This window comes from Theropithecus gelada, chromosome 12, assembly GCF_003255815.1.
Source record: "Theropithecus gelada isolate Dixy chromosome 12, Tgel_1.0, whole genome shotgun sequence".
In the NCBI taxonomy this organism is placed as follows: Eukaryota; Metazoa; Chordata; class Mammalia; order Primates; family Cercopithecidae; genus Theropithecus; species Theropithecus gelada.
Window position 1 is genome coordinate 85,810,318 of NC_037680.1, and position 68,148 is coordinate 85,878,465.

General features: G+C 36.2%; 2 pseudogenes across 1 annotated transcript; both read left to right on the plus strand.

Annotated features, from left to right (window-relative positions):
• The first annotated feature begins 24,011 nt into the window (after positions 1 to 24,011).
• On the plus strand, positions 24,012 to 39,901 carry LOC112635881 (annotated as a pseudogene).
• Positions 37,293 to 38,832, plus strand: LOC112636336 (annotated as a pseudogene). The gene has a single exon (XR_003122170.1). The product of XR_003122170.1 is annotated as a plakophilin-4 pseudogene (transcript).
• Positions 39,902 to 68,148: the final 28,247 nt, after the last annotated feature.

The following is a 68,148-nucleotide window of genomic DNA, read 5'->3' on the forward strand; positions in this document are numbered from 1 at the left end:
AGGTTGACATTTAAAAGATTTAAATGTAAAAGTATGCTTTAAAATGATATTATTTCATATATTAATTGAACTATCAATAAGAAATGGCTCAAGAAAGAGTTACATTAAAATTTACCTAGGCTTTCTAAAATATCCATGCATGGTTGTTACCTCTTTTGACTTGAAATGGACATAACCACATGTAATGGACATAAGGCAGCAGCTATTCAACCTTCCTCTTTCTTAACAAAGCAATGATGGAGCTCAGGTATCTACCCATCTTTAATAAAGCTCACATGACTTAAAAGAAAGTAATTCTCATCTCTAGACCAATTCCATAATACTTTCATTCCCCCATGCCTCAAAGCCTAGGCTAATGCCAATCAGAGAATGGCATTTTCCTAAGGGTACCCGTTTTCTGGACTGCCACGTATTTATCTATGAATGTTCTTATTATTTACACCAGTTATATTCAGCTTTGTATTACTTGTGTTCAAATGCATCCTATCTAATTTTGTTTACAATTCTTTGACACACTGTTATAATCTATTTTACAGTTTATGAAACTGCAGTACTCAAAGGTTTATGATGATGCCTTTAATTCTAGAAGTGTATTTTATTAAAAGCAGAAAATATTTACCCTTATCACCCTATAGTTAAAATACATCACTGCAATGTATTTTTACTTTGTATGATATATGTAGTGTTTTACAGAATTTTTGCTTAGACTAATAGACTGAGTTATTTATTTACGAGTGAAGTATCCACTTGCTACTGTGGTGAACAAGCTAAAACCTTAGGTTACAGTTGTAATTCCCTGCTTTGTTTATATTCTATGGCTTGCTAGCTGTGTGATCTGGAGTAAGTTATTTAATATAACTGTGCCTTCTTTTCTCAGTTGTAAAATGGGGAACAATAAAGCACTTACCACATAAGCTTGCTGAGAATATTAATACAGGCAATCCCTGTAAGGGGCTTAGCACAGGGCCTGGCATATTGTAGGTTTTTCAGTAGTTATGAACTATTATTTTACCAAGTTTACACATGGAAATAAATACGACAATTTTTTTTCAGTTTACACAAACTTCCTTTCAAACGTCAACAAATAGTATTCTATTTCTCAATAACAAGTACCTGATGTCACAGACTAAGGGAGAGACACATGGACTAAGTATAAAAGAATGGGTTTTGCTTCAAAGCAGACTCTTTTTCAGTGTCCTAGGTTATCTCTCGGCCCTAATGTCAGTTTTGAAAATAGCTAGGAGGGTCTACCCCTTGTGCCCTCTGGGTTCTCCCCATTCTTTTATCTCTGGTGGATTTTTTGGCATCACATGAGTTGCTGTTTCTAGGAAAGTAAACGAGTAACAAGTAGACTACAGGACTAGTGATGCGTTTATCATCTTCAAAGGAGTACAATCAAGTCCTATTTCCAGCTCTTCCATTATGCTGTGATATATTATGGTAACATTATTTGGTATTATATACCGAATGGAATTACCCAATCAGGTTTATAAACCTGTTAACAGCCTCTTAATGAAAGGTTTGATCCTGCCTTTCTATATAAGAAGTGAATCTAACCCCAATCCAATATTTGTAGAATGCCACACTCAAAAATCTCAATAACCTCCTAAAGGAACACATACAATGGTACTGGCTTTCAAAGAGCCCATCTTAAAATGCAAAGCATTCACCTCAGGGAGTGGAAATTTGTGATTGTTTCTCTTATGCTTTAAATCCCATTAGCAATGTTCCTGCTGCCCTCCTGAAGAAGATTTTACTGGAGAAACTCTAAAGCCTGGGAAATGTCAAAGTCACATTCTCAAACCAAAGACACATCTAAGGCAAGAAAAGTAAGATAGAAATAAGCTGAACTTTTCAGGTCAGGAATGCAGATGGTAGAAGCAGTGTTAACATCCTGGAAGGAAGGTTCTGCTCACAAGGATACTCATTGCAGAATTGTTCACTGCAGTAAAAAGTTGGAAACTACCTACTGGGTCCTGAATAAAATAAAAATTAATTAAATGAAAATGGTGGCTTGGAAGTAATTCAAGTTAGTGTTAAGCACCACCCGTATGCTCCTTTTTTACACCTCACAGGGATAGCCCTATTTACAGACAGCTTTCTAAAAACTCTTTTTTCGATTTAGTAAGTTAATTGTATGTTTGTTCTGAACATTATCTTTAGAGAGAATTCCTATCTCTGTTTATTTCTCATCCAACAAAAAACTGACAAAAACATGTGTGCATATGGTCAAGGTTTTTAAAAACTATAAATTTAACATGGATTCATTTGGAAAACAAAGAAAAGCATAAAGACGACATCAAAATCTGTGATTTACTCCTCATCCAGATGTATAGCTAGTATCGGATTGTCCCGATATTCTTTAAATTTTCTTTTTCTCAAATTTCTCTTCTCTTTGGAATTTTGCTCTCCATGCCTATTCAGGTGTGGATCACTTGCCCTCTGATCTCTCTGTGCTACTGATCAATTCCACCATGTCTTTTTCTTGTGCCTGAGACTTTCACCTCTTTTTAATAATACTCAATAAGGCTGTGTTTCTTTTCTTCTTGCAAATAACTTTTTTGTTGTTGTTCTGGGGCACCAACTGAAGATTCAATAATTGTTTTCTGGATCAGAAATATTAATAATAAAATTCCTGAGATAATCATGAAGTTTCATGTGGTCTCTTGTGTGGAGCTGAACATCCATGGGACTAATGGACAGACTGAATCAAGCTACTAACGGGCTCCTTTTCCTTTAACAAACCATTTTTATTTTTGTAAATGTATGCAAACCTATGTCAGTGAGGTTCATTTACCTATGATTTCTAAAAAATAATAACATTGTGGAGTGGTAGTAATATTGAGTATTATGGGAACTTATTGAAACTTCTATGTCAGACATACAAATGTGCCACCTTTCATACAGTGAATGGAAGTGGATTGAAAGCTATGACACTCTGTTTAGCCATAAGGAGACAGAATGGCAAAGGAGAAAGAGTGTTGAACTAAAAATAAAGGAAACTAAGTTCTAATCTGGATTCTGACACAATTGTTTTACCTCACCTGCAAAATCAGAATGTTCATCCAAATGATTTCCAAAGTCCCTTCTAGTAAAGAAATTCCATATATTATCATGTTGCTTTTCTACTAAACACAGAAAAGATGAGTTTAGGTTTCAAGGAAGTGTTTCCTGACCTAAAGTATAACCAGATACCAAATATTTTGCTAAAGGAGGTGAAGAATTCTTCTTCACAAGATAGTTTTTAAAAAAGGAAAAATCCGCTCCCTAAAGTAGGGTACGAGCAATCTTCCAAAGCAGCATGAGACTGAGGCACTAAAGGAACTTGCAAGGTCTTCAACCAGAAGATTCTCAATTCACTTGCAACTTCCCACAGTAACAAATGAAAATCATGCTCTAGAACACTGGGTTTGCTGGGTAAAGACACTTAGTGTAGCAAGCTCCACAAACAATGGGAGCCTCTGCCTCTCCTCTGCCTGATGCTCTTCAGGAAGCAGTGTCTATATTTATTATTTACTAAAATCAGAGATGACAGTTCTCTGAATTTTCTGCATGGTCATTCAGTTGGATAACTGTAAAAAACATAGTAGGAGAAAATATTTATTAAAAACTTACAAGGTAGGCAATTTGCTAGATTATTTGTTTATCTAATTCTCATAACTACATAAAGCAACATGATACAGTGATACCTTAGTCTTCTCACCTGTAAAAGGGAGAAAAAAAATAGTGAAGTTTTGTGAGAATGAATGAAATAATACAAAGCACTGTACCTGATGAGTATCTTTGATGTGTGACTACTCTATATTAACATAATGTTGAGCACATAATAAGTATTTAAATATGCCCCCTGAATTGACCTGAGTTGAATGAAATTGAAATGCAGATAAATGATTTTTATTTTCTCCACTACCACTGGTGAGCTGGGCAGGAATATTACTTCATTAGAGTTTTGTAGCAAGTCCACTAAACACAGTGGAATATATCCCAGGTGAAGCAGAAAGAGCAATGGTGCTGAACAGAATTGGTGAGATAAATACACATTGACAGAAATAATGTATATTGAAAGGTTTATAGTCTATGTGGAAATACAGAAGAATGGGACCAGATGTTCACCAGCACCATGCAAAAAAGAAAGAGGATGTATTAGAATACTCTAAATGCTTTAATAGAAACCCCAAAACTTCGGTATCAAAACACTGTATACAACTTTTATAAACTCTATGAAAACAGTACTAAATAATGTATATCCTCTCATCTCCTACATGTTAGAAAACCATTGATCTCTAGTTGTCCCAGATTTAGCTCTTGGAAAAATAATTTCAAAGTCAATCTATATAGTCTTGAGAATACAGTTTTAACATCTCCAGTCTTCTCTCAGATCACCACTTTTGTTTGTTTTGTTTGTTTGGAAATACATAGTTAGGTCTCTTGGGCCTTTTTTATTTGAGTAAGAAGGAATTACGCATAAGAAAATATTTGACATTAATGTATTTTCTTTTCATTGGGCTAGTATATCCTTTTATACTATGTAAGGTTTTTTTTTACTTGCTTATCTTTTGGGGTAAAAGAGGTGAAGAATATTAATGAAAGAAACCTCATTTTACAATACCATGAGAAGAGAATATAGTTTCTGGAAGGCCAGCCTTCATTTTATGAATTGGTTCAGTAATATGCCTTTGTAATTACTCAACGAATGAAACACCCTGGAATAGTCAAAGTAATAGAATGCCTCAGGTTTGAACTTGTTCCTAATTTACTATTAATTTGTTAAGAATCATTCCAGATCTTTTGTTGTAGTCACATATGAACAATTCATCTTGTGGTATCACAGTCCTCCAGGAAACTGTGACTGTACCTACTGCTTCTGGGTGAAATAGCGTGGATTCAGAATTCTAGTTCTCTTAAACTTAGAATAATAATTTAGAAACTCACCTCAAATTACATCTGAGCAGACAGATGTAAAAGCAAGAAGGAGATGCTAAAAGAGGGCAGAATCTCCTCGTGAAGGGATTAACCTAGATGCATAAGTGAAGGAGGAAAGAAGGATGAGAATTTGATCTCATCTATATTTCCTTCTTATTTCAAATAATCTCTTTAAATTTCAATGCCCTAGTTTATATGAAGGTAAGCCATGAATATTCCTTTTACTCTAATCTGAGGAGTTTGTCTTCATCCTTTTGCTTAAAATAATTTATCTAATCCTGTATTTGAAAATCTACTACTTGGCTGAGTGCAGCAGCTCTGCTGTTCAACATTCTTCCCTCATCTGAATTGTTGGCAGTACTTTCCTCTGAAATAATACCTAGAATAATCTGTAATCTGAATAATACCTAGAATGCCAAATATCGTCTATAAAATGGAAATCAACTGAGAGTTGTTACTGACTCTCCATAAGATGAGTCATCAATAGGTTCTGTGCAGTTTCTTTCTCCGGGTTACTCAGTCAGAGTCTTTAGGTAAAGCTCGTAAATAAGCAGGAGTCTAACATGTATTCTCCAGAGGAAACAGGTCTGAAGGTTTATTCCAAAACTGTCTGCTAGTCAATGTTAAAACTGGGAGAGACGGCTAGGTACTATACTCGTGCTCTGAGATGCTTACATGGCAATAGCACAATTGCATCTTGCCTGTGATTGTGATCCACTCATGAGCATGTCTTCCATGGTCTCTCCCTGTTTCCATTAATAATCTAGACCTACTGTGACTCTCTTTGTCATCATTTTCTATTAATCTTTCAGATTTCTATTTAGTAACTTTGTAACATGGGGCTAACAATATTCCCAGAGCTCACACAGGTCATCTATCACTATCATTCCTGTTCCCATCAGTCAGAGCAAAGAGGCCTCAAACGCACACAGCATTGGGTATAGTATTCCAAAAGCATAAAATAACATTTAAAGGTTCTAACTGATCTAACTGAATCATGTAACATAACTGTGCAAAAAAATTAAGTAAGTCACTAGGATGACTGAAGGAAAAAAAAACAAAACAAAACCCTGCACCTATCAAACTGTAAAATTCACAATGTCTGGCATTCAAATAACATGGGGGAAAAGTGGGAAAAGGATTTAAACAGATGCTTCTTTAGAGAAGGCATATAGATGACTAACAGGTAATGAAAACATGTTAAACATCACTAATTATCAGAGAAATGCAAATCAAAACTACAATGAGATATCATCTCACATTTGTTAGGATGGTAGTTACCAAAAAAATACAAGATAAGTGTTGGTGAGAATGTGGAGAATTTGGAATTATACACTGTTGGTGGGATTGTAAAATGGTGCAGTAGATACGAAAAATAGTATGGAGATCCCTCACAAAATTAAAAATAGAACTATCAGATAATGTAGCAATCTCTCTTATGGGTATTTATCTCAAATAATTGAAATCAGGATCTTGAAAAGAAAATGCACTCCCAGGTTCACTGTAGCATTACTCACAATAACCAAGATATGGAAACAATTTGTGTCATTCCACAGATGAAGGGATGAAGAAAACGTGGTATATACATACAACAGACTATAATTCAGCCTCAAAAAAAAAGGAAGAAAATCCTGCCATTGGTGACAACATGCATGAAGCTGAAGAACATTATGTTAAGTGACATAAGCCAGTTTCAGAACAAATACTTCATGAAACCACTTTTATGAGGTATCTTTAATAGTCAAACTCACAGAAGCAGAGAATCCAACAGTAGTTGCCAGGGGCTTGGAGGTGAAAGAAGTGAGGAGTTGTTCAATCAATATAACAATTCGATTACACAAGATGAGTAAGTTTTTGGGATCCACTGTACAGCACGTGTCTGTAGTTAATAATATGGTATTGTGCATTGGGGAAAAAAAAGTAAAGATACTGTGTTAAGTGTCCTTGACAAGAAAATACAACAAAATAAAAAAGGAGGGGCATGAGGAAACTTTGGGAAGTATTGGATAGGTCTGTTACCTTGATGTAGTGATGGTATTATAGGTGTTTGTGTATGTCCAAACTCATCAAATTCTCATTAAATATGTACATTTCTTTGTATATATCAATAATACTTCAATAAAGCTGTTTTTAAAAAGAACAATAAGAAGAAGACAGTGTTTGAGAAGAATTTGAGAAACTAGATATTCACTAGAGTAAGACTGCGGAAAGAAATATTCAATTATTTTATTCAAAGCAGCTATCTTACATCCTTGCTTTCTAAGAAAAGGTGGTTTAATTATCTCAACACTTACTAAGATAGGCATTTGAAAGAAATTTCTCTAAGAAGCAGATATAGTGAAGGTAATTTACATCTGAGCAAACAGTTGCTTTATCCTTTAAATGGTAATGGGAACGCAACAGCAAGTCTGACATGCTTTTTTGTATCCTAATTTCCAGTTTTTGAAAATAGAATAAACATAAAGCCAGTCTATTTTTGCAATTGCTATCTGATATCTGTTTTTCCTTCTTTGGGGACAAATAGAAATTTATATGATAAAGATGACCTCTAAAATCTCTGGGATCTCTAAACTGAACATCTTCATTTTGTATAAAAGGATGCCAGTAGAATTTTGTGAATTAGTATCATAAAGTTAATTATATGTAAATGCATATCATACATTATATTTAAAACTCACAGACCAAATATTTTAAATATATTACAAATATTCTATTACAGTGCTTTTAGAAACCAATGTTTTTAATTTTATAATTTTAGTTCTGTTTTGCGAACCTTGGTACTTTTCTGTGATCAGTGTTAGGAAATTGCAACTGCCTTTTACTGAGACAAACTCAATTACAGAGTTCATATAACTTAGAGTGGGAAGATAATGGCTTTAAATATTTTGTCCTCAGAATGGCTTAAAAACATACTTCAGGAAGTAATCCAGTCATTAGGAAATTCATTACTTAAATTTTGTCTTGGGAATAGTTTCAACATTGATCAAATGGTTCAAAAAATAAAGCAGTTGGAAGAAGTAGGTTTTTCCAAATCCTTTTGGGAAAGCATGCTACGAGCCTTTAGGAGAAAGTACTTTTGAGACTCTGGTGATTCAAGTATTTCATTTTCTTCACCAACATACTTAGTAACGCATTCTTTATTTGACAGCAGTTCAATTCTTCATTTTACTTTGCATTATTTTCTATGACTATTTTTGGATCCCACCCCCCCTACCCCTAGAGCTTAGAGGAAAAGCTTAAGTGCTTCAGTAGAGCCTTTAGGGAGGAGAGGATAAATATAGATTTTATAATTATATTCCTAGTAAGATTTGTGCCTAATGTATCTTATACTATTTATCTTCTTTTGTTGATACAAAAAAAAGAAAAAAATTTTCTCCATGATTTGTTAATGTATGCGCTATATATTATATATAATTAATATATATTATATATTTACATATATATCTGTCTATATATATAGATAGACATGCTATTTATTTTCAGGCTTATGGAAAGTTTTACTTAAAAAGTATACTCTTTGATGCTGTACAGGCCTCTTTCAAGATCTTGAACTTCCATTTTTGGTTATTACCTAAAACTGATTTGTAGGAGCACATGTTGGAGCTGAGAAGTGAAACCTAGTCTTTGTGACGGCTCTTGCTTTTCAGCATGTTAGAGCAGCAGGCTTAAAGCAGAAAGGCACAGATGAAGGGATTGCCCAGGCTGGACTGTCTTCCTGAATTGCCATCAATTTGTGCCTTGCTTGGGTAAAAGCAATTCAACCTACTCTCCCTCTAGCTTCTAATGTTATTGAGATTCAAAATAATACCTGTTGCCAGGGACACATTTATCTTTTTGTTTAAAAGTCTGATTATTTTGTATGTCCTCCAGGGAGAGCCCCAAACCACTACAAATCTATAAAGGAGAGAATGAAACAAATACATAAAATACTTGAAAGTGGTCCTGAGCAGGACCAGTGTGTCTGTTCATGTAGATTGTACCAACAGCCCTAGGGAGCATCATTCATATCAAATGAATGGGGAATGATGCCCACTTCAGCTTCACAGTAGACAACCTATCCAACTATACACAGCGCCCCTGGTATTAGCTATCTCTTTCTTTTAGTTTGGTCACCTTTGATAAACCAAAGATTTTTTTAAATCCATTCCCCAGGGGTCCCTGCTCACATGAGGTCAGGTTTTCTGACTTTCCCTCATCTGCTGTTTGCTGAATCCGCAGGCTAGCTCCCACAGGCTCAGGATCTATGACCCAGAGGATTATAGGGGCCAGATGGTAGAGATCACTGAGGACTGCTCCTGTCTTCACCACCTCTGCGGGGCAAGTTACTTAGCATCTCTGACCATCAGTTTCCTAATATGTAAAAATGAGGGAAATAATACTCTTCCTCTCATAAGGTTGTGACGAAATTAAACCTTATTAATGAGGTTAAATGGATTACATGAGTTAACACTTTTAAATCACTTCCTATAGCCTTGCATATGCTGATTTCTAGGAAATTGCTCTGTAAGCTTGATTGTGAAACATCTGGTCCCCTCCTTGGTACTCTTTTCATAGTAGAAATCCCTTTAGGCAATTGCATTAAGTAGGTTGGCTAAGTGAAATGGCATCAGAGGGATATAGGGATAGAGATAAATTTGTTAAGATAACCATGTCTGACACATCTGAGGTCTAAAAATATGTGACTGGCTGAATAGCTTTATTAATATTTATGTGCCCAGAGCACAAATAAAGAAACAAAGTGCCATCTTAATAAACAGCCTTAAGGAACTCTTCAAAACATAGTTCTCATTAAGGGAGCTGCAGAACACTTAGGCAGTGTGCAGTGGTAAAAACAAGCACACAGTACACTAGTAAAGGCAGAAGGTACATGACCAGGAAAATAAAATTCAATAATGAAAAACTCATCATTGGCTGTGAAGATTTGTCCTCAAACTTAAATAAATCTTTATGACATTTAGTTTATGAATCAGCATTTGATAATCATAACAATAAGAAAGAAAAAAGGAAGTTTATGGGGACTAATTTCATAATGGACTTCAATATCTCCGCATTAAGATAGAGTTCATCAAACGAAATCTATTTCGGTATTCTATCACACCAAAAGGTTTTCTTTAAGTCCAAATACTGAATTTTACATGCTTATATGTAATCAAGGAAAATCAAATTTCTTCACAGCTTAAGAGTTTGCCGTAACTGTGCAAATGGCAACCTCTTCTTGAAATAAGTTTATGATGAATTAAATGGCCATGATTAAGATGGAACCACTAGAAACTATTTTCTACTTGAGTAAAAATATTAATCAGCTAGCAAATACGTTACTTCCGAAACTCCGAACATTAAACGGATAAAGTAGCTAAATTATTTAGGTCTAACATTTTGCTTACCTAACACATACGAGTGCTCCAAGATATTTGCAGATGCTCTAAGAGCATTTAGAACAGCTCTTCTAGCCACATGTAGCACTGAACACTAGAAATGGGCCTAGTCCAAATGAAAATGTGTTATAAATGTAAAATGCTCACTAGATTGCAAAGACTTTGTTTGAAAAAGAGTGCACATATCTTCTTCTTATCATAGAATTTAATGTTGAAATAAATTTTGGAATATATTAGGTAAAATTAAATATATTGTTAAAGTTAATTTTCCTTGTGCTTTTAATTTATTTTTTTTTTGAGGCGGAGTTTCACTCTTGTTGTCCAGGCTGGAGTGCAATGGCTCAATCTCTGCTCACTGCAATCTCCACCTCCTGGGTTCAAGAGATTCTCCTGCCTCAGCCTCCCAAGTAGCTGGGATTACAGGCGCCTGCCACCACGTCTGGCTAATTTTTTGTATTCTTAGTAGAGATGGGGTTTTGCTGTATTGGCCAGGCTGGTCTCGAACTCCTGACCTCAGGTGATCCACCCGCCTCAGCCTCCCAAAGTGCTGGGATTACAGGCGTGAGCCACTGCACCCAGCCACTTTTAACTTTTTTAATGTAGCTGCCAGGAAACTGAAAATTATATTCATGACTCTCTATTTCTATTGGGTAGTGCTGACCAAGATACCTAGATGAGAAAAGAATACCTGGAATTTATATTCAGATACAGCTCAGCCTTCAGCATTTTGGTTCAAGATGTTTTATCTTAAAAATTAAGTTACATAAACTCCTGAAAATTAAAAGATAGTAGATAACATGGTTAAGTTTTATACAGTTATCTACCCTCCTAGGCGATGTTCAATTAAATTATAATTTTCACCTGTCACTGATTGAGGCTATGGGGAAGGAGTGAGGTCAAGCCTTGTCTTATGTGGTTGTTCCATTCACTACAACAAATTAAAATTTCAACAATATACATGGGTCTTCAAGCACCAGTCACTTCTTAGCGAATTCTACCCACTCTCCCTCTCCCTATCCATTGATGACCCTTCAATTATGAAATGTTTATTCTGGAGACAAACACGTTTGCTTCCCGGACTAAATTCTAAACTTCTACAAATAAGGACAATGTCTCAAACACACTGGTTATCTTCTCAAGATGTAGCAGAGTGTGCCTGGCACAAAGCAATCCCAACGGTGTTGAATGAATGCACTCACAAAAGGAGGAATCATTCATGAATCAATGGTTCTGGAGGATTTAGGATAAGATAGTTTCATATAAAACATTAGATTCTGGAAAAAGAGTGCCTTGACCTAACTGAGGCAGGAAGGGGAAACCTAAATGCTTTTAGCGGCCAAGAAGGTAATGGGAATGTGAGGAGTTGCTGGTATATACTGGTAGGAAATGGTGGGGGGTTCTGTAACTAACTTGAGAGCACATGTTCTAACTAAAGGCATTGTGACTTAACAATTTTAAAACACATGAAAAATGTGATTTAGCTGAGCCTAAGGGCTTCTCTTTTGCTATCTCTGAGCAGATAAAATTTCCCCCAAAAATGAACACCTCAGGCAAACAAAAACAAAAGCAAATAAACAAAACAACAAACAAGTAGGTTTATGAGGTTTTCATAAAAGACAATCATTGCGAATAGTCCTTTACATCCATCACAGCCTGGTGGCTATGGAATGTCCCTTACTATGGATGATTTCTCACATGTCCAGCTCATTATTCATAGAGATGTTATATCAGCACATTCTTCAAGGTGAAAGCAAAACATCTTTTACTAAGCGCTATAGGCAGGCAGGCAGGAAGTGGCTACTTATCAAAGAGTAGCTGGGCCACTATTCTGCCTCAATTACTTAGCTGGCCTTGTTCGCCTACAATTTACATCCACACCTGAGGGGAGAAGATACTTCAGATATCTTTTCTGTAAGCACCTTCTGTTTTGTCTCCATCCCATTCTCCTCCTAATCCTTCCTATTTATTCACTTTACCTTTTCAACTATTGAAGAGAGTCAGAAAAGATAGAATCCAGTTTGATAGACCCTGAAACTTGAAGGAGGCATATATGGTCTGATAGGATAATTTAACAAGAGAAGCCCCAGATGCTTCCTGACCTATCAGTGGCCCTGATGCATCCATAGGTCTTTATTAGGTCCAAAGAATGGATTTAAATATGAGGGAATGAGACAAAATCCTGCATGTCAGTTACAGAGGAATTAAAAGGGAGAGATTTGTCCTTCAAGATGCAAGCCCTGATATTTCACAGCAACATTTGAAAATATCAAATGGTTGAGAGAGAGTAGCTTTTCACTAAATTTGAAAACAAAACCTGGAGAACTGGGAAAATGTGTGAACTGTGTATTAACAGGTCCAGCAGAAAATCTGAATACTGTATGTTGCTCTTAGTGAACAAAATGCTCATAGACCAAAGGCAAAGAAAAAGGCACCTCCAAAAGGGAACATTCTTTTTCTTGTTTCAATCAGGTGCTGGTTTTCAAAACTCAGTTGAAGTAGTTTCCTTAACAAGATGAGCCCTGTGGAAAGCTTCCAGGATGCTTGTTCTAAACATGCAATTATTTTTACCCTGACACATTGTAGCCATAGAGATATTTGTTGCCAGGCTTAGTGTCTGAGGGAATTCTCCACAGTCAAGAACACTTGCAGTGACCTGGATGAGAATGGAGACTATTCTAAGTGAAGTTACTCAGGAATGGAAAACCAAACACTGTATGTTCTCACTGATATGTGGGAGCTAAGCTATGAGGACACGGAGGCATAAAAATAATACAATGGACTTTGGGGACTTCAGGGGAAGGGTGGGGGGGTATTGAGGGATAAAAGACTACAAATAGGGTGCAGTGTATATTGCTCGGATGATGGGTGCACCAAAATCTCACAAATCACCACTAAATAACTTACTCCACTAAAGAACTTACTCATGTAACCAAACACCACCTGTACCCCAATAACCTATGGAAAAGAAAAAAAAAAGAAACCTAGAATTCTTAAATTTTGATAAGAGACTCTGAAATGATAAATTGTTTACAGTACTTGAGACGTAAAAATGTTACTGGATTATAGCTACAGATTAGTTTCATGAAAAACCCTTTAGCCTGGTCAGAAGAGCTGAATGTCTTATTAATGAAATGGAATGAGACCACTGACATACTTGATTTATAAGAAATATACATGCATAGCTCAACCCTACAAATAATGTGCATTTCACACAAGAGGACCCTGTGTGATACATATATATTATGTTCAATCACAAGTTTATGTCAGATATTAGCCAAACAAATTAGAGCAAAAAGTGAAGAATGCAGAAAGCAGAATTTGTCTGCAGGATTACAGTTTATTTACTACCTTGTAGTTTATATGTCTATTTTGTGAAGATGAAAGCAGTGGAGCATTTTCTAAACTGCTTCCTCAGAAACTCAGACTGCACACTGCCCTTGGAACACCCAGTAGAAGAGAAAAGGATGTCACATGTTCGTCAGTCTATATAAAAAGACATGCCTTCCCCATGTCCTTGTCTTTAATTGGGTTTATGTACTTTGTAGTTTTGCAAAATGATATTCTCAATCAGTAATAGCTTAGGTTCTATCTATATACCTACCTGATAGTCCAAGTTGTTGCATGGTATGGTAAAGTGAGAATGGTCTTTGTAGTCAGAAGCATCTGTCTTTGGCTTCTTGCTTCTTGGTGCACAGACATGCAAGTATGGGCATACAACCAAACCTCTCAATGTCTTGCTTTCTCTGTGGGTATAATTGGGAGGGTTAGGTATTGCATGTATTTGCCTGGTACAGAGACAGGTAAAGACTGGGCATTAAATAACTGTGGGTGTCTTTTATTTTTCTCACTAAAATTGTTTGCCCTATTTACCTGGTGATTCATGGTAGAACACTTTACTATGCATGGAGGAAACCAAGACCAAGGAAATTGCAGACAAGCTGGAATCCTATCTCACTATGCTTGGAAACTGTAATCTCTCTAAACTTCCTATTATCTTTAGAGGTTATTATCTTAACATCTATCTGTAGATGTTAACATCTAAGATGATAACATCTAAAGATGATAGGAAGATAAATAACAAGATAATAACAAGGAAGATAAATAACAAGATAATAAATAAGATATTTAGTGTTAACTAAATATCTTTAGATGTTAAGCTAATTTGAGGTTGAGTTTCTATTACATGTAGCCAAAAGCATTGAAACTGACATAGATAAAGTCTGATTCTATGTCCAGCTTCTGAGAGTGATCGCATGAGCTTAATCCAATTACATTTTTTCAAACCTCAGATACCAGGTGGTTCAGGTTTGGTCACATGATTGGGTCTGACTCATCATCGCTGAAGAGCTTCAAATCTATATATTGAAATTTTTAGGGAACTGAACTTTCTTTTGAGTTCCCACTTGATATAAATGAAGATGCACATAGCTCTGGAGCCTACACTAAACCAATGGTTCCCCTTTTCCTCATGCCATTCTGGGTTGAACTTTCTGTTCCTTGTAACTAAAAGCTTATTACATGAGATTTGTCTCTAAAAAAAATACTAGTTTGATTATATTTCTGGTTTAATTTTAAATTTTTTGTGTCTGTAATCAACATTCTAATGACTCTAGTTATAGGCAAAATGATTTTCAGGATTTGAAAAGGCCAGAAACCCACCCATTAAAAAAATAACAAATCTACAACCAGGAAATTAAACTAATGTGAAGAAAGTCCCTCTTAAAGTTTACAGTCCATGGAGAATCTGTCTTAGAGTCCCTTTCTTACAAAATTAATGCATAGAGAGTAGCAGATTGGTCAGCTGCCTACCGAGTTTTCCAAGAGACCAGGAGACAAGCTACAGAAGTAAGAGATTATCTTAATCACAGCTACTATCATGTGTTTTTACTTGTCTCAGGGCCAGAAATATACAGTTCATATTAAACATTAGAAAACTAACCAAAGTTACTGCCTGCAAAACTTTTATTTGTATAGTATCATGACTCATATTTTAAACAAATAATTAAACACTAAAATTTGTGTGGGTTTTTTCCAAAGTAATTGTGCTAGGAGGTTATTTGCATTTTTACTGAGATGCTTTTATTGTTAAAAAAAAAAAGTTTTTTATTATTCTCTTTTTAAAACCCCCTAAAGCATTTGACATATTCTTTTCATAATTTATCCATGATGGTAAATCTCCTATGGAATGTAAAACTGGCTTTTTCATCAAAACTAATGATTGGGGGATTAATTAGGTGAGTTGTCAAATTGAGCCTTGGTTTTTAATAAAAAAAAGGTAAGCTATGAAAAAACTATGTATGCAAGCCAATTTTGAATATTTTTTTTCTTTTGAGTGGGACTATGAAGAATACCTGCTACCATCTTCAAAAAATGGGAAAAAATGTTCAACAAACCAACAAAAATTTCCCTAGAAGAATGCTAACACAGTATGAGAAATGCATTCTCTCGGTTATGAAAGCTTTTTCTTCTTTTATAATGCTATGTGAATATTTCTGAGAGGGTGGAGGAGTAACTTGATAAATGAATACTTGATTAAAAGTAACCTGGTGAAGAACATGGGAACTGGAAGAGATAATATGAGACAGGTGACTGTTAAAAGGGAGAGGCTGTATCTAACCCATTCCTCCATCCCCCAAAAATATGAATCTAATCTAAAGTCTTGTCTAGGCCTTACCTACAGTGTAGAAGAATGGATACTACATGATACCACCACACAACAAAAGGCTCTGGCAGGTAATGGGGAGAGATGCAGCCCTAAGTCACTGTAAATGATGGAAATTACTGTAACTTTCATTAACTCAAAAATTCATTCTATTCTTTACCTTCTTTCATCTAGAAAGACTTTATGACTTCCTTTTTGTTGGTTAAGACAATTGTACCTTTACAATTTGATATACCACATATAGCCTTAGGCTTTATTCCCAGAGAGACTGATCATTTTCTATGGCATGAGAAGATTAAAAAGTAAATTTTTTGGTAGATAAAAATTTGTAAGTTGTTGGTGAATACAATTGTACCTTTACAATTTGATATACCACATGTAGCCTTAGACTTTATTCCCAGAGACACTGATCATTTTCTATGACATGAAAAGATTAAAAAGTAAATTTTCTGGTAGATAAAAATTTGTTAGTACCATTTTCACATTTTTCCTGTATTTATTTCCCCAAAGATTTGTTATTCCTGTTTCTGAAAGAAATTGGGATGACATAGAGATTAAAATATATGGAAAAAGAGGCATTTACATAGACAATAAACCAAATCGCATTTGAAACTAACAAAATGCCCTGTAGTTGAATAATTTAAAGCTCTTTGGAGCAGTAAATTAATCATCTCCAAGTTCTCTGGCATCTGCAGAAAATGATGCATAGCTTTTATTTTCTGACAATATAAAGTGGGTTCATTCATCTCTGGAAAAGAACTTTGCTTAGTCTGAATCCCCAGCTTAAATTTACCATGGAGACCTTTTTTACAAATCAAGGAACTTGTGCCCTAGAATGGATAGCCAGGAGAAGGCTTGCTGGGAACAAGTGGATACTTTGTATAATCAGGTAAAACCAGCCCTGTGCCAGGAGTTACAGGACTTGGAAGCTTGGGAAAAAGCAGAGTAACTGTCACAACTCAAAAATAAAATGGCAAATAACTGAATTTAAATCTCAACGGATATTTCTCCAAATAAGATACTCAAATGGCCAATAAAGACATTACAAAATGCTCAACATCATTCACCATTAGGGAAATGCAAACCCAAAATGTCATATGATACCACTTCACACCTACCAGAATGCCTATAGTTAAAAAAAAAAAAAAGAGAGAGATAGATAATAACAAGTGTTGGAGAGAATGTGCTGAGGGTATAAAATGGTACAGCCACTTTGAAAAACAGTCTGGCAGTTCCTCACATATTTAAACAAATTTACACATTATCTAGAAATTCCACTGCTGGGTATTTGCCCAAGAAAAATTAACACATATATTCACACAAAAGCTTGCAAACCAATGTTCACAGGGGCATTATTCATAATAGCTGAAGGTGGAAACAACCCAAATGTATGACAACTGATGGATGAAGAGACAATAAATATTAATAGAATGGAATATTATTCAATGATAAAAAGAAGTAGGTACATGCTAAAGCATGTGTGAACTTTGAAAACATTATGCCATGTAAAATAAGTCAATCACAAGGGACTATATATTATATTACTCTGTCAGAGGCATTTAAACCAGAGCAACTTCATCTTGAATAGGGGCTGGGTAAAATGAAGCTGAGACCTACTGGTCTGCATTTCTAAACATTTAAGGCATTCTAAGTCACAGGATGAGACAGGAGGTTGGTACAAGATACAGGTCATAAAGACCTCGCTGATAAAACAGGCTGCAGTAAGGAAGTTGGCCAAATCCCACCAAAACCAAGATGGTGATGAGAGTGACCGCTGGTCGTCCTCACTGCTTCACTCCCACCAGCACCATGACAGTTTACAAATGCCCTGGCAACATCAGGAAGTTACCCTATATGGTCTAAAAAGGGGAGGCATGAATAATCCACCCCTTGTTTAACATATAATCAAGAAATAACCATAAAAAAAGGGGCAACCAGCAGCTCTCAGGGCTGCTCTATGGAGTAGCCATTCTTTTATTCCTTTACTTTCTTAATAAGCTTGCTTTCACTTTACTCTATGAACTCTCCCTGAATTTTTTCTTGCATGAGAACTCTCTCTTTGGGTCTGGATGGGCACTCCTTTCCTGTAACAATTCTAATATGAAATGTCCAAAAGGCAAATCTATAGAGACAGAACATAGACTGTAGTTACCTAGGGCTAGGGTGTATGGAGAGACTGTGTAATATGTGTGTTATATCTTGACAAGGCTATTAAACAAAAACACAGAGGAAGGCTTTGGGATCTATGGCTCACAGCTCTATAAATAAAATAATTTTAAAATTTTCCAAATCAATTTTTTTCTTTTCTTACTAGTAATTTTCCTTAATTTCATGCTCGACAATACATTCTTATATTTGATTCTTTAGCAGTGAAGTTGTTTTAAAAAATGATTTTTCTGAACAAATGGATGTGCAGAATTTCTACCAAGTCCTACACAGTCAGTAACAGACATGCAAACAGAAGCCTGGTTTTCTAATTTTTAACCTAGAACTTGATCTCTTAGCAACCTAAAGCAGTGGAATTGGTAATAAAAAGCAAGGAAATGTAGTAGTAGCGATGCGCTATTAGGATTTTTTAAAAGTATTAAATTTTATCCCAAATTGCTGGAAAATGCAGTATAAAAGTGTCAGAGTTCATTCAATTCAGAGTTAAATGGAATCATTTCTCACCTCAAATTGTAATTTTAAAAAGGCTTCTTTCTGGTTCTTCATTGCAAAAGTGATTTCTTAGGGAGAAGACACAATCTGTTGGTTGAATCCATTTTTTTCCCTAACCTTGTGTGGCAGGCCAGGTTTCACACAGGCCTCCATAACAACTGTCTCAGTACTGACTAAGTAGTTAAGTTAAATATTAAAAGCTGAAAGAGCCAGTGCCCTTATGCAAAGGCTGGAATGTAACAAAAGCCTACCAAGCATTTTGCCTAGGCCTTTCCTGGGCCTTAAAGCATGACAAAATAATGAATTAACTCTTAACAGGACCCATCTGGGAGTAAACAAGTTTTATTAGGGATCTGAAGAAACTCCCCAGGCCTCCGTAATTTAGCAGGAGACAAGAGAAAGGTAATCACTCCAGCACCTGAACCCATTTAGATTAAGTAAATTTACTGAGGCTCCAGAGGAAGGTCTTCAGGACTCAGATCTTCGTTATAGATTTTTTTTTTAATTTTTTTCCCTTTTTTATTATTATTATACTTTAAGTTCTACAGTACATGTGCATAATGTGCATGTTTGTTACATATGTATACTTGTGCCATGTTGGTGTGCTGCACCCATCAACTCATCAGCACCCATCAACCAGTCATTTACATCAGGTATAACTCCCAATGCAATCCCTCCCCCCTCCCCCCTCCTCCTCCCCCCTCCCCATAATAGGCCCTGGTATGTGATGTTCCCCTTCCCGAGTCCAAGTGATCTCATTGTTCAGTTCCCACCTATGAGAACATGCGGTGTTTGGTTTTCTGTTCTTGCGATAGTTTGCTGAGAATGATGGTTATAGATTAAAAGAAGTTAATTGCTTCTGTCTTTAGCTGAATGCAGGCTTACACGTAGTCATATAGCTTGGGAAGTATATAAGCTCTGGAAGACTTTGTAATTGTGAGTTGGTCTGGTGGTATTTTTCAGGCCTTCTCCCTGTAACCGGTTACAGAAATAAAAACTCTTTTCATCTGCATCTTGTTACCAGGCCGTGAGAAACAGCAGTCCGAACCTCAGTTTGGTCCCGGAACACTTGCACTCATCTATTTTAAAATTACTTTCGGTACTTGACTCTTTGGCATAAAGAAATACTGGTGAGAAATGAGGACAGAAAGAACAGAGTGTTCTGAAGCAGACTTGGAGCAGCCAAAGATCGAAAGGTCTTTCTAGTGACACACTTAAACTCTTGTTTCAATCAGCTCTGTCCTTTTTAATAGATCAAATCAAATGAATTCTGCAGAGGAAAAGGAATGTTTCCTGGTTGAGAAGAGACAAAGAGGCCGAGACGGGCGGATCATGAGGTCAGAGATCGAGACCATCCTGGCTAACACGGTGAAACCCCGTCTCTACTAAAAAATACAAAAAAAAAAAACTAGCCGGGCGAGGTGGCGGACGCCTGTAGTCCCAGCTACTCGGGAGGCTGAGGCAGGAGAATGGCGTGAACCCGGCAGGCGGAGCTTGCAGTGAGCTGAGATCCGGCCACCGCACTCTGGCCTGGGCAACAGAGCGCGACTCCATCTCAAAAAAAAAAAAAAAAAAAGAAAGGCAAATACATTCCCAAAAGATTTCTCTGTTTGGTGTTTCTTTGTTTGACTTATTTTTTGTTTTCTTGTTCCTGTTCACATTTCTCTTGTCTTATCTCCCCCAGGCTCTGAGATATGTTTTAGATTTTTATATCTGGCGTTGAGAAGAGCTTGCTCTGCATAGTAAGGACTCAAGAATGTTACTACTGAAGATGCTGGTCTTTTCTAGTGTGCAGTGAGTTTTTATCTCCCGCTTTTTATACTGTTGGTACTGGGAATTCTTAACTTTCCCAGACTACATCTTTGTCTTCCACATTGCTCTTCACAAAATGAATTATATTTCTACCAGTGAGGACACACCTCTTTTTGGACCATGGCTTGACTTTTATTGAAATCAACTAAAGAGAAATGCAGATACTGCTTTGTAGTTGTTGACCTCACATGTTTTGACTGATGATGGAAGAGAGAAGACTGCCCATAGGAAGACCAGCCACTCAAGCATCAGAAGAGAATACTGAACTTCTCATTAATTTGCTTACACATTTCAACTGGCTATGTCTTTGTTGTGCACTTACTTCACAATTTAGCTAATTGACAATGTCCAGGTTAAACACTCGTGGCCTCTCGTGACTAGAATTTAAAGGAAGTTATATACATTGCCTTTTCAACCCCAAATCTCTACCATATGGTAAGGGTTAAAATTTGGAACACAAAATGTTTATTAGCAAGAAGGAAAATAAAAGGAGGGACCAATAACTAAGGTGGAGAAGAAAATAAAGTGTGTTGATCATAAAGTAACAAAGCTTCTCACCTCAGCAGTCTTTGGACAGAATAGATATTTTGTGGCAGAAAATTTAGAATTAAAATATCTCCACTCTTAACTATTTTTTTTAAAAAAATTAATTCTTGTCTTTCTTTTTTTTATAGTGTCTGTAGTTTTTTACTCTTAACAGTTTCACTTCAATTTTGGAAAGAGAGTATAAATGAATTTACAAACAGATTTTGCAAGAGGTACCATACAGTGACAAATTGCTCCTTAAAAAAAAACAAAAAACAAAAAACAAAAACCTGCTATATCCATACCCTTGTCAACATTTTAAGCTATTTCCCTTATTACTGCATCTAAAATATCCTTCACCCTTTAGACTGCCAAATCTTGTTGCACTTTCCTTCAAAACCTGGTTTTCAACTCATATCCTTCACTAAGCTTTTCCAAATGAATCCTTCTTAATTTTAAAAAAATTCTACTCTTGGCTTCCAAATTCATATTCCTTTTATGTGTATGTGATTCAACTATTACTTTTTCAAGAAACAGAGTATTTTTTTCAGTTTAAATTTTGTAGAAGTTTTGCTTACAAAAACTCTTCTTGAAGACATTATGTAAAATGTTTAATTTCTTTAACTTCTTTAACATAATATCTGATAATCATCTTCATTTTTGTAGAAAGTTTACTGTTTTCTTACCATTAATCAATTGATACAACACCTCCTTTTCTTCAGAGAACACAAAGTCCCTATGTCATTTTTATTAGCTTGAAAACAGTAAAACTAAGAAACGTAATTTGCCCCAAATTACATAGTGAGTAAGTGGTAGAGGTAGGATTTAAATGTAGATCTGTTTTATGGCAAAGGACCTGATCTTACCCCACATAAGATGCTGTATTCCCAAAGAAACAGAGTTAAATTCTTGTGGAGAAGATGTGTGTTGGGGCTAAATCAAAGGCAAAAAGAAAAAAATATATATATTCAAGAATTTTAACAACAACAAAAAAATTGAATAACCTGGAGACACAGGAATAAAAAAAGGATCATATTTTAATGAAAGTGAAGGCCAGAAGCCAGAAATCTGCTATCACAAAGGTGCTTTGTAATTCCACAGGAGTTTTTGACCTCCCGTTGCAGTTTCTTCATCTTTACGATAAGATCGGTGAATAGATGAACTTGAGAGTCATCTGTAACTTAAGAAAGTTTAAACCATGTAAAAATCAAGTTCAGATAGGAGGGAAAACCTTTTCTACATTTTGGTTCTATATTCCTTTAAATTTAGATCCATTCAAAGTCACATTCAAAGTTCAAAACAATACAGACTAAAAAAGAAAAAACTGGTAGCTACTAAATTAATCAATATAGCAAATTTATAACCCATGCCACCTCAGAAAATTTTAATTCATTTGACATGTCAATAATATTGCACACCCAGAAGAGACATACTGTATTCAGGCTTAGGAAAAATATATATTTATGCCGTTATATTTGCAGGACAACAACCAAAACAGCAATCTGATTTTATTTTAATTATTTAAATTATTATGCCTCCAGTCAGTCTAAGGTAGGGTTGAGAAACGTTGATCAAAGGGTACAAAGTTTTAGATAGACAGGAGAAATAGGTTTTGAGATCTATTGCCTATCAGGGTAATAGATCTCAGGTGTAGTCTCAAGTGACTATCGTGAATAATAATGTGTTGTATATTTCAAAATAACTAATAAAGTAAATTTCAAATGTTTTGTTATAAAAAAAGATAAGGTGATGGAAATGTTAATTACTTGGTTTAACCATGCCATATTGTATACATATATCAAAACCTCACATTTTGCTCCATACATTATGCATATAATTATAACTTAGTCAATAATAATAATAATAAAAATAATTTTTAAAACTCTCTCTCTTTGACTCTTGACAGTTTGTTTATAATGTGGCTTGGTATAGTCCTCTTTGAGTTGATCTTACTTAAATACTTTTGAACTTCATGAATCTTGTATGTTAATTTTCCTCTCATGATTTGGGAAGTTTTCAGCATTAGTTCTTTAAATAAGCTTTCTGCCCCATTTCTGTGTGTTTTCTATTTGAAACACCCACAATGCATGCATTGATTTGCTTGTTGATATTCCATATATCCTGTTGACTTTCTCTACTCGTTTTCATTCTTTTTTTCTCTCCTCTGTCTAGATGTTTTCAAATGATGTATGTCTTCAGATTTGCTTGTTCTTTCTTCTGTGTGATCAAGTCTGCTGTTGAAGCCCTATATTGTATTTTTTTTATTTCTGTCACTGTATTCTTCAGCTCCAGAATTTCTGTTTAGTTCTTTTTTATTATTTCTATTTCATTGTAGAACTTATTTTGTTCATGTATTGCTTTCCTGGTTTACTTGATGTCTGTCTGTGTTCTCTCACTGCTCACAGAGTTTCTTTAAAACAATTATTTATACTTATTTGCCCAGCAATTTAAAAATATCCATTATTTGGTTTGGTTACTGGAGAGTTATTGGGTGACTATGGTGGTATCATGTTTTCCTCGTTTTTCATGTTCCTTATAGCCTTGTGTTGTCTTCACATTTGAAGAAGCAGTTGTCCCTTCCAAACTTCACAAATTGGCCTTGGTAGGTAAAAAATTTCTTTTGTGCGCAGGTAGGGTGAAGTGTGTGGTTGTTCTACATCCAGATATGTATTCAGTAATGCATAGGAACACAAGTTCTAAAGGCATATGAGGGAGATGTCTCGGGGGTGGGGCACAGAGGTTAAGTCTGGTGGGTGTGTGTGTATACATGCAGCTACAGTGAATGCCTAGTCTACTGAGCATGCTGGAGCATGTGCCATGGAGGTGGCAGGCAAATAATCATCAGGTCTGGTGGGCACTGGGCAAAGCTACAATGGGCATGTGGTTCAATGGGTGCATATGCTTAGCTTCAGCAGGTGTCTGGTCCCTTGGTCATATGTGCACAGCTGTAGTGCAGACATGGTCCAGTAGACACCTGAGCATGCAAGTGGTGGCACCATTAAGTGACAGAAACTGTGCAAAGGCACATGCTTTATGGCAGGTTCCTATTCTCAGGCATGAGCATGTGCAGCCTGGCGTTCGCTGCAACTCCAGCAACTCTGAGTCCAGTGTGGGAAGGGGGGTACTTGGCATCTGTGGCGTCAGTGACGCAGCAGCTGGGGTCCATGTCAGAGACCGCAGAAGTCCTTTGCAATGGTAGTTAGGGCCACTGGAATTCTTGGTGTCAACGGCTGCTGAGGTCCACCCACTCTACCTGTTCCCCCATGAGGGAACCAGTGACCAAGGGGATTCCTTGTGGCACTGTGCCAGTCTGGGGGATGGGGCAACACATAAAAAATGCTTCCTACCCCTTTCTATTAGCCATTCATGGTCTCTGCACTCCTATGGATTGCTGCTGCCCCCTAACTGCCTCAGGGCTTCTCCCAGAGCTATCCTTTTCCACAAATATTTGATTTTATCATTGTTTTTGTTTAGGGGTGAGAGTTGGGATCACCCAGTTTGCCATCTTGCTGACATCACTTCCCAAGCAGTTTTTACTTTGAATCTTTTTCTGTATCTGTATCCTCTGCCTGCTATGGTCTCCAGATAGCTTCTTGTCTAGCAATAATATAACCTTCAAATCTGCTCAAATATCACCTTCTGACCACCCCATTTCACACTGCAATCTATTTCCAATTCCTCCCCTACCCCAGCACTGCTTGGCACCATTATTCAAACCTACTTTTCCTTTCTTTAACCCATAGCAATTCCCTCTTTCTAATATATTCTAAATTATTTATTTACTGTATTTATTGTTTGTAGCCTTTCCTACCCAGTACAAATTAGCTCTATAAGGACAGAAGCTTTCGTTTTGGTCATTGATAATTCACTTGTTTATTGAGCAATGCCTAGTGAATGATAATGGAACCAAGGAATGTAGCTATTTGTTAAGGTACTGTGGTACTGAATAGAGACTTGAACTGGGATAGTTCATTAGAGTCAGTTGTGTGAGAATATGTGTTCTTCATGGAACCATATTGATAGTAGGATATTGGCTAGTTGACACATACATCTGCCGTCTCCTGTATCTCAAATAGACTGTCTAATAGAGACTTATCTATACACCAATACATTTTAAATAAAAGTACCCAACTCATGACAATTGTGTATCACCCACTTTATGAATCCTGATGCAAAGCAAGAGAATTAGGTGATTAAACTACATGAGTCATCTATTCTTATCTTCTTATCTGCAAAGATGTCCCTTTGCACTCTCTGATGTCTTTCTATTCCAGGAGTCATTTGACTTTTCACACTTTCCCCATTTCTCCCCTTTCTTTTGCTTTTAATACAAACTTCACTAAAACTAATAAAATAATTTTAATAAAATGAAGAGATGTTTAAAAAATCAAATCAGAAAAAACACAAAAAATGTTTGATGTTATGGTTTAAATTTTATATAAAATACTTAATTTTACATTATTCTTTTTTATTTTAATTTATTAACATTTATTTATTTTTTTAACTTTTATTTTAAGCTCAGGGTTATATGTGCAGGTTTGTCACATAGTTCAACTTGTGACATAGGGGTTTGATGAACAGATTATTTCCTTACCCAGTATTAAGCCTAGTACCCAATTATTTGTTTTTCCTGATCCTCTCCCTCCTCCCACCCTCCACTCTCCAACAGGTGTGTGTGTTGTTACCCTCTATGTATCCATGTGTTCTCATTATTTAGCTCCCACTTATAAGTGAGAACAGGCAGTATTTGGTTTTCCATTCCTGCATTAGTTTGCCAAGGATAATGGCCTCCAGCTCCATCCACGTACCTGCAAAAGACATGATCTCATTCTTTTTTATGGCTAGTATTCCATGGTGTACATGCACCACGTTTTTCTTTTTCCATTCTACCATTGGTGGGCATTTAGGTTGATTCCATGTCTTTCCTATTGTGAATAGTGCTGCAACGAACATATGCATGCGTGTGTCCTTAATATGTCCTTATATTCCCAAAGGAATATAAATCATTCTACTATAATTCTACATTATTCTTTTTTTGTTTATATCTACAATGTAGGGATGTTTTAAATGTCTGGACTAGTACTTATATGATGGATTTATGTATGTTTGTATATATAACTATGTGTGTTTGAAGATAACTTATTTCATTTTAGTATATGTTTATTTTGATTTCAAATATATCTGTTATAGAAATTGGGAAAATAAAGAAAAGTATAAATAAAAGTCACAAAATCCCACCATTGAGAGACAATCATTGTTTACATTGTTATTGTATATCTCTCAATTGTTTAAAAATATTTTACTTATTCATTTTATCAAAAAATTATATTTTATATGTTCAAAATTTATATGTACATTCTATTCTATTTATATTATGTATATTCTAATTTATTGCTGAAATTATACAATATATGTCTTATTTCTATTTTTAGACAGATTTAATGTTTACATCAGTCCTTTACCATGGTTTCCCTGTAACTGATGTGGTAGGCAGAATAACTCCTGAAGATATTCACATTCTAATCCCCAGAACCTGTGAATATGTTATATTATGTTCCAGAACTTCCCAGATGTGATTAAGAATATTGAAATGGGAAAATTATCCTGGATTATCTGGGTGGATCCAATTTAAATCACCAGGGTCTTTATATGTGACAGAGGAAGCTAATAATGTAAAAGTCAGAGACAGATTTGAAAATATTATGGTGTTGAATTTGAAAAGGAAAGAAGTGGCCATGAGTCAAGGAATGTTGTCAGTCTCTAGGGTCTGGAAACGGCAAGCAAACTGCTTTTTCCCTAGACCCTCCAGAAGTCCCACTGAGACCCTGATTTTAGTACAGTGACACTCGTTTTGGACTCCTGAACTCCAAAACTAGATGATTTTTTAAAAAAATTGTGCTGTTTTAAGTCTCCAAGTTTATGTAATTTGTTATAGCAGCAATATGAAACTAATATATCTGAGTTCTTTGTTCCGATTTATTTCTTGAATATTTGGATCTGATCAAGTAGGATTTCAAGAGTGCTGTGTCCCTGAATTGGTGATTCAGAATGTACATCTTCACCTTTATGGTAAAAGTATCTAAAGGCATTATGTTACTCAGATCTTTTATTGCTCCACTATCTTCTGACAATATCTTTTTCACTGGAGAAATTTTTTCTCCTTTGTACATGACTATGTTTTCCTGCCTGAATATTTTAAGAATTTTTTCTTCATTATTGAATTTTAATGAGATTTACAGGATTATCTCTTTGTGTTAATTTTTTGTAACAATATTTTTACTGCAAAACCTAAAGTTCTTTTCATCTACAGAGTCACATATTATTTTGGGAAAGGTTCCTTCCAATATATGTTATGATAATTATTCTTTATGTTTTGGTTATGCACATAAGGAAAATTACTTAGGTTTATGCTGGATACTCTTTATCTTTCAAACCTATAATGTTTATCATTTATATTTTGTACTAGATCTTTACCTGTTTGGATTGCAAAATTTCCTCAGTTCTTTCTACTATCACCCTGACTATAATTGCGCTATAGTCTAATTTTCCCTATGGCTTGTAACATTGCTTTGCCTCTGGAATACTTTACATATTATCCCTCCCCACAGAAATAATCCAGTTTGCTTTTCATTTCTTTTGTTATCTTCTGATCATTTCTTTGAACTTCACTACAACTTTGTTGAGCTTTAACAGATGCTTTGTTTGGTCAACATTTCATGTGGAACTATAGAGAATAGTTCCTCCAACAGTTCATGTGGAACTACTGGTCAAGTATCTTCCCTGTCAGTTAATTCTCCTTGTGATGAATTTTCTTCTCCTGACTTTTTCTCAAGTTTATTCAAAAATGTTTTCATGGATTCTATCCACAGGCATACCTCGTTTTATGGTTCTTGCCTTATTGAACTTCACAGATACTATGTTTTTTTATAAATTGAAGGTCCATGACAACCTTGCATGAAGCAAGTGTACTGACTCCATTCTTCCAACAGTATGTGCTCGCTTCATGTCTCGGTGTCACATTTTGATAATTCTCATATTTCAAATTTTATTATTATTATTATTATTATATGTCAGTTATGGTGATCTGTGATCAGTGATCTTTGATGTCACTATTGTACTTTTTATGAGATGCCATGAACCATACCCATATAAAATGGCAAACTTAACTGAGAAATATTGTGCACGTTCTGAGTGCTCCAGTGACCAGCCTCATCTCTCTCCCTCTGCTCAAGCCTCCCTACTTGCTGCGACACAACAATATTGAAATTAGGCCAAAGAATAACTTCACAATAGTCTCTAAGTGTTCAAGTGAAAGCAAGAGTCCCATAGCTCTTACTTTAAATCAGAAGCTAGAAATGATTAAGATTAGTGACAAAGGCCTGTCAAAAGCCCTGACAGGCCTAAAACTAGGCCTCTTGCAACAAACAGCCAAGGTGTAAATGCAAAAGAAAAGTTCTGGAAGGAAATTAAAAGTGCTACTCCAGTGAACACACAAGTGATGATAAAGCCGTGCAGTCTTCTTGCTGATATGGAGAAAGTTTCAGTAGCCTGCATAGAAGATCAAACAAGCCACAATATCCCCTTAAACCAAAGCCTAATCCAGACCAAGGTCCTAATTCTCTTCAATTATATAAAGCTGTGAGAGGTGAGGAAGCTGCATAAGAAAAGGTGGAAGGTAGCAGACGTTGGTTCAAAGTGAAGAAGCAAGTGCTGATGTAGAAACAACAAATTATGCAGAAGATCTAGCTAAGATCATTGAAGAAGATGGCTACACTAAATGACAGATTTTCAACGTAGATGAAACAACCTTTTATTGGAAGAAGATGCCATCTAGGACTTTCATAGCTAAAGATGGGAAGTCAGTGCCTGGCTTTAAAGCTTCAAAAGACAGGCTGACTCTCATATTAAGGGCTAGTGCAATTGGCGACTTTCACATAAAGCCAGCACTAAATCTACTCTGCCTGCGCTCCCTAAATGAAGAACAAAGTCTGAATGACAGCACGTATGTTTACAACATGGTTTACTGAATATTTTAAGCCCACTTTTGAGACCTACTGCTCAGAACAAAAGATTTCTTTCAAAAGATTACTGCTGATTGACAATGCACTTGATCACCCAAGAGCCCTGATCTCAGAGATATACAACGAAAGCAATATTATTTTTATGCCTGCTAACACCACATGCATCGTGTAGCCCATGGATCAAGGAGTAATTTTGGCTTTCAAGTTTTGTTTTTTAAGAAATACATTTTGTAATGCCATAGCTGCCATAGATTGCGATTCCTCTAATGGATCTAGATAAAGTAAATTGAAAATCTTCTGAAAGAGATTTATCATTTCTAGATGCCATTTAAGAATATGTGTGATCATGAGAGGAGGTTAAAATACCAACATTATCAGGAATTTGGAAGAAGTTGATTCCAACCCTCATGGATGACTTTGAGGAATTCAGGGTTCCAATGGAAGAAGTCACTCCAGAGGTGGTGGAAACAGCAAGAGAACTAGAATTAGAAATGGAGTCTGAAGATGTGACTGAATTGTTGCAATCTCATGATACAACTTTAATGGGTAAAGAGTTACTTCTTATGGATGAGCAACGAAAATGGTTTTTTGAGATGGAATTTACTCATGATGAAGATTCTAGGAACAATGTTGAAATGATAAAAAGCATTTTGAATATTACATAAATTCAGTTGATAAAGCAGTGGCAGGGTTTGAGTGGATTCACTCCAATTCTGAAAGAAGTTCTACTGTGGGCAACATGCTATTAAACAAAATTACATGTGTCAGAGAAATCTTTTGTGAAAGGAAGAGTCAGCCAATGCAAATTTCACTGTTGTATTATTTTAAGAAATTGTCATAGCCACTCCAACCTTCAGCAACCACCACCCTGATTAGTCAGCACCCATCGACATTGAGGCAAAGTTCTCACCAGCAAAAAAGATTATGACTCACTGAAGGCCAGGTGATTGTTAGCATTTTTTTAGCAATAACATATTTTTAAATGAAGGTATGTACATTTTTTACATGTAAGGCTATTGCACACTTAGACTAGTTAGTATAGTATAAACATAACTTTTTTTTGCACTGAGAAACAAACAAAAAAAAACATGCCACTCACTTTATTGCAATATTTGCTTTATCGTGTGGCGTGTATCTGGGCCTGCAGTATCTCTCAGATATGCATGCGTTTCTTTTTTCTCTTTTTCTTTTTTTTTTTTTTTTTTTTTGAGACAGAGTCTCACTCTTGTTGCCCGGCTGGAGTGCAATGGTGCGATCTCCGCTTACCACAACCTCTGCCTCCCCGGTTCAAGCATTCTCCTGCCTCAGCCTCCCGAGTAGCCAGGATTACTGGCATGCACCACCACACCCAGCTAATTTTATATTTTTAGTCGATATGAGGTTTTCTCCATGTTGTTCAGGCTGGTCTCGAACTCCCGACCTCAGGTAATCTGCCCGCCTCAGCCTCCCAAAGTGCTGAAATTACAGGCATGAGCCACCATGCCTGGTCAATATGCCTGTATTTCTTACAGATTTCTCTCTTACCTGGGAAGCATGTATCCTTTCAGTGTTCAGGGTTCACACTAGTCAAAGAGAAAAACTCTGAGGCCACAGGTCCTCAGAGGCTCCCTCAGTTAATCATTACCTTCCCCTTTCTTCAGAGGGTTTACCCTGATAATTTTCTCCCAACCGGATATTGAGTAGGATGCCAGATATGTAAGTAGGATACAACAGAACTTGTGTCCACATAGTTTCCCTACAAATCTGTATTTTTGCAGTTTAGATAAGTCTCTTAAAAAACATTCTGCACTTCTCTTCTGGTAATATCATACCCTAGTTTTTCTCAGTACACTAGCAAAAATTATTCTTTTTTACTCATATATTATGTCTCAACAAAATGTAAACACCTTGAATTTTACTTGTGGTCAATGCAGTTATGTGTTGTATAATCTTTGAATGTGGGAGATTTAAGTAGCTATTTAGGGGGTAAGGAATTACTTGTTATCAACTCCATTTCTGAACTGGGTGTAAACATATGCCTATATAGGTCAGTTTTGGTTTTGTTTTGTTTTTAAGACGGAATCTCGCTCTGTTGCTCAGGCTGGAGTGCAGTGCCATGATCTCTGCTCACTGCAAGCTCCACCTCCCGGGTTCATGCCATTCTCCTGCCTCAACCTCCTGAGTAGCTGGGACTACAGGTGCCCACCATCACGCCCGGCTAATTTTTTGTATTTTTTTTTTCTTTTTAAATAGAGATAGGGTTTCACAGTGTAAGGCAGGATGGTCTCAATCTCCTGACTTCATGATCCGCCCACCTCTGCCTCCCAAAGTGCTGGGATTACAGGCATGAGCCACCGCCCCCGGCTCGGTGAGTTTTTAATACGGCAGTCCCTCCTTATTCACAGTTTCCTTCTGTAGTTTATGTTACTTGGGGTCAACCACAGTCTGGAAACAGGTTACTCCATTACAATAAGATATTTTGAATAGCTGGGCGTGATGGTGGGCACCTGTAATCTCAGCTACTTGGGAGGGGAGGTTGAGGCAGAAGAATCATTTGAACCCAGGAGGTGGAGGCTGCAGTGAGCTAAGATCACGCCTTTGCACTCCAGCCTGGGTAACAAGGCGAGACCCCATCTCAAAAAAAAAAAAAAAAGATATTTTGAGAGAGAGAGACCAAATAACTTTTATTTTTATAATTTATTCAACTTTTATTATTTTTATAACTTTTATTAAAGTATATTGTTATAATTGTTCTACTTTAGTATTAGTTACTGTTAATGTCTTACTGTGTCAAATTTTTTTTTTTTTTTTTTTTTTTTTTTTGAGACGGAGTCTCGCTCTGTAGCCCAGGCTAGAGTGCAGTGGCCGGATCTCAGCTCACTGCAAGCTCCGCCTCCCGGGTTCACGCCATTCTCCGGCCTCAGCCTCCCGAGTAGCTGGGACTACAGGCGCCCGCCACCTCGCCCGGCTAGTTTTTTGTATTTCTTAGTAGAGACGGGGTTTCACCATGTTAGCCAGGATGGTCTCGATCTCCTGACCTCGTGATCCACCCGTCTCGGCCTCCCAAAGTGCTGGGATTACAGGCTTGAGCCACCGCGCCCGGCCTACTGTGTCAAATTTTTAAATTAAACTTTATCATAGATATACATATAAGAAAAAACATAGTATATATAGGTACTATCCATGGTTTCAAGCATCCACTGGTGATCCTGAAACATATGCAGAAAAAGGAGAAACTTCTGTATTTTACCAGGCATTTTACAACCTGTTAATGTGAAAGAACTTAACCAAAGTGGGTCACTGGAGATTAAGTTCTTACTAAATTCCAATACTGATCAGCAGTTACTAATTGGCACATACTGGGGTTTTAAAAAATTATTATTAAGTATCTAAGATACATTAAGCTAGTATTTAGTAAACTTCCACCATATCTCAGGCACTATGATGGACATTTTGAAAGTATCAGTTAATAAATAAGTTAAAATCTTTGCCTTTATGAAAGCAGGGTTGTGACAAGCATGAATGCACTTGCATGACCTGAGAGTGACTATCTCCTTAAATTTTGCAACCTAGATGCCTTGCTGGCCTTACCCTAGGACAGCCATGTGACATGAACCTTATGATGTAGTGGGAAAATTGCAACAAACAAGACTAGTGAGTAAACCATTTTAGATGTTGCTAAATTATTTTGGATAAAATAAAGAAGGAAAATGGGATAGTAACTTTTTTAGTGTTTAGGGAAAGGGAAAGGGTTGCACTTTTAGTTAAGGATGTCTAGGGATATTCTCTTCAAGATGGTGGATGTTGAGTATGACTGATGGAAGAGACATAGTGAATTATATGGAGACTTGAGGGAGGAATTCTAGCCAAAGGAACAAGTAAAAAGTCCTTGGGTAAAAGCTTACCTATTATTCTAGAACAACAGAAAGGAGGCCAGTATGGTTGGAGTGGAGTGAGCAAAGAAGAAAGTTGTAGGAAATCAGTGATAAGACTGGGCCCAGATCAATAGGAAAATTAAACCACTATGAGGACTTTGGTTTACATTCTGCATGCTATGGAAAAGCACTAGAGAGTTTTGATTTGAGAATTGTCACGGATAAACATATTTTAGCAACACTACTCTGCTGCTATCTAGAGAAAAGACATTAGTGTTGCAAGGTCCAAGTGGCGAGGTCAAAAGTCTACTGCAAAAACACAGGAAATGAATGCATGATAGATATATTTTGTATGTAATACTACAGAATTTGCTGTGGGTTTGAATGGAGGGAGAAAGAGAAATTGTGACATTAAGGACGACAAAGTTTTTTGCCTTAGCAACTAGAACATTGTTGTCCCATATTGAAAGGTGAAGACTGTTCTGGTTAGGAAATGGTAGGTTCAAGATGTGTGTTAGACATCTAAATGAAGATGTTAAGTAGTCAATTTTCCCTCTAAGAATCAAGAGTTCAAGAGGGAAGCTCACGTTGGAAATATAAGTTTGACAGTCATCAGCATGTAGATAGTATTTAGATTCATAGCATCAAGGAAGTTAGACTAACTAGAAAATAAAAGAAATCTTGGATTTACTTCTTTGGCTTCTCCAATGTATAGAGGCAGGGAGATGAGGGAATGTCAGCAGAGGAGACTGAGAATAGATGGAGGGAGGAGGAGGGAAGGAAGACAGCATTATCTTAGAAGCCAAGTGAAGGAGGCATTTCAAAAGTGTGTCAAATGTTGTTTCACCAGATATGCCCCAAATCATATGAGGATACTATGGACCTTATTAAAACGCAATTCCATTGAAAAAGTAAAGAGGGATATTGCTAAATATTATACTTATTTGTATTTTTACTTTTTGTATTCTGACTTTTGTTCTTCTTGGAAATTTTTTTAGCATTTTATTTACTCCTTCACTGGTGCAAGCTGAGGGGATACAAATATGATGATGTGTGCTTCCTGCTATTGAGGAATCTGCAGTCTGAATAATGATCTTATGGTCATTGCATTGATCCATCCTATTACTTTGTAGTATAGGTGAGAACAGAGTGAGGCAGACGGAGAAAAATAAAAAGCATTCATGGCAAGGCTACTATATTGTAAGTGCCCCCAATCTTACCCAGAGAACATTCTCTGAGTTTTATTGACCAGCTGAGTCAAGAGCATCCCATCAGAGGTGGATAACATACTAAATCTCTACTTACGAAATTATTTCCAGTATCCTATTCTCACAAAAAGGCAAGCATCCATCATAGTTGAAATTCAGGTCTGTAATGTGGTTTAGAAACAAGCTAAAATACTGAGTACTAATATTGCAAAGAGTAATCTTCTAAAACGATTTTGTGGGATTCAACACTGAGGTTTTTTTTTTTTTTAGCTTTTAATTAAACCTTAATTTGGTTGTGACATTTTGATAGATTCAGACAATTTTTCAGCCTTCCCACAGTGATTCGTTATTCTACCCTTTTGACAGTGTGTTCTTCCCACACACAGAATTTCAGGCATGGGGCCTCAGTTGAACAAATATAATGAGTATCACACAACCTTCAATTTTACGTTTAAATACATTTTTAAAATTATTAACTTTGAAATAATAAAAAAGTGAAAAAATTACTTTTCATTATGAAAGACAATAACTTAAAATATTTCATTTAAGTCTTTGTAAAAAGTAAAACAAGTAGAAGAAAGAAAGAGAGGGGAAAGTGGGTTTTAAAAAAACACTTATTCAAAGAAGTGTTTTTGAATTTCAACTTCTATATTAGATCCGGGGGTACATGTGCAGGTTTGTTACATGGGTATATTGCATGACACTGAGACTCGGGGTACAAATGATTCCATTACCCGGGTGGTAACTATAGTACCCAATGAGTAGTTTTTCAACCCTTTTTCCCCCTCACCCCCTCTAGTAGTCTCTAGTGGCTATTGTTCCCATCTTTATGTCCATATGTACTCAGTGTTTAGTTCCCACTTATAAGTAAGAATAGGAGGTATTTGGTTTTCTGTTTCTGCTTTAGTTCCCTTCGGATAATAGCCTCCAGCTGCATCCATGTGGCTGAAAAGAACATGCTTTCATTCTTTTTTATGGCTGTGTAGTATTCCATGGTGTATGTGTACCATATTTTCTTTATCCAATCCACCATTAACAGGCACCTGGGTTGATTCCATGTTTCTGCTATTGTGAATAGTACTGCAGTGAACACACAAGTACATGTGTCTTTTTCAGAGAATGATTTATTATCATTTGGCTATATTCCCAGTAACGGGATTGCTGAGTCAAATGGTAGTTCTGTTTTAAGTTATTTGAGAAATCTCCAAACTGCTTTCCACAGTGGCTGAACTAATTTACATTCCCACCAATAGTGTATAAGTGTCCCCTTTTCTCTACAGCCTGGCCAGTATGTTGTTTTTTGACTTTTTATTAATAGCCATTCTGACTGGTGTGAGATGGTATCTCACCGTGGTTTTGATTTGCATTTCTCTGATCATTAATGATGTGAAACATTTTTTCATGTTTGCTGGACACTTTCATGCCTTCTTTTGAGAAGTGTCTGTTAATGTCATTTGACCACTTTTTAATGTGGTTATGTGTTTTCTGCTTGTTGAATTGCTTAAGTTCCTTATAGATAACGGATATTAGACCTTTGTCAGATGCATGATTTGTGAATATTTTCTTTCCTTCTGAAGGGTATCTGTTTAACTCTGTCAATAGTTTATTTTGCTGTGCAGAAGCTTTTTAGTTTAATAAGGTCCCACTTGTCAATTTTTGGTTTTGTTGCAATTGCTTTTTAAGACTTCGTTATAAACTCTCTAAGAACTTTAAATGGTTTTTATATGTCTCTGTTATGGTTTCATCCACTTCCATTCTAGTCTTGTTTTCTAACTAGTTATCTTCAAGCATGTTTAGAATTCTTTAGAAAGGGGAATATAGTCGTCACCCAACTATTTTCCATTCACTTTTAGAATGATCCTAGGTCTAGAGAGTGAGAAAAATAGAGTAATTTCTTATCCTCTGCATGTTTCTCAGAGAGCTAGTCCACCAGCCATCATATTTCAAGCTACACTTAAGTTATAGGCATGGTGGAATGTGCAGTCTCAAGAGTGATATATGAAATATAAGAATAGCATATGCTATAGTCTGAATGTGTCCCCAGAGTTCATGTGTTGGTGGCCAATGTGAAAGCATTAAGAGATGTGGCCCTTAGGAGGTAAGTCATAAGGGCGTGGCCTTCATGGGAAACACTGGCAAACTTGGAGCGACAGACCTATGCTTTTGAGGGAAGCCACCTGGAAGACATTCAGATGTATGGCAATATTACTCCTGACTGGGATCGGTATCTGACCAACCAAAAAAACTCCTATAGCAAACATGATAGAAAGAACCAGAAGTTTAAGGAAGCTAAGAGGCTCTTCAGTAAATCCTCAGTTACCTCAGCAGCTGCATTAAGTGCATTAGCAAGAGTTCAGGACTAGCTCATTTAAAAGAGGGAGCCAGCAGTAGGTATTGGAAATCTACAAAGGATGTACAGCTAACAAAGTACCCTTACATACCAAAGAAATAATTATGCTCTGAACACAACAGCTACCTATGCAGAGCCCTACAGGCCCATACAATACCAAGTGCAAGAGTGCAATTATAACAGGCTTCAGCACGCAGTGCCGGTTGATGATGGTACCACAAGATTCCCATCAATAGACAGCATTTAGAAGGACCCCAGGGGGTTTGCCTGGCATGATCCTGAGTTGCCTAAGGTCATTCACATGCTTCAGCACCAGTTCCCATCTGTTCAGGCAAATGCAGCAGCCTATCTGCAGCACCTGTTGCTTGGTGACAACAACGTGAAGATGAGGGTGTGTAGGTTAGGGGGAATCAAGCATCTGGTTGACCTTTTGGCCACGGAGTTTTGGGATTTCAGAAGAATGCCTGTGGTGCCCTTTGAAACATCATTTTTGGCAAGTCTACAGATGAAAATAAAATAGCAATGAAGAATGTTGGTGGGATACCTGCCTTGTTGTGACTGTTGAGAAAATCTATTGATGCAGAAGTAAGGGAGCTTTTCACAGGAGGTCTTTGAAATTTATCCTCATGTGATGCTGTAAAAATGACGATTATTCATGATGCTCTCTCAACCTTAACAAACTCTGTGATCATTCCACATTCTGGATGGAATAACTCTTCATGATGGCCATAAAATTAAATTTCAGACTTCACTAATTCTGTGTAATATGACAGGTTGCCTGAGGAACCTCAGTTCCATGGGGTAAGAGGCTCAGAAGCAAATGCAGTCCTGAGAGGGGCTAGTGGACTCGCTGTTGTATGTGATCTACACGTGTATGAACACATCTGATTATGACAGCAAGATGGTGAAGAATTGCGTGTGCACCCTGAGTAACCTGTCCTATTGGCTGGAGCTGGAGGTGCCCCAGGCCCGGTTACTGGGACTGAATAAATGTGATGACTTACTAGAAAAAGTTTCCCAGTAAAGACTCTGAGCCAAGCTGCTGGGGGAAGAAAAAGTAAAAGAGGACTCCGCAAGAAGATCAATGGGATGGAGTTGGTCCTCTCAGGACTGTCAAAGTCCCCCAAAGGGGTTGAGATGCTGTGGCACCCATCGGTGGTGAAGCTATATCTGACTCTTCTAGCAGAAAGTTCCAACCCAGCCACCTTGGAAGGCTCTGCCAGAACCTCTCCAGAACCTCTCTGCTGGCAACTGGAAGTTTGCAGGATACATCCGGGTGGCTGTCCGAAAATAAAAGGGGCTCCCCATCCTTGTGGAACTTCTGAGAATGGATATCAATAGAGTTGTTTCTTCCGTGGCAACTGCCTTGAGGAATATGACACTAGATGTTTGCAACAAGGAGCTCATAGGCAAATATGCCATGCGAGACCTGGTCAACCATCTTCCCTGCAGCAACGGTCCCAGTGTCTTGTCTGATGTGTCCAAGGCAGCCATCTGCTGTGCTCTGCATGAGGTCACCAGCAAAAACATGGAGAACACCAAAGCCCTGGCTGACTCGGGAGACATAGAGAAGCTGGTGAACATAACCAAAGGCAGGGGCAACAGATCATCTCTAAAAGTAGTGAAGGCAGCAGCCCAGGTCTTGAATACATTATGGCAATATCAGGACCGCTGGAGCATTTATAAAAATGATGGGTGGAATCAGAACCATTTTATTACACCTGTGTCGACAATGGAGCGAGACTGATTCAAATCACGTCCTTCCTTGTCTACCACCAACCAAAAGACGTCACCCATCGTTCAGTCAGGCTCCAGGAAACCTTCGCCAGTTTACATCAGTTCATATTCCTCACCAGCAAGAGAATTAAATAGACAACTACAGCATCAACAGCTGTATTATAGTCAAGATGACTCCAACAAAATAACTTTGAATCATACAGATTGTATTTGCAGTCTCCTCATAGCTATGAAGACCCTTATTTTGATGACCGAGTTCACTTTCCAGCTTCTACTGATTAGTCAACACAGTGTGGACTGAAATCAATCACAAATTATGTAGACTTTTATTCCATTAAACGAACTTCTTATAGAGCAGAACAGTACCCAGGGTCCCCAGAATCACAGGTGCAGCATCAAGACGCCCCACAGAGGAACTCTTTCTAACTTTGTTCGGATTGAGGTGAAAAGTCCATCTTGCTGATTTGATGATTGAAATGTGAAAGTGAGTGGAAGGAATGAGTGATGTGCATTTGTTTTTCTTTTTTAAGGAATTATCAAGGAAGTGATGAAACATTTGGGAGAGGACTTTCTAAGCTCTATTTAGGTGTTACATCTAATTACTTGTAGATTCTGTAGTCTGGTGAAGGTGTGGGTGACGTGATGAGAGGTTTGAGAAATGGGTGAAATGAAATGGGGATGTGTAGGTCAAATCAAATTAAAGATGATTTTTTAATGTGAATAAACTCGTGTTCTGATAGTTTGTACAGAAAAAATAAAATGATGCCCATGTTTTATTGCTATTAGTAAATGTCAAGATTGTATGCTATTATGTCTCGTAAATTTCTTTTGTTGATATAAATATGGAAATGCCACATTGGTTAAGTGCCATCATTTGTAATGCAGTGTGTCACTTGAAAAGAGATTTGAAGAAACTGACAACTTCAAAAACAAATGGGAAGCCCAAGGAACTGCGAGCAATTAAAAACAAACTGCAACACCCTTTGTCTCCACTATGCATAGTGTACTTTGGAAGCACAACAACCAGGCTGGTACTGCAGCGCCATGCCCATTCCTTGCCTCGTTCACAGGACGCTTCACTGCCATTTTCTATGCACATGAAAGAAAAATAAATGTGGAAATTTAAAAAAAAAAAAAAAAAAGGAAGGAAGGAAGGAAGGAAGGAAGGAAGGAAGGAAGGAAGGAAGGAAGGAAGGAAGGAAGGAAAGAGAGAGCCAAGAAGTGGGATGGAAAGGGACACTTCTTCAGACTTCCACAATCAGGAAAATGAGTCCAGCCAGGAGGACCCTGAGGATCTGGATGGATCTGTGCGGGGAATGAAACCTCAGAAGGCTGCTTCCTCTACTTCCTCAGGGAGTCACCACAGCAGCCATAAAAAGTGAAAGAATAAAAAACCAGCATAGGATTGATCTGAGGTTAAACAAAAAACCATGAGCTGACTGTTAGAAGATACATTCGTGCAGAAGTTTCCAGGTTGTAGAGCCCTGCTTCCCTTCTCTGACCTCACAAAGATAAACATCCTTCACCTGAGTTCGTGGCCATCCACCTCTGCTCTCCCAGACTCAGTGCCTGTGACTTTAAGTAGCTTGTTCTAAATGTGGTGACAAACAAGTCATTTCCATAATACATTGGATCATTTACTTTATGTCATTTTTAGTAATAGAACTGCAGGAAGATCAAGACGTATATAATCCCAGCGAGTTGCTAACTGTACATTTCTCCCTTCTTAGCACGAATGTCTCCCCCTAAACTGGCTGGTACCAGCTTCATCTGTGATACACATCAAGAAATGTTCTCTGGTTTTGTTTTATGTTGAAAGAAGAACACAAATTACATTTCAGATGAAGGCTGTAAATATCTGGCATTTTCTTATATTGCTTTATGTTTTCTTATTTTTCTCTTGTTTTTATCATCTTATTTTCTTTGGGGTCTTTTTGTAATGCCTTTGTACAGCTCATACCTTCCTGCTGACATATCTGATCATCTCTTTCATGTAGTTCCCAATATTCATAACTGAAAATAATCTGGTTTATCATAAGTAAAATGGAAAACTTGGCTCTTTGGTTTTTTGCAAGGGAAGTATTTAGTAATTATCTATCTTAAATCTTTCTGAGTTGGAAGCAGATTCATGTTCAAGGAACAGGAAAAATGGAAAAACACGTTTAAATCAATCATTTTTAAATAGCTATTTTTATTCTTTTGTATAAATAAAATTTCACAGGCTTTGAAAAAAAAAGAAAGCAAAGACCAAACCTTCACCAAGCACTGAAACTGCTAGCACATTGATCTCAAACTTCTAGCCTTTAGAAGAGTGAGAAATAATTTTTTCAAACTTATTTATGTATTTCATCTATTTAAATAGATAAAATTTTATGTATTTGTTTTATACAACATGATGATTTGAAGTATATATACATAGTGAAATAGCCAAATCTAGCTAATTAAAGATGCATTATCTCACATAATCATTTTTGTAGTAAGTACACTTAGTATTTACTCTGATATGATGATGTATTTTAAGAATATACCATATCGTAATTAACTCTAGTCCCTATGCTGTTTAATAGATCCCTTGAACTTATTCCTTTTATTGAACTATAATTTTGTATCCTTTGACTAACATCTCCCCAACTGCCCCTTCTCCCCACCAACACACAACAGTTCAGCCTCTGGTAATTACTATTCGACTCTCTATTTCTATGAGATCAACTTTTTAAGATTTCACATATGAGTGAATTGTGAGGTATTTGTCTTCCTATTTCTGACTTATTTCACCTAATATAATGTACCCTAGATGCACCCATGTTATTTTAAATAGCAGGATTTCCTTCTTATTTATGGCTTAATCGTATTCCGTTGTGTATACATATCATACTTTCTTTATTTATTTGCTGGTGGACAATTTAGGCTGATTCCATATCCTTTTGTGTGAATAGTGCTGCAATAAACACTGGAGTGCAGATATCACTTCAACATACTGATTTCATTTCCTTTGGATACATACCCGGTAGTGAGAGAACTGGATTATACAGTAGTTTTAATTTTTTGAGGAACTCACACACTGCTTTCCATAATGGCGAATAATGTTCCCTTAATTCCACAGTTTCATCAACATTTGTTATTTTTTGTCTTTTTTAAATGCCCATTCTAACAGGTCTCAGATGATCTCTCATGGTTTTGATTTGTTTTCCCTGATGATTAGTGATGCTGAATATTTTTGCATATATCTGTTGGTCATTTATATGTATTCTTCTGAGAAATGTCTACTCAGGTTTTTTGCCCATTTTAAAATCAGGTGATTTTTTTTTCTTGCTATTAAGTTGAGCTCCTTACACACTTTAGACATTAACCCTTATCAGATGTACAGTTTGCAAACATTTTCTTCTATTCTATAGATCGTCTCTTCACTCTGTTGACTGCTTCCTTTGCTTTGCAGAATTTTAGTTTGCTATAATCCCATTTGTGTGTTTTTGTTTGGGCTGCCTATGCTTTGGAGAACATATTCAAATGTCATTTCCCAGACAAATATCCTGAAGCATTTCCCCTATACTTACTTATGTAAAAGCCTTACATTTCAGGCTTTAATTAATTTTGAGTTAATTTTTTAATATGGTGTGAGATAAGGGTCTAATTTCTTTCTGCTGCATAGGGATACCCCATTTTCCCAACACCATTTATTAAAGAGACTCAATCTATGAAGGTTGTATTCAGGAAGTAGTATAGATCCCAAAAACAAGTTCATTTTATTTTATTCCATTGGAAAGATGTCAGAAATGGCCCTCAAGATGTTTCACAGAGAGAGCTGCAGATTAACATTTCCCTGTTTGTATACTAAGGTATAAAGTCAGCAAAATGCTTCATGAAAAAGAAATCCATGACAAATACTAGGAAAGATTCTATTGCTGTAAACCAGTTTCACATTGGATAACTCTTCAAAGGGCAATGATAAAGTAACTTCTTTTCATGCTGCTGTTAAATCTCAATTCAGATTTTGTTAAATTTCAATCAAGTTCATACTTTTTTATTCCTGCTGACTTTCTTATTTGTCTAGTGCTATTTTATTAATGCTATTTTTTCTTGGGAAAAATACAAATTGAAGATGTCGTGCTTCTGTTGCCTATTTTGAAAGGTATATAACCATATCTGCTATCATTATATTTACACAAAAACTTAGAAATAAACAAACCACTTGTAAAAATTTCTAATTCAACTCAATTCAATTCAGTGACAATAATATTGTAAGATTCACAGTCCCATTTGTTCTGACTGTCTTTTCCCTTTAAAATAGTTTTTGCATTGGACAGAAACATTATAGGGAAAATAGCCAAAAAGAAAACCAAAACATTAGCCCAAAATTAAAATAAAATAAATAAGATAGTATAAGAAAATGTATAGGCCAGGAGCAGTGGCTCATGCCTGTAATCCCAGCACTTTGGGAGGCCTAGGCAGGTGGGTCACTTGAGGTCAGGAATTGGAGACCAGCCTGACCAACATGGTGAAACCCCATCTCTACCAATAACACAAAAATTAGCTGGGTGTGGTGGCGCATACCTGTAATCTCAGTTACTTGGGAGGATGAGGCAGCAGAATTACTTGAACCCAGGAGGTGGAGGTTGCAGTGAGTCGAGATCACGCCACTGCACTCCAGCCTGGTCGACAGAGCAAGACTCTGTATCAAAAAAAAAGATAAAAAATATACAAAGATAATATGCATATATATGAATATATATGGCATATGGAATCTACAAATTACATATATATCAATATATATGGCATATGGAATCTAGAAAATACAGAAGAACTTACAAATAAGGGGAAATCATCTCATAAAGAAATGGGCAAAGGCTTTGAAGAAGTACAATACAGAACTGAAAGACCAAACAAACAAATGGCTAATAAAGGAAATGAGATGCTTGTATTCATTAGTACCCAGGAAAATAAAATCACAATCAGATATCATTATACAGCAAGTAGGTTAAAATTTTAAAAGTCTTGTTTTACCAAGTGTTTGTAAAAATTGGAGGCAACAGAGCCTTGATACAATGATAAGTGGAGTGTAAATTGTTACAATTGCTCTGTTAGCATTAGTAACATTAGCTATCTGCCTATCAGTTTTAGTACTACTAACATAAGCACCCAGGGAGATATGTACAGAAATGTTGACTATACCCCAAACTGAAAATAACTCTAGTAACATGAAGAATTCATCTTGTAATTCAGTGACTTCCAAATTTTTCAAACAGGGCCCATATGTAAGCAATACATTTTGGAGATATTGTCAGTACTCACCCCTACTCTTGGAGTGGTTTAGGAAGGCAAATGAGATGTGGAAAAATTTTCTGGCCACTTCTTGGAAAGTTTTCCTTCATGTCCAAGAAAGAGCCACAAGTAGGGCTGGACAATATAATGCCTTTGGACCCTGTTGTGTCAGGCTATGATGCCTGGAGCTGCTGCAGCCATCCTCCAATCTGTGAGAGGAAAAAATTTACATTAAGAATGGCATAGCCTAGGGATAGAAAGAATCTGGGTTCTTGATATCTTTCTTGGTCCATTTTTATCAATAAATCCGTAAGTCTGCCCTACCTTTGGGCTTGTTTATTTCTTCAACCACATTTGATCTGAGTTTTACTCTCAGCAAACTAACATGGGAACAGAAAACCATATATCGCATGTTCTCACTCATAAGTGGGAGTTGAACAATGAGAACACATGGACATGAGGAGGGGAACATCACACCATGGGGCCTGTTGGATGGGGCCGGGGGGTAGGGGAGGGATAGCATTAGGAGAAATACCTAATGTAGATGACAGGTTGATGGGTGCAGGAAACCACCATGGCGCATGTATACCTATGTAACAAACTTGCACATTCTGTACATGTATCCCAGAACTTAAAGTATAATTTTTTTAAATGTAAAAAAACCAGTTTATTTTTCTTGAAATGAAACTATCCAAACTGCTACAAACTGAACAAACGGTCAGCCCTAGTTTTGTTCATGTACATAATGTCCTTCTAGACAGTAATTTGTTACTATATCTGATCAGAATATCATGGTAAATTCTTTAAGACAGATACCTCCACTTCCCATACAAGGATATAATGCATTTAAATATATAGTTTATTTCTCTTATTATTTTTAGTCTTAAGAAATCCCAGAAGTCTCTATTGTTATTCTTGAAGGTATATATCACAAAACCTTTTAGCTATGCTTTCCTATATACACAAAAATGCTAGACTAATATAGGTCTTGCCTTTTATTTTCTAAAAAGAAATATATTTTTATATAAATAATCTAGGTTTTACTAAAGAAAATATTACAAATTACATATAATCCAAAAAAATCAGATATAACCATTCTTAGTATTTTGTTTTATATACTTCCCAAAATTTTAAGAACCTGTAAGTACATATTTTTACCCCCAAAATGGAACTATATGATGCAAATCGCTCAGGAATTTGCTTTTTAAACTTGCCAGTATATTGGAGAATCTTTCCAATCACATTATACATCTTTAACTGTCTGACTGATCTGGAACTATATAAATAATGTCTTTGGATAATTTTAACTAATGTGCATTGCAGAAAAAAGTAAGTCACTAACCCAGAAACATAGGAAATCATCACGATTTCTCCATTTACACTAGACAACTCAAAAATCAGTGCTAAAAGAGAACATATGAATGAAGCTGTTGATTAGACAACCTTTAAAAAAATAATTCTAGAATTATTATTCATTACTCAAACCAGAAAGACATAAGCCATGTTCTGATTTTATCTTTATAATTAATTTGTTACACGAGTTATGTTTATGTTTATATTTTTCTCATTAATTCTGTCAGTTTTTGGCCAGGCTATACAAAATGAGGATAATTTTTTCTTATGTATAATACATTATAGGATATTAGTTTTGCCTGTATTCTTTTCTCTTCCATGTAACAGTGAAAACCTACTTACTGAGCTCTTCTGTTAAGTGCTACCAAAAAGCATCAGTAATCTTACTGGCTTTATGCCAGATCTAGAAAAAAGTAATCTAGTTGGAGTATTTACTGTTGAGACCAGCAGATACTGCCTTGCAATATTACCAAAGACCTGCTAAATGCTGCTGTCACTCATGTACTTAGAGAAGCCCTAGAAATTAGTATACTAAGAGGGCTATTGAAACTGAGGGAATGGAAAATACCCATATATATGTGAATTAGTTTGGGCTTGATACCGTTTGTTACTTGGAAGATTATTACATTGTATGCCTCAGGACTGATTGCGTTTTACATTGCTTTCAAATTCATTTCCTCTCTCTCATTCACTGTCTCTCTCATTGCAAAGTTCACTTCCATCCTCAGTTCATGGCCCATTTACATCATTAGCCTATGCAAGGTTTCCTTACTTTACTTGTTTATTCTCTTTTATTTCTATTTCTTAATCTCATCGAATCTCACCCATCCACTATAAGTATCTAAAATGTCTAGGTTTTATGATATAATTATTTTCAATGTGACAGAATTTTTAATTGAATGTGACTTAAGCATTAGCCAGAATACGAAATTTTCTGTATTTTCTTTCTATGTATCAGTATGCTCTAGCAAATTCTTTTTCATTCTGATCAAAAAACACATAACATAAATTTACCCTCAACTTATAGTACAGTATTGTTAACTATATGCACATTGTTATACAACAGGTATCTAGAACTTTCCCATATTGTATGACTGAAACTCTATAGCTATTGTACAATCCTCCATTACCCCTTGCCCCAAGCCTAGCAGCCAGCATCCTACTTTCTATTTCTGTGTGTTTGATTACATTAGATAACTCATATATGTGAAATCATGCATTATTTGTCTTTTGTGGTTGGCTTTTTAAATTTAGCATAATGTTATCTGAGAAAAATATTCTCCTGCTGTTGAGTGGAATGTTCTATATGTGTATGATAGGTCCATTTGGTCCATACTATACTTTAGGATTTCTATTTCCTTACTGATCATCTCACTAGTTATTCTATCCATTATTGAAAAAAAGAGTATTGAAATCTACTATTATCGTGTTACTGTCTTTTTTACCCTTCAATTTTGCCAATATTTACATCATATATTTGGGTGCTCTAAAGTTAGTTGCATACATTTTATAATTGCTATATTTTCTTAGTGAATTGACCCTTTTATTATATAATGTCCTTTTGTTGTCTCTTGTGATGGTTTTTGTCTTAAAGTCTGTTTGGTTTGATGTAAGTATTGCTAACCCTGATTTCTTTTGGTTATGATCTGCACTGAATATCCTTGTCCATTTTTTCACTTTCAGCCTATGTGTGTCTTTACATCAAAAGTGAGTCTCCTGTTGACAACATATAATTGCATCTGGCATTGTTATCCATTCAACTACTGTATGTCTTTTGATCAGGAAGTGCTATGGTCTATATGAGTCATATGATGTGAAATAATCACAGATGTACAAGTGTGGAGCAAATTTGGTTCAATGTCAAATACTGGATATGATGGCTTGTTCTGCCAAGCTCTTAAATATATGCATTGATTACTGTCTGTCCATTCATTACAACAAATCTTCCTACTGACATCATCATTTGGCTCTCCTGGGCACTGACTTAGTTGGTATACATCTGGTCACCCTTCCACATCATTTACACAACCACCCACATCTTTGTACCCAGCTCTGAAAAGGCACAGCTGCCTAATGAGATGACTCAGCAGGGCATTGAGTGAAAGTAGCCCTCTGGGTTCAACTGAAAACATGGAGGTTGCTCTGTCACTGTGGGCAAAGCCAGGAAAGCAAAGAATGCAAAAGATTTTATCCCCAGATATAATTCAGAAAAGTAATACTTCAACACAGTCTTTTAACTTCACGTCTTTCCACATTTGCACTTGTTTAACCAATAATACTGTGAATCTCTCCTTAGGCTGTTCCATTGAAATGTTTTGACCTGGAAAATTACAAGGCTCAATTTTGCTCAGAAATCATCACTCCTATAAAACCTCTTCTTAACTTCTCGTGAGGTGAATTAATGTTTCCTTCCACATTCCCATAATACTTTGTACATGCATCTTTCCTGGCACATACCTCATTTACTCTAATGTTCTCAGTAGTCCTCTGTCTCTTCTGATAGATTGTGGGATCTTTAAAAGACACGAATAAGAACATGTCTTGTTCACCTTTTACTTTTTCCTCTTGAGTATCTAGAACAGTATGTGTCACAATGAAGGTTCTCAATTAGTGAATCTGCTGCCCACTGAGCACAGGTTCTAGATATTGTACTTTAGCTTTTACAGCCTTTGTCTCATTTCATCCAGACAACAACTATGTGAAGATTCCATTTCAGATGAGGAAAGTGGCTGAAAGATGGTAATTACTTGTCCAAAGTCAAAAAGTAAGTGATAGAATCAGCTTTAAAATTTGCTCATTGTTACAATATTATATAATAAAGGATGAATTTATACCAAATACATAAATAGTCATGTTTTCTCATTGAACACTTCCTTGACATCTGAGTAAACTGGAAAAAAAAAAAAAATCAGCAAGTTTTCTTTTTTTTTTTTTTTTTGAGACGGAGTTTCACTCTTGTTGCCTAGGCTGGAGTGCAATGGCACGATCTCAGCTCACTGTAACCTCCCGCTCCCAGGTTCAAGAGATTCTCCTGCCTCAGCCTCCCGAGTAGCTGAGATTACAGGCATGTGCCACCACACCCGATTAATTTTTGTATTTTTAGTAGAGAAGGGGTTTCACCATGTTGGTCAGGCTGCTCTTGAACTCCTGACCTCAAGTGATCCACCCATCTCGGCCTCCCAAAGTGCTGGGATTATAGGCGTGAGCCACCACGCCCAGCCAACAAGTTTTCTTTTCTGTTAGATTTTGCATTTTCTTTCACATATTCATCCACTCCTGCTAATTATCATTGCCTTGCCTCACAAAGACACTGACTTTTGAGATTTAAAAGAAGTGTTAAGTCTAATTTGTCTGATTCATTTATTAACTTCTTCACATCTCTCTTGCTTAAAAATAAACTACTTGAATTAATTCATCATACTAGCATCAATTAAACCACTATATTAATGAAAGGAGTTATAATTGTCCTGCAGTAGTGGTTGTGGCAAGAGAGGAAGCAGAAGAAAGAAGCAGAGGAAGCCGGACTCTTTTTACCAACCCACTCTCCTGGGAACTAATCCATTCCCAAGGGTGAGAACTCAGTCACTGCCCTGGCAGAAAGGCATGAATCTGTTCATGAGGGTTCTGCCCCCATGATTCAATCAACCTCCCAGTAGGCCTCACCTCCTGACACTACCTCTTGGGGATTAAATCTCCATGTGAGTTTTGGCAGAGACAAATCAGACCCAAACTATAGCAGATGTAGTTCTACTTGTCTATTTTTGCTTTTGTTACTCGAGCTTTTGCTGTTATATCTAAGAAACTATTGCCAAGCCCAATGTCATGAAGCTTTTCCCATATGTTTTCTTCTAGTAGTTTTATGGTTTCACTTCAGAATTTTCATATAATCCAACAATCACAGAAGGAAATCACTGCATGATTCCACTTATATAAGTTATCTAAAATAGTCAACCTCATAAACAGAGAGCAGAATGGTGGTTGCCAGGGGCTGGGTGGAGGGAAAAATGGAAAATTGCTGTTGAACAGGTATAAAGTTTTAGTTATGTCAGACAAATAAGTTCCAGAAATCTGCTATACAACATAGTGCCAATAGTTAACAATATGGTATTGTGTACTTCAAAAAATGTTGAGGTTAGATCTCAATTTTAAGTGTTCTCCTCACACTAGAAAGAAAAAATAGACTTCTACTAGGGGAAAAAAAAAGCTAGAAAAAAAGATAGCCACAAAAGAGCCAAAATCATGTCTGCTTTAGATTCTTAACACTAAATTTTAAAGGACAAAGGATTCACCAGTTCAGAGTTTGATGACAAAGAAATATGAGTCAATACTTCTATGCCAACCAGGTTGTCATTCATGAATAAACACAAGAGCAACACCTCTACAGTATCCAAACATATCTGATTCATTCTTTTTTAAAACAATTGTTTACTATGTAAACAAACTTCAAATAAATAAAAATAAAATTCTTCATAAACATGTGTGCTATAAGATTATCATTAGCATTAAATCCAGTTAAACATAAAATGAATTCCATTAAATAAATTTTGAAGATAATCCAAATGTGCTTTAATATCAATGATGCCTGTTCAGGGATATAGTTGGATGCCAGGGGATGTGATACTATTTTTCAATTTTCAAATTGAAAAATAAAAATATGTTATCATTTATACCTTTATCCAGAATCTATTTTTGAGCCCTAAATATGGATCTGTTCTAGTTTGATATGAGAGTACTTCAGCAAATATGCAAGCTAGTTTCTCTAAAATTGTCCCATCTTTTATTTCTCATTTTTAAGAATGGAAGCCAATTATCTTCTAAAATGAGAACTACTTCAGCGTACTTTGTTTTTCTCTTGGATTGTTTTAAGAAATAACTTAAGATAGATTTTTCTCTAGTCTTCAGATTAATCCTACAGGCACTTCAACAGCTGCCCTTCCTTCTGGATCCTGCAAGCCTAAATCCTTAGTAATTAAAACCGGATGCCACTGTAATCTAAGAAAAGAACAGAAAAGAAAAAAAAAAAAGAAAAAAAATTCAAGAGATTACCAAATAATCTAATTTAAGATGAAAATGTGCAAGTATATTGAACAATATATTATTTAATAGTATGAAATGTCTTGTTCTCAAAATGTTGACAATATTTTAAGAGACATGAATATACAAAAGTTGGCATATTTTTCTATTCAAACAATAGAGAATGATCAAGGACAATCAAGTGAAAATATTTTGAGAATCAGGTAACAGAAAATGTATGTAGTTTTTATATTACTTTGAATTGCAGACACAATTTGTGATTTAAAAATACAAGGAAATGGCCGGGTGCGGTGGCTCACGCCTGTAATCCCAGCACTTTGGGAGGCCAAGCTGGGTGGATCACAAGCTCAGCAGATCGAGACCATCCTGGCTAACATGGTGAAACCCCGTCTCTACTAAAAATACAAAAAATTAGCCAGGTGTGGTGGCGGGTGCCTGTAGTCCCAGCTACTCGGGAGGCTGAGGCAGGAGAATGGCGTGAACCCTGGAGGCGGAACTTGCAGTGAGCCGAGATCGCGCCACTGCACTCCAGCCTGGGCGACAGAACGAGACTCCTTCTCAAAAACAAAAACAAAAAACAAGGAAATAAGGTCCAATGCAGCAAATATAAGTCACTCTTGTCTTTTTTTATTATTATTATTGTTATAACCACACATGTAGTAGAGTGATTCTGCAGAATATCTCTTGGTGACAGTTCCATTTAGCCCTTTAATAAAAATATATCAAATGGAATCCTGAGCAACGCTTTACACTGAATCTTATTATCAGTCTTCATTTTCATATATTCTGTTATTTCCCTGTATGTTATCCTTCCAAACCCCTCCCTATTGGGTGCTTAGCATGTTGCAGTATGTAACAGACATACAGTATGAGAAAGAGGAGGAAAAGAAAGAGAAAGAGAAAAAAGAAAGGAAAGAAAAAAAGGGAGGGGAGAGTTTTAGAAGCTTTCTCTTTTATTGACATGAAAATGCAGTAAAACAACTAAAATAAATCATATTAATTGCTTTATGGGGTGGATTTATTTGAAGCTATAGATAACTAATATTATCTGTCTGGTATATTCTTCCCCCAAATATCAATTTGGCTATTTCTTTCATCTCCTTTAAGTTTTTCCTCAAATATCATTTGCTCAATGAGGTCTACACTGGCCAACATATTTAAAAATCTAATCAACCCCTCACCCCCACACTCACACTGACTGGCACTCTGAATAATTTTACTTAAACTCTGATACTATTTTTTCATTTTCCTCTGAGACTTACTTAATATTAACACTGTATAATTGACTTATTTATTGTTTTTCTTGCTAGCCGTCTCACCCTCACACACAACCAAAGTATAAGATTCATGAGGGCAACTCTTTCAGTAGAATATATCCATGGGAACATATTACATGCTAAATAAACATTTGTTTAGATTAAATAGAAATGAATTCAAAATAAGTTTGACTCATTGCCATCCAATATGTCCTTAGGTTTTAAGCTAAAACAAATGCACAAAGTAAACACTAACTATATCTAAAATATTAATTCGCCCTTTTGAGAAATTTAGACAAATAAATAAGAGTCTTTATTTTCTTTTCTTTCAATAAGCCACTTCAGTGATAACAATGGCAAAAATAAAGAAACCTTATAAGACAATTATCAGGGATAAATTACAGTGGACTTTAGTTTATTCTAGATGAAAATTTTAAAGCAAGTCACATGGGATTAATGAAACATTTAAGAACAATAAAATGCTTTTTATTGTTGTACTGAGCTAGTTAATATACCCAAAAGGCACTGGATACTTTTTTTTAAGTTAAGATTTGTAATAGGTAATATTTCAAAAATCAGAATATATAAATATATATGTACATTTAGAATGCTTTATTCCATTTGCATTCCTGTCTACCTCTTTAGCTCGGTCTCAGATAGGTAACTTATTAGTTTTAAAAAATGTATTCATTTATTGTCTTTTAGTTGTACATATTCACATGAAAATACGTATTCTTAATTTCTATTACCTTTATTTTAAAAGATAAAATATATTATTATCAGTAAAGTACACTTTTTTATTTAACATTTTATTCTTTATTTTTTCCCTCACATCCACACATAGAGAACTGAGCTTCCCAGGATCCCATTAGGTGGATAAACCATAGTTTAATTAATGAATCCTTCATAACAAAGTACCTTATCAGCACAAATTAAAATTTATATTTTTGAGCGATCGATTTTGGCTGCCATAAATTTGAGATGTGAAAACATGAGAAATTGCATTATTTAATATTTTTTAGAGTCACCTATAGATACCTATTTTTAACCCAACACAAGTACAAAAATAAAACTTTAAAAGATACTGATTGTCCTTGCAGAAACTGTAATATTCTTTGTTAGAAGGGCTCTCTGCTGTAAGGAAGGTAACACATTGACACATATTGAGTGAATATAAACTGGGCAATGATTCACAGGCTATAAATCTATTAGGTTCCACATTTCCTTCTCAGTTTTTGAGGTTTGGGGATCATCTCAGCAATCTTCTTCCTTATGGGAAATACAGTATATCTCTCTACACTGTCTCTAAAAATGCTGAAATTCCATTATACAATTCTATTAATAACATTGTAACATGGTTGTGTTTAGAAGTAGATCAAACCCAATTTTATCTTAAAACATGAAATTTATCTATTTAGTTATACATGAAAATATTTGATATTAGAGGAGAAACTGATATTCAGATATTATTCCAGGAAATGCTATCAATCCTTGTTTTTCATTAGTTCTTCAGTTGTCCTAGCTTTTCTCTCAATACCGGACTTACCGCAGCCCAGTAACTGCCCTCTCCCTAGGATCCTACCTTTGGGACAGTTTTAAGATTTCTTTCTGGCTTCACATACCTGAAGATAAGGGCAGAAAATCAAAATCATTTAATCTAATAAACCCTCAGTAGCTTTACTGCTGAACACTATTATTTCTATTTTCAGATTAAGAAAGTGAGATCCAGAAATACCATTCAACCTAGCAATCCCATTACTGATTATATACCCAAAGGAATAGAAATCATTCTATTATAAAGATACATGCATTCATATGTTCGTTGCAGCACTATTCACAATAGCAAAGACATGGAATCAACCCAAATGCCCATCAATGATAGACTGGATAAAGAAAATGTGGTGCATATATACCATGGAATACTATGCAACCATAAAAAGGAACAAGATCATGTCCTTTGCAGTGACATGGATGGAGCTGCAAGCTATTATCCTCAGCAGACTAACAAGGGAACAGAAAACCAAACATCACATGGCATGTTCTCACTTATAAGTGGGAGCTGAACAATGAGAACACATGGACACAGGTAGGGGAACAACACATACTGGGGTCTGTGGAGGCAGGCAGGAGGGAGGGGAGAGCATCAGTATAAAGAGCTAATGCATGCGAGGCTTAATACCTAGGTGATGGGTTGACAGGTGCAGCAAACCATTATGGCACACGTCTACCTGTGTAACAAACCCACGAGACATATTAATAAAAAGTTAAATACAACAAAGATATACAGATTAGAAATATGCTCCTAATAACAGACCATCAAAAGATATGAAGTAAAAATGGACAAAATTGAGAGAAGAAGTAGAAAGGTCTACAATAACAGAAGCTTTAATACCTCACTCTCAATAAAGGATAAAATAACCACACAGAAGATAAGGAAATAGAGGGCTTGAACAACACAATAGACCAACTATTGGGCAGACTGTACAGATATATACAGTACACTCTACCCCCAAAAAAAGAATATAACACTCTCCTCAAATGCATATGGGACATTTTCCAGGATAGGCCATATGTTAGGCCATAAGTTGTCTTTACATATTTTTGAAAATAAATATCATACAAAGAATCTTCTCTGACCACAAGGAGATGAAGTTGGATATTGCTAACAGAAGGAAAAATAGAACATTCTCATTTTTTAAACTAAAAAACACCCTATCAATCACCAATAAATTAGCAAACAAAACATAACATAAATTCTGTGGTTTGAATGTATCCCCCCAAGTTGATATGTTGAAAATGTAATCCAATGCAACAGTGTTGAGAGGTGGAACTTTTAAGAAGTGGTTATTGGTATTATTACAGGAGTGGTTTCTTTATTGTGAGAGTGGGTTATTTTAAAAAGAATGGATCTGGCCCACCTTTCTCTCTGTCTTGCCCATGTGATGCCTTCAACCATGTTATGACACAACAAAAACCTCACCAGATGTCAGCTCCTCAATCTTGGAATTCCCAGTCCCCAGAATTTTAAGCCAATAAATTTTTGTTCATTATAAATTACTCGTCTGTGGCTTTCTGTTATAGCAAGCAAAACAAACTAAGACAGTATATTATAAAATACTCCAAGGTGAATGAAAAAGAAAACACAACGTACCAAAACCTATGAGATACAGTGAAAGCAGTGCTACAAGGAAAATTTATAGCTAAAACTGCTTACATTTTAAAAACAGAAATATCTCAAATCAGCAACCTAATTTTACAAATTAAGGATCTAGGGGAAAAAGAACAAACTAAACTCAAAAGCTAGCAGAAGAAAAGAAATAATCAAGATTAAAGCAGAGACAAACAAAATAGAGAAATAAAAACAATAGAGAACATAAAGAAAAATAAAAGTTGGATCTTTGAAGATCAACAAAACTGACAAATGTTTAGCTAGATTGACTAATAAAACAAAGACTCAAATTACAAAAATCAGAAGTAAAAGTGGAGATGTTACTTCTGATTCTAAAGAAAGAGAGAGACTATAAAAGTACCATGAACAACCATATACCAACAAAGTAGATAGCCTAAATAAAATGGACAAATTCCTAGAAATAAAAAAACCTACAAAGGCTAAATCATGATGAAATAAGAAAACAGAATAGACCTGTTATATTGGTTATCAAAATATCCCAAAAAAGAAAATTCCTGAACCTGATGGCTTCACTAGCAAATTCAATCAAACATATAAAGAGGTACAAACACCATCCTTTTCAAACTTTTCCAAAACATTGAAGAGAACACTTCCTAAGTCATTCTATGAGTCTATCCTTGCCCTGACACCAGAGCCAGACAAAAACACTACAAGAAAATAAAACTGCAGACAAATATGCATTGTGAATATTGATGCAAAAATCCTCAACAAAATATTAGCAATCTGAATCCATCAGTAATTTAAAAAATTATACATCATGACCAAACAGTCCATTCCTGATATGCAAGGATGATTTACCATACAAAAATCCATCAGTATAATACACCACAGTAAGAGAATGGAGGAAGAAAACATGTCATCATCTCAACTACTGCAGAAACAACATTTCATAAAATCCCACACCTTGTCATGATAAAGACACACAACAAACTACATCAACATAATAAAAACCATATATGAAAAACTCACAGAGAACATCATACTCAATGGTGAAAGAATGAAAGCTTTTCCGGTTAAGATCAAGAAGACAAGGATGCCTGTTTACACCACTTCTATTTAAAATAGTACTAGAAGTCCTAGCCAAAACAATTAGGCAACAAAAGGAAATAAAACACATCTAAATTAGAATGGAATAATTAAAATTATGTTTGTTCACAAATTATATAGTCTTATACATAGAAAACCCTAAAGACTCTACAAAAAACTATTAGAACTACTAAGCAAATTTAGCAAAGTAGCAGGATACGAAGTGAACACAAGAATTAGTTTCATTTCTGTTTACTAACAATGAGCAATCTAAAAAGGAAATTGTTAAAACAATTCCATTTATAATAGCATCAAAAGGAATAAAACGTCAGGAATTAACCAAAGAAGGAAAGATGTGGACAATAAAAACTAAAAAACATTGCTGAAAAAAGTTGAAGAAGACATAAATAAAAGGACACCTCATGTTCATGGGATGGAGGAGTTAATATTGTTAGAATGTCAATACTAGCCCCCCCAAAACCTACAAATTCAATGCAATTCCTATGAAAATCCCAATGATGTTTTTCACAGAAATAAAAAATCCATCCTTAAATTGATATGTAATCTGAAAGATCTACGAACAGCCAAAACAACTATGAGAAAAAAGAACAAATTTGGAAAACACACATTTCCTGATTTCAAAACTTACTACAAAGCTCCAGTAATCAAAACAATGTAGTACTGGCATAAAGACAGATATACAGAACACTGCAATATAATAATGAGCTCAGAAATAAACCCTTGAATTGAATATATTGTCAAGAAGAGTGTTGAGACCTTCCAATGAGAAAAGGACAGTCTGATGGTGCTGGGAAAACTGGATATCTACATGCAAAAAAATTAAGCTGGATGTTTACCTAACACCATATACAAAATTTAACTTAAAATGAATTATAGACTTAAATCTAAGAGTGAAAACTACAAAACACTCAGAAAGAAACACAGGGCAAAAGTTTTATGACATTGGATTCAGCAATGATTTCTTTAATATGACACTAAAGGCACAGGCTACAGAAGAAAAAAATAAGACAAACTGGACTTTGTGAAAATTAAAGACTTTTATGCATCAAAGAGCATCATTAACAGAGTGAAAAGCCAACTGAAAGAATGGGGTCAACTATTTGCAAATCATGTATATGACAAGGAATTAATAGCCATATATATAAAGAACTTCTAAAACTCAATGACTACAAAAGCCACCTGATGCAAAAGATATACACGTACCCAATGAGCACATGTAAAGGTGATTCACATCACCAATCATTATGGTAATGCAAACAAAAACCGCAATGAAACACTATCTCACACTCATTAGGCTATCAAAAAACAGAAGATAACTGTTGGCAAAATGTGAAGGCCTTGAAACCCTGGTGCACCATAGTGGGAATGTAAATGGTGCAGCTGCTGTCAAAAACAGTATGGCAGTTCCTCAATAAATTATAAATAGAACCACCACTTGATCTAGCAATTCCACCTAAGGGTATATACTCAAAAGAATTGAAAGCAGGGTCTCAAGGAGACATTTGCACACTCATGTTCACGTTTAGCATTACTCACAGTAACTAAAATGTGGAAACAACCCAAGTATTCAGGGGTAGAGGGAAGGATAAGCAAAATACAGTATGGATATGAAATGGAATACTATCCAGCCTTAAAAAGGAAGAATACTCTGACATATTCTACAATGTATTATTGTATTATGCTAAGTATTATGGTATTATGGTATTATGCTAAGTGAAACAAACTAGTCACAAAAAGACAAATATTGTATGATTCTACTTACTTAGTACTTAGAATAGTAAAAATCATAGAACCAGAAAGTAGAATGGTGGCTTCCAGGGTCTGGAGGAAGAGGAGAATGAGGAGTTATTATGTAATGGGCATAAAGTCTCAATTTTGAAAGAAGAAAAATATTCTGGAGATGAATGATGGTGATAGTTGCACAGCAATATGTTTGTTCTTATCCCACTGATCTATATACTTGAAAATGGTTAAAATGTTAAATATTATGGTAGGCAAATTTTATCACAAGTTTTTAATTTCATGGGTTATAAAAATGGCAATTATAATAGCAATAATAACCTCAAATAAGACTATACATATTTTTTAGTGTTTATAATTATGAACTCAGGATCTAAAGGCAGATTGAGTTCAAATGCTGGCTCTATTACATATTGGGGTAGAGAATTTTGGCAAATTCAGTAACCTCTGAGCTTCAGATTCTTCCTCCATAAAATGCAGATGATAATACTACTTACCTCATAGCACTGTTATGAGGCATAAGTGAATTTAAAAATGTAGATGATAATACTACTTACCTCATAGTACTGTTACGAGGCATAAGTGAATTATTATTTGCAAACCTTTTTTAATAGTGCCTGGAGCACAGTCTACCCTCAATAAACTAGATTCCAGTTCATATTACTGCCTTCTGACCATTTATACTCCATATACTGGAAGAACATTTTTGGATATGCACATTTGCTCCCCTCACCTCCTTTGCTTAAAACACTCCAAAGTCTTCTTGTTGCTTTCAGATTAAAAATCAAACATCTTTACGTGGCCTACAGGGCCTCAAAGTCCTGACCCCATACCCTTCTCTTCAGTCTCATTTTGCATCAGGTTCCCTATAGCTCCTAAGGCTTCTACAATGCTCACCTTACAGATCTTTTTATCTCTATTCTCGCTACTGCCATAGGACATTTATACATGCTTCTGCCTGAAGTGTTCTACTTCCCTCTCTTACAGCTCATTCTTATGCTTCCCTAGCTTATTACCACTTCTGGGAAGCAGCCCCTTCTGGCCCTTGTTATTATGTTAATACCCTATTATTTTAAAGCTTCAATATTACCATGTTTTTTCAAAATGAAAATTCCAGGAAGAGTAGTTCTGAGTGGCTTACCTTGAGTCATACTCTCATTTTCAGGGAAGGGAAAGAGAAGGCACTTTGTTTGACAGATTCGCCAAGACCCTATCCATAGACTCAGAGGAGATGCTCAAAACTGAATCAGGGGGACGTCCTAGGGTAATAATGGCTGGACAGGAAAAACACAGATTCTCAGTACAGGTAACATTTGGTTAAGGTCAGTCTCACTCACTAGCCTAAAACTCCAGGAGAAGAGAGGCTACGTCTTTTTTGGCTAACCACTTTATCCTCAGTACCCAGAACAATGCTTGAAATGTAGTTACTCTAATAAGTATTAATATTTGTGGAAGGTTATTATACTAGGCATTGGAGACATAATCTGGAAAAAAAAACAGATTTGGTCCCAACCTTCTTGGAGCTCGAAATAAGAAGGCAGACAAGATGACCTTTAGAATATCTTCTTCAAAATGATATTTTATCAACCTATTTTTCACTGAAAATGTGTTATACATGCATTTTGAAGATGGTCTTGAACTTTGGAAGGTAATGTGTAAATTCTCAAGGCTTTGCCCCTTTTAAACTTACCACTTATTTTGAAGAAAGCAAATTTCCATTCAAATTTTCAATAATATTCAAACATTATTTTTTATGATGCCCAGGAATTTTGAAAATAACTGGTATTTTAAATTTACAATATTTTCTTTGTTGAAATTCAGAAGACTGATTTTAAAATGCTCTGGTTTAGGCTTTCATTTTAGATCAAAGTACCCCATCAACCAGCAATTTTTGGAGGAAGGGAATCCTCATAAACCAGCATTCATGAAAGGAAAGGTACTGATTTTATGGGACAGCAAATATAAACACTTACTTTTATTTGAAGGTAACTTTAAGCATAAACTAATAATAAAAACAGTATTCTAAAACTATTACAAGTACTTTAATATTAGTTAATAGATATCTGTTGTTTTGAGAATTGGAAGACATAGGTAAAAAAGAACTTTACGTGAAGAAAACCCTTTAGCCAGTTGTTTACCTACATCCTAGACCAAATTATACTGCTGCATCGGCAAGGACAATTTTCATCCATTCATTCCACACACACACACAGCAAAGCACTCTCTATGGGCACAATGGCAGAAGGTAGATGGATAAAGCCAAGGTTATAGCTATCAGGTAACTTAAGAGATACAATACATTGTCAAGGATTTGTCACACAAGTAGTTATATGATAACTTCCATGTGTGGTACCAAAGGCAACAGGCCTATAAACTTAATTCCTTTACTAATATTACCAATCTGCTGCATAATGGTGCTGTACAATGTACTTGGAGTTGATTTGTTAGATATTTTTTTAATCTTGCAGGAAAAGTACCAGAGAATTCTGTGAACATTCTTTCTATTTAAGATTTCTTCAGGTTTGCAGATATCTATAGGCCATATTAGTCAATATAAAAAATGAACTGAAGTTTTGTGTACATGATGACCACAGGCTATTAAAACCTTATTTGTCTTGCAGATTTTACTCATCCAGGAAATGAACTGCCAGAATATGTGATGAGACTAGAAGTTACATTTAGGAACTCATTATATGTGTGAGCATCTTTGTGAAACTGTAGAAACTACATTCTTTATAGTGTAGGCAGAAAAATATGCAAGCTCACATATATCTCATGCCCACTCAATTGGTTCAAATATGAACCAAATAAAAGTGACCCAAAAATTCTCTCTAATAGAAAATAGAGCCAACCTAACCACTTAAGTAAGGCAAGTGACAAGTATAGTGATAAGTAAGGCAAGTGACAATTATTAGAAAAGTTTCATTAGTTCATAATTTACTGTAAATCAGGGGTGTCCAAACTTTTGGCTTCCCTGAACCACACTGGAAAAAAATTGTCTTGGGCCACTCATACTAACACTAACAAAACCTAATGAGCTAAAAAAAATTGCCAAAAAAATACATAATGTTTTAAGAAATATTACGAATTTGTGTTGGGCCATATTCAAAGCCACCCTGGGCTACATGCGACCCGCAAGCTGTGGGTTGCATAAGTTTGCTGTAAATCAAGTAGAGGCAACAGGCTCTCATGAGAGACATTTTACACGTAAGATCTATACCTATTTTACCAGCTAACTATTAAGTCAAAAAGTATTTAAAGTTGTTTGTTGATTTGTTTTCTGTATTTTAATTTTCTACTGATCTGTATCTTATTTTTTTTTTTATTTTTTTTTTTTTTTGAGACTGAGTCTGGCTCTGTCGCCCAGGCTGGAGTGCAGTGGCCGGATCTCAGCTCACTGCAAGCTCCGCCTCCCGGGTTTACGCCATTCTCCTGCCTCAGCCTCCGGAGTAGCTGGGACCACAGGCGCCCGCCACCTCGCCCGGCTAGTTTTTTGTATTTTTTAGTAGAGACGGGGTTTCACCGTGTTAGCCAGGATGGTCTCGATCTCCTGACCTTGTGATCCGCCCGTCTCAGCCTCCCAAAGTGCTGGGATTACAGGCTTGAGCCACCGCGCCCGGCTTGATCTGTATCTTATTACCAAGAATTTCATACCCATTTGCTAATGTTATGGATTGAATGTTTGTGTCCCCTCAAAATGTATATGTTGAAACCACAATGTGGGTGTATTTGTAGACAAGGACTGTGAGATGACAAGGGTTAAATGAGGTTATAAGGGTGGGGAGTTAACCAGATAGGGCTGGTGCCTTTATAATAAGATGAAGAGACACCACAGCTTTCTCTTTCTCTACCATAAGAAAACACAGATAAAAAGCAGCCATTTGCAACTCAGAAATAGAGCCTTCACCAGAAATGAATTTACTAGCAATTGATCTTGAACTTTGTAGCCTCCAGAACCATGAGAAAATTAATTTCTGTTTAAACCATTCAGTTTGTGGTATTATATTATGGCAGCCCGAGCTTACTAAAAAATATAGTCAACAACTGTCAGTCTGAAGGCTTTAGAGCTGTAGTCATACAGACCTCATCTAATATCTGATGAGCATCTAGAAGGTGCCAATCACAGCGAACAAATTATTAGAAATCAACTCTTCCCCTTAGCTCAAAATCTGGAGTAGGAGCACAATATCATTTACATAAGTAATACAAATACTTTATGTTCAAAATTTGATGCATTTTTGTAATTCCAACTTAAATTTTATAAATTTTAAATTCAAAATTGTATGTCTTATAGCAATTCACAACTTCTCTTACATTTAGCCAAATAAGGTATAAAAATGATATTATGGCTACCAAAAAAGTATGCAAAAGTATTTAAAAGATATGTAATGGTATAATTTTAGAAATCCTACCACTAAAGTAAAAAAGATCAAGATGCCTGTGGTAACCACTACATTTCAACATTGTACTGTAGTGCTACCAAAGCAATAAGACTAGAAAAAATATAAATAAGCAATATACATACTAAATACATAAGGAAGAAAATCTTTTTTCTTCGTTTTATAGACCAGTGCTGGGTGTTAGACCAATATTAATAAAATAATACAGAGAATTCTTTCATACTGGTGAAAACCAATTAGTATATAAAAGAGAAATGATGATGATAGTGATTAATGATGACTAATATTTTCTATATGATTACCACCTAGCAGGCACAGACTAAATACTTTTCAGGGGCATTTCATGTAATCCTCACAGCATTCCAGTGAAATTTTCTCTTGCCATTAGCACCTCACAAAAGAAGAACTTTGTTTTTGGAGGGGTAAGTAACATAGAGACTCGCCGCTAGCATGTGGCACAACTACACTCAAATTCAACTGTCTAACATTGTAGCCCATAGTCTGAGCCATTGTGTTTATCATATTTCTTTTCTTGAAATCTTTGATTTTCTTTGTTTGGGCCGGTAAAACCTCATCAGTTTGCTCTGCATGTGAGTTTAAAAACAAGAGTAGCATTTTAAAATGTGAAGAGATGTTGTTCCAGAGGCACACAACTATTACTGTTTGTGTGTCTTCATGTTATAAATGCTGGTCCAGCTCCATCATATATACTTAGCTTTAGCTGTTCATTTCTCTTGGGACATAAATACCTGATTAAAATAAAGACTGCAAATGATTAGAGACTTAATTTTACATGAGATTGAGGAGGAGAAATTTTCTCTACATAGAAAAAGTACAAGTTTAATCCTTCAAAAATTTACTGAGCATCAATTACCCAAAATGTAGTCTGCTAATTGCCACACGGGGATGCAAATTTGTTTCTAATCTATCAGCAATTATACAGAATTTAAGTCTGCGTGCTTCTGCAAAACAACTTAGTTAACCAAACTTCCCCTACTCAAACTCTTCTTGAATAATCTCATTCACATATGTGGTTTCAGCTACTTCCACTGAATTTAAAACTTAAATCCATGCTTTGAATCCAGTTTTATTTATGAAATTATTTATCAGGATATCCAACTACACTTAGATTTCTTCAACTAGGCTACTCAAACATCTTATCTAAAAGTGAATGCCCTATGTTTCCTTTCATCCATCCTCACCTCAGTCTTTCTTAATTTACTGTATCTTGTGAGACTATTCACCATTTATTGTATTCTTTGTTCTGTACAAATTCATATCTTATGGATGACTCTTCTGGAATTTAAAATAATGTGTTCAATCAACTTTGAGGTAACTTTATTGGCAGCATTAATTATCCATTGTAATAAGCTAAGTTTTTTTAAACAAAAAATACTACCATACTTGTGCTAATAAAAATAGAAAGTAAACCTGGAATATAAGACATACTCCTGTACTATTCAAATGGTATATTACCTCCAGATAAATAAATGAAATTTCAGAACAGGGAATAAACATAACTTGAAATTGTAGCCTGATAATTTTAGAGTTGAATAAAGACTAATACAATAATAAAGACTAATACAATAATAATACAAAAATGAAGGCACTGAAGATTAGAAAAAGTGTTAGTGGGAGAAAATTTTTGCAAGCTACCCATCTGACAAAGGTCTAATATCCAGAATCACAAGGAACTTAAACAAATTTACAAGAAAAGTAATCCACCAAAAAGTGGGCAAAGGGTATGAACAGACACTTCTCAAAAGAAGACATTTATGTGGCCAAAAAACATACGAAAAAGAGCTCATTATCACTGGTCATTAGAGAAAGGCAAATCAAACCCACAATGAGACACCATCTCATGCCAGTTAGAATGGCGATCATTAAAATGTCAGAAAACAACAGATGCTGATGAGGATATGGAGAAACAGGAATGCTTTTATACTGTTGGTGGGAGTGTAAATTAGTTCAACCATTGTGGAAAACAGTGTGGTGATTCCTCAAGGATCTAGACTCAGAAATACCATTTGACCCATCAGTGCCATTACTGAGTATATACCCAAAGGATTATAAATCATTCTACTGTAAAGACACATGCACATGCATGTTTACTGCAGCACTATTCACAATAGTAAAGACTTCGAACTAACACAAATGCCCTTCAGTGATAGACTGGATAAAGAAAATGTGGCACATACACACCATGGAATATTATGCCGCCATAAAAAATAATGACTTCATGTCCTTTGCAGGGACTTGGATGAAGCAGGAAGCCATCATCCTTGGTAAACTAACACAGGGACAGAAAACCAAACACCACATGTTCTCACTCATAAGTGGGAGTTGAACAATGAGAACACCTGGACACACAGAGGGAAACATCACACACTGGGACCTCTCGGGGAGTGGCAGTCAAGGGGAGGGAGAGCATCAGGACAAATACCTAATGCATGTGGGCTTAAAACCTAGATGATGGGTTGATAGGCGCAGCAAACCACCATGGCACATGTATACCTATGTAACAAATCTGCACATTCTGCACATGTATCCTAGGACTTAAAGTAAAATAAAAAAAAATATTTCTTTTCAAAAAAAAAATTTAATTTAGCAGTTAGATTTTTTGAATCGCCACTTGGTCACATTTCATATATCAACATAAATTATCATTTTATATGACAAGTTGCAATCATAAAGACACATCAGTTTGAAGTTACTTTGGAAAAATAATAACGTTCACACTATATTGGAAGACAAAAGCAAACTGTGTTTTTTAATATAAAATAGTTTACATAGAATCCTGTAATAATTTTCCTTTTTCAACAAAATAGCAACTGCCCATTATCTTAGAAAAAGTAAGTTGGGACACTTTTGATAGAGAACGTACATTGTTATAATTCATTTGTGCCATGCATAGCCAGAAAATGTTTTTAAGCATTTAGAGATAAATTGTTTCAGCTGTTTTCTACCAGTGTCATTTATCTATCAAATTCCTGATAGATGGACAGATTTTCTGCACTCATAGTCTTCAAACTAACTCCTTGGAAAAATTCAGGGTAAATTGATGATCAGCTCACTTTACATTCAAGAGTTGGTTGCTCATATAATTGGCCAACGCATGCAAAACAAGCTTTACAAGCACTCTGTTTTAAATCTTTCAACCATATTGGGTTGTCAAAGCACTTACAGATGCTTTTCTTTAGTAGAAGTAACTTACTAAGTTATGGCTGACAGGTAATTTAAAATGAAATTGTATTGTTAGACTAAGCGAATGTTTAGTGATCCGACAGCACGGTATACAGTATTATTACAGATTTCACTAGTAGATGATCAATAACATGCGCTCAAAACTTTCATTGGTCGGTCTTAGCGCGCCCCCTATGGCACTAGGGAGAAAATTAAAATTAAACAGAAACTTAATAGTTTACTTTGTAAGCATACAACAGTCCTTATCACACACTAAACTTCCTTTTCACTCACTCAAAAAGCTGAGGGTAAAATTTACACTTTATTTGTTTCAACAGCTCTGCGGATAAACAGTTATTACCATACTGGAGACGCTCAACTGTGAAACATTCCCACACACAGTGTCTAAATTGGCATTTACTACGGAATAAACAACCTTAACTACCATCGTTTACACTGAACATTAACAATCAGTAACCACAATGTTTTCCATCTTTGTGCCTCTTCACTTTAATGATATGTAATTGCCTTTTCCCTTAAAATAATGATCATAATCGCTCCACAAGTTTCGGCTCGAAACTAAGGGTTAATTTCCAGCAGGCAAGACTAAGATCTACTAAATGGGAGGAAGTAGTCAAAGAGGAAAAAAAATTTTTAAAAGTTCCTTCATCTCCCTGCCTCGCACTCAATCTTCCACCTGGTTGTTTATAAACAATCCCCTCGAGTGTAGATGCCAAATGTTCCTCTGGGCTGTGCCAGCCCCAGGACCTCACTCACCTAAAGCATACCGTTGCAGCTCCACCAAACGTCTGTGAAACTGGGCCTTACGCCTCTCTCCGGCCCCTGTGTGTGTGTGCGTGTGTGTGGTCAGGGCGTGTGTGTTCGTGTACGCGCCGCTTTGTTAACGCGGAGTCCCCGCCCGACGCTCTGGGAAACAGGTGTTGCATGGGGCTCAAGATTCAGCGACACCTACAGACGGGGTGATGCCTCCGACTTGGCAGTGCAGGGAACGAACAGTCGGAGCGAAAGCAGAGACCCTCTTCCCGGAGCCCAAGAGAAGCTTCCAGACTCGCCAACTTGGCGGGCACGGAGCAAGCTTGTAGTGGGAAGCGAGGCGCAGCTGGGGCGGCCCGGCCGGGTCCTGCAGCGCTGGGGCTCCGGGTTAGTCCCATTCTCTGAGGGGAACCGCTGGAGTCTGGGTTTGACCCTCAGGGAGCGGGAGGCGGGAAGGGAGCGACTGCTGGAGCGGCCCGCAGACGCTTGCGCTCTTCCTGGGAGTCACCGGGTCCCGCAGCTCAGGGGGCGGAGGTCACGGACGCCGCTACCGCCAACTCGCAAGGCTTCTGCTTCCCTCTGACCCAGGTTGCAAGGCCCTGCCTCTAGGGGGCCCTGGGTCCTCGAAGAGTGAGTGGTCCAGAAGGCCCCTTCTGTCCTGCCCGCGCTGACCGTCTGCCCCAGGACAAAGGCTCCTGAGACCAGGCGGGCCCTGCTTCTGGGCTGTTCGCTGCCGGGTCCAGGAAGCCCTCTGAAGTTTTGACTCTGACCTAACCAGATTGGACTTGCATACTTATAGAAAAATGTCCATTTGTGGCCCAGAATATTGAACTCATGATGGGAGGTGAGGTAGGAAGCGGTATTAGGCTCCGAAGGTGGGGCTTGGACAGCACACCAAATTGAGGACTAGCTAACACACAGCGAGGGGAGCAGCATCCCATAAGACATACTCGCCAGTGTGCCATGTCAGTTTACTATAGCCGTGGGATCACCCAAAGTTACTACCCTCATCATAGAAATTTCTGCATAAACTGCCCCTTAATTTGCATATAATTAAAAGTGCATGTAACTATGAATGCAGAACTGCCTCTGAACTGCAACTCTGAGTACATTTCCTATGAGTAGCCCTGCCACAAGGAGCAGCACCTCTGCTGCTGCTTTACTATTGCAAGAACAGAAAACCAAATACCGTATGTTCTCACTCATAGGTGGGAATTGAACAATGAGATCACTCGGACACAGGAAGGGGAACATCACACACCAGGTCCTATAGTGGGGGGGAGGGGGAGGCGGAAGGAGGGGGGGAGAGGGAGGGGGGAGAGGTGGGGGAGGGGGAGGGGGGAGATGTGGGGGAGGGGGAGGGGGAGGGGCAGGGGAGGGGCAGGGGAGGGGGAGGGGGGAGGGATAGCATTAGGAAATATACCTAATGTAAATGACGAGTTAATGGGTGCAGCACATCAACATGGCACATGTATACATAGGTAACAAACCTGCACGTTGTGCACATGTACCCTAGAACTTAAAGTATAATAAAAAATAAAAATAAAAATATAAAATAAGAATCACCAAAAAAAAAAAAAAAGTTGCTGTTTACCACCACTAGCCTGCCCTTGAAATCTTTCCTGGGCAAAGCCAAGAACCCTCCCTGGCTAAGCCTCAATTTAGGGGCTTGACTATCCTGCATCATTGATAATTTTTAATCTCTTACAGTTATCAAAGATGAATTTTAGCTACATATGAAAAAGTGAGTTTTACCCCAGCAGATAATGTTCCAGCTACTTAATGAAATTTGGAACAAAACACTGATGTCTCCCTTAATGCTATATTTCACAATGTGATCCATATTCAAAATATTTGTTCTCAGTTTTCTGAAACAACCTATGCAAAATGTCTTAAATATACTTGTTAAAATTGTTCATTATACACATACAAATAATATGAATCATCTCTAGTTTATGAAACTATTGAAACAAATAGAAGATGATTTATTTAATAGTCTTGTATTCTTTACCATGGTCATTAATTATCAAAAGAGCTTTACAAAATTTGCCTGAAAGTAAACAGATGCTTGACAAATATTCAATATTCAAAGGCCCCAAAATTGGTGATATAATTTGTCTTTGCCCTGCTATCACATTGCAGATGAATTAAGCTAACTTTGAAACTCCTTGAAAAGGGACATCTTATTTTTGACTTATTAGGTTCAGGAATTTATGTTGACATCAAAACTTTCCATAAAAAATTTTTTTAAACCTTTTCTAACATCAGCCTCAAAATATTTTAATTTTGATCAGCAGTATTATTTAAATTTGCTGTGAAAATCTACAAGAAAAATTTGAACACTTCATTGATATGTATAAATGTAGCATTGCTTTTTCATTAATAGAATACTGTTTTGAATTCAATATTAATACTCTGTGACTCAAGAGTTAGGGAATTTACTTAACTTGCACAGACAAAAATTTATTTCTGATACAAATGTAGTATCTAAATTGAGATATGCTGTAAGTATAAAATACACACTGAATTGCAAAGATGATATGAATATAAAAGTATAAAATATCTCATTAATACAATTTATATTGTTAAAGTTTTGATATATTGAGTTAAATGAAAAGTATTAAAATTAACTTCACTTGTTTCTTTTTACGTTTTAAATTACATATATGGCTCAAATTATATTTCTAATTATAACAAACTGTCTCTCAGACCACAGTGCAATCAAACTAGAACTCAGGACTAAGAAACTCAATCAAAACCGCTCAACTACATGGAAACTGAACAACC